The sequence below is a fragment of the Monodon monoceros genome, unplaced genomic scaffold, assembly GCF_005190385.1.
Source record: "Monodon monoceros isolate NGI ecotype Baffin Bay Population unplaced genomic scaffold, NGI_Narwhal_1 Super_Scaffold_16, whole genome shotgun sequence".
NCBI classification, from domain to species: domain Eukaryota; kingdom Metazoa; phylum Chordata; class Mammalia; order Artiodactyla; family Monodontidae; genus Monodon; species Monodon monoceros.
This window is the reverse complement of record NW_021703772.1, coordinates 60,670,060-60,742,148: the sequence shown is the minus strand read 5'-3', so window position 1 is coordinate 60,742,148 and position 72,089 is coordinate 60,670,060. Positions and strand designations below refer to the sequence as shown.

Here is a 72,089-nt window from a genome sequence, read left to right as displayed (position 1 = left end):
TGTATGTTAAAGATCAGGAGCCAAGGGCTTCCCTGGTGGCGCAGTGGTTGAGAGTCCGCCTGCTGATGCAGGGGACACGGGTTCGTGCCCCGGTCCGGGAGGATCCCACGTGCCGCGGAGCGGCTGGACCCGTGAGCCATGGCCGCTGAGCCTGCGCGTCCAGAGCCTGTGCTCCGCAACGGGAGAGGCCACAGCAGTGAGAGGCCCGCGTACCGCAGAAAAAATCAGAAGCCAAGGAGGAAAGAAAAGGATTCTAAAAGACTGTTAATTCATTAGATTAAATTAAGGTGTTTAAGTCAGTAAGCAAGGAGCTTGGGAGGCTCTAGGATTTTTGTTTTGTAAAGTTTTTAAAATATCTTCAGAGCTGAGTTACATATTTGGTCAATCAATGACAAACCTATAGAACATCTATGATTTCAAGTTCTTAAAATGAAAAAGACTCAAGCCCAGGGAATATTACATAAGGGAATATTTTGGCTAAGACAATCAGGACTTGAGTAATATCTTCCTCTGTTTCTCAAGAATAACAAAATCTACCTTCTGGTTTTGGATGCAGTGTTTTAACTGTACTCTACATCATTAATGTAAGGATCTTAGAAGGGGAAAAATGGTCTCTTTTTTTTTTGGCTAGTAATTTTGCTGGAGTGAACTGAGTGAATGGCAATAACTCTTCAGGGAATTTTTAAGAAAAAGGAAATTTTCATGATCAAATTCTGAACTAAGAAAGCAATGTACGTTACTTTATTCTAAATTAGCACTTTACAATAACGTAAGCACCAAAGCAAGGATTTTACATTGTTTTCCTAGCTGCAGAAGATTCTGTTCAATTCCATGAAATACATTCCATGAACAAAGGACTAGTATCACGGAGTGCCTACTATGTGGTAGGCACTGCGTAGTAATTTAGAGTGCATGTAATCCTCAGTGAGGTACTAGTATCCTCTTTTTTTTTTTTTTTTTTTTTTTTTTTTTGCGGTACGCGGGCCTCTCACTGTTGTGGCCTCTCCCGTTGCGGAGCAACAGGCTCCGGACGCGCAGGCTCAGCGGCCGTGGCTCACGGGCGCAGCCGCTCCGCGGCATGTAGGATCTTCTCGGACCGGGGCTCAAACCCGTGTCGCCTACATCGGCAGGCGGACTCTCAACCACTGCGCCACCAGGGAAGCCCAGTATCCTCATTTTTCAAATGAGAAAACTGTGGTTCAGAGAGGTGAAGGAACTTGTCTGAGATAAAATCCAAATCTGTTTTAATCCAAAGCATGTAATCATCCCACCTCCCCACTGTGACCCCAGGGAGTTAGCTAGTGTCTAATGATGGATATGACACTCAAAAACATATAACCAAATTAATGCTATAAATGCCTTTAGAGATACACATCTTGGTACTTCAAGGAGAGAAAGAGAGAGCGATCTCACAGAGCCGGAAATGGCAAGCTCAGGCTTAGCCTTCTCAGTAGAGAAGAGTCTGGAATTCCTTGGCACAGCAGAGAGTGGCAACCACCCAACCAGAGCCCTTTAGCCCTGCCTCAGAGTCCTCAGAGACCAGTAGAGACACATCCCATCAGGACACGGGAGCTAGTTGAATGTCCCTGAGAAAAGGCTCGGCCCAGCACATTTCCGGCTTCTGCTACGCACACCTGCTTGCTCTGGCTCTTGCCTGGCTCGCCGGCTGCGCCCATCTTATTCACTTGCTACCTTTTTCACTAATGCTGCCACTCGGGGTTTTTCTCGGTTCCTCCAAGCCCTCTCTCCCTCTCTTCCCACCTTAGGGCTATTGCACATGCATCTACCTGCAACGTACTCCAATCTCTCAGGATTTTTAGATGGAGTCATCAGAAACCGACTCTGGGTGATTTAAGCCTACGAGAAATGGAGTGTATTGGGTGGCTCACAGAATTTCCAGGAAGGCTGCAATACGAGGTTTGGAGATTAGGAAGAGACAAAGCAAAGCTGGACAAACAGAACTTCAGGCAAAAATCACACCCAGAACCAGCCTGGAGAGGGCTCTGTTGCCTTTGCCTCTGAATGCAACGCTCCCTTAGACAAGGATATCCTGGAATCGCTACTCTGGAAACTGAATGTTGCTACCACACTCATTGCCACCAAAAGGAATTCTCAGCTCTGCTTTATGGTATCACTAGTTCCTGATTCACTGCCTTAGACAGATGACTCTGACCAAGTCTGGGTCACGTTCCCAAACTCTAACTGCAAGGAAGGCTAGGAAAGTAAGTAGGTGGGCTTTGGAGAAGTGTGCCCCTTACCAAGACTCACACCATGGGAAGGAATTCAGGAAAGGAATTCAGATGCCAGATAGCCAAAAAGTCCCACCCCTCATTTCTTCCCCTGCTTGCCTTTTCAAGACTGGCCTCTTTACAGTTCTGGTCTTTTGTTGAACCAGCTCCTCAGAGGCCTTCCCTTGACCACCTTATCTTAAAAGATCTTCAGTCTGCACCATGTTTGTTCCTTCACTGTACTTATCACAGTCGATCATCATGTATTTGGACTGTACCGTTCATGAGTACCTTGACTGCTTTGTTCACCCGTTTCCTAGTGCCCCCGACCAAGCCTTACACAGATGCTCTCAGTGAATAGCTGTTGAATGAACGAGTAAGTGCATGAATACTCAAGAAGGCAGAGACTCTATCTGCTTAATTTTCTCTAGATTCAATGTAGCTTTACGTTGAAGGAGTTTCCTCACATTACACTGGGAATTAATCGAATTGCTTTATAGGCACCGTCACAGTCTTATTAACCAGTACAATACCATGTTCCATTTTGTATTTCCATTATTATTATTTTTCACTTGAGTGGTAATGCTTATCTAATTGGCATGCGATCATGCTATGGATTTCCACTCGGGAGTTTCTGCTCATAATTGGCCACTTTTCTTACCTGAAAACACAGAGATTTAAAAATACGTTTGAAAAGGTGTATCTTGCTCTCTGTAACAAATCAGGTATAATCTTGTGTGCTATTATATGCCAAGTGTTTTCTTATAGAGAACTTCATAATCGAGATCCAGACGTGGCATTAATGACTAATGACTTCCCGGCTATGTCAGGATCTGAGATCATTAAACCATTTTAGGAATGTCTTCCCCACCACTACGCTGTTAAGTCCCCTAATGGTGCCTTAATTGGGGCTTTTATTGACTGCATCAGCTCAGTAAATATGTTTTTGATTCATCATTAGCTTTACAGTAATGAGTGTAGCCACTCAGTCGCCACTTCCAGCAAGCTGGCTCCTGGCTCTGTGCCTCTGGGCTTTGAACATGACTCTGGTCTAGTACTTCTCCACCACAAGAATCTGAGACCCTGACATCTAGAGTCTTATAGATCTTTGCATTTTCCAGAATGTTCAACAGAGGACTGGACACATATTAATTATTACTCCGTTGAATGTTGGCTACATGAGGTTAGTGGCTATTTTAAAGTCTCTTTTAAATGTGTCTGTGTTCTATCTCCACACTTAATGTAGTGCTTGTAAACACTGTCTACAGTAACTGCAACTGGCTCCTTGTCCCACCACCCTGGGAAGTCTAGAGTTTATGCTAAAAGGGCTTATCCCTTCTAAGGGTCCTTATCCCACTCGCAAAATTGTGTACAATATTTTGTGTGTAGGTGAATTTATTCAAGGAGAGGTTGTAATTTTCACCAGCCTCTCTGAGTTAGAAAAGTTTAAGAACTACTGCTCCAGAGGCTTCTAAATCTCAAATTGTCTGTCGGAAGTATAGGTGGAGAAAAATTCTACCTACATGCACACTTCCTCTCTCCCTGTTTTCCTAAAAGAGGAGAAGTAGTGGTAACAGTAATGATAATAATAGTAATAATAAACGTTCATGGACACTGTGTGATAGTCATTTTTCTAAATAGCTTTCGTGTATTTCTTCTTTTTTCTTATTTTACCCTAAAACCCTATAAGAGAGATAGGTCAACCGAAGAATGATCTTAAAAAATACACACACACAGATGTATTTTGGTATGGACCTTGTTATTCTTTTAGTTCTTAGCTTCAAGAATTTGTGTGATGATCCATTTACTCTTTATATATGTATTTCCTTTGATTTTTCTTTAAATAGAATCCAACACTGTCAAAATTTATGATTTGACACAATACATTTTAATAAACTGGTCTGGTTGAGAAATTGGATATAATAATTTACTTTCTCAATTAACTGATGGTTTGCCAATTAATGCTTTAAACCTGCCTAAATTAAAAAATCTCTATGAATAAGGTATAGAGACATTGACTTTTTGGTCTTTCCTAAGTTTGGGGCCCTATCTCACTGTTACCAAAGCTGACCAAGACACACTCTTGAATGACTCCCTCACTGTCACTACCCTAACTCAGATACTCTCAGAGGTTCCAGAGCCCGAGGAGAGACTAGAAAAATTAAATCAAGGAATCTTCCCCAACTTTGGGCCAATTCCCACATCTTCCTAATTTCTGCATTCCCTACACCGCTACACCTTCAATCACTGCACCTTATAAATGTGCATAATGAAAATCCACTGATTTGAATTGAACTCAGAAACTCTTCTTCTGAAAACCTTCACCCGTGTTCTCTCTCATCCCAATTGAGTCATTGGGTCTGTAGCTTACATAATCACCTTCTCTTGGCTTTTCTCCTACCTACCTTTCTCCATTACCATTTTATAACCACTTTGTTCCACCTGTTCCTTGAATGCTGGTGTTCTCCAGGGTTCCATATAGAGCTCTCTTCTCTTTTTATGTACATTAAATCCAAGGCATTGTTATACATGTCCATCTTCCATATCCATATCCATCTTCATTTATCTATATGTATGTGACTCAAATCTACATTTCCAGCCCAACATCTCTCTTGAACTCCAGATCCGTATATGGAACTGCCTGCTGTACATCCCCATCTTGATGCCCACTGGCTTCTCAAGTCAAACATTGCCCAAAATAAGTCACAATTTTTCCTCTTCTCCTATATTCCCTGATAGCATCCAGTTAGCCAAGATATTGGCTTCTATTGGAGAAGAGATTCCTTTCTCCTCACCTTATGTTTCCTTGTGGCAGGATCTCTTCCAGAGTACAACCCCTGGCCTGTTTCCATCCCTTCCCTCATTCTTCCCTGTAGGAGGAAGAGAGAATTATATACTTGGAGAGTTTGGGAGAAAAAAATTGAGTATATTCAGCTTCCTTCTTCCTTGGTTCTTTCTTCTTTCCTTTGGCATCTGTGTACTTAAAGAAAGTACACTCTCTGTTCTCTGCTGTGAGTTTTATAGAAGTGGTCCCCCCTCCCCAAGGAGACCAGGTGCTGTTCAGGGCTGCCAATGACTGACTGGGTAAGGCTGCCTAGTTCAGAGGTGAATATTAGCATGCCACATTATCCAACAGCTTTACCAATAATAAGGTGATGTTTTTATCTCCATCTGCCTGATTTCATCTCTGTCTCTCTGACTCTCTGTCTCTTTCTCCCTCTCTCTCTTAAATGGTTCCACATTTGAGTGGAGAAAAAGGAGTGCTATGAATCTACCCCCATCAAATACAATGCCTTTAAAGAATTCTAGAGTCCTTCACCTCCTCCACTCCTCTATATCCAGTCAGTTCCAAATAAAGGGCAGGGTTGAGACATTGCCCAATTTCTAATTAATTAATTAGAATTAATTAGAAATATAGTGCCAATTAACTCAGGTTTCCACATTCAATTTCTTCTATAAGTGACAAAATATACATGGTTCTCATTCCTGGAAAATATTGCCTTGGCTAGTAGAAAAGAAGCACACACATACACTCCTTGCAGGCATTGTTCTAATCTCTATTAAGTGTTTTGTGACATGTATTATATCTACCCTGAGATGAAGCCAGTAGTTACAGTTAGCTGAAATCCAAAACTTAATAATGCAAGGTTATCTATCGGAAACAAGCGCTTTATTCTATTAATTGAATGAAATAATATGCCATGTGATACTCTCCTCCTGATACTTTGCCCCTCCACTGTGCTTTACCCTTCTCCTTCCTCGTTTTGCCTCAAGAGGCTGACCTGCATGGATCACTTTCTGTGCTCTCTGGCTTCCCAGTGGGTTTGCCTAACGGGCAGCCCCAGGAGATCAGAGTGAGAGTAACATCAGGTTGTTTATTCCCCTACTTGCTTACCTGTAAGATACACTTAGGTGCCTGGGTTCCTGGGTAGAAGGTCACTGCTCCTCTCAAAGCAGCTCACACCCTAGGATCTTCTCTCCTCTCGGGATTCTGTTATTCTCCTTCCTCTCGTCTTTCAAGCCTCAGGGCTGGTGACAGCTCTGTAGCTCTGAGCTCCATGCTGCATCCTGCAGTATCACTCGTGGTTCTTTCATAACCCCTCGTACCTGGGAAAGTTATGGTCCCTTTGGTAAATAAACCCTCGTTGAATTATCCTAATTTGAGTGTGTCATCTCTTTTTTATTTTAATTTTATTAGAAATAAAATTAAACCCCCAATATAGAAGATAGACAAGACCAGCATTTTATCAGCATAGATTTATTTTATGCAGTCAGCTTTATAACATTTAACATTTACTTATAAAGTTAATCAAAGAGCACACTTTGGATAAACACACGCATTTGAAAATGGGGTTAATGGATGATAGCTGCTGTCTTAGTAATGTAAACGTTGAAGAGATTTCAATCAGAGGCTTATGGACTCCCTAAAATACTATTATGTATAGAATTCTGGGTTCTGTGAGACACAGTTTGACAAAAACTATTTCAGCATTGAGTTCTTCCCACAAGGCAGGCCTTTCTCAGCCTTAACTGTCTAAAAGCTGCTAATGATAATGACGTTCTCTGATGTCACACTCCCTGTGTCCTTTGTATAGATGATACCATGCTTTCTGAGAAGGTTTGGTTCTCCCTGAGGGGTTTTTTTTTTTTTTTTTGCGGTACGCGGGCCTCTCACTGCTGTGACCTCTCCCGCCGCGGAGCACAGGCTCCGGACGCTCAGGCTCAGCGGCCATGGCTCACAGGCCCAGCCGCTCCGCGGTATGTGGGATCCTCCCGGACCGGGGCACGAACCCGCGTCCCCTGCATCGGCAGGCGGACTCCCAACCACTGCGCCACCAGGGAAGCCCTCCCTGAGGGGTTTTATATCCTCACCCTGTTGATGAAAACTTTTTCTTCTAGGACTATTCGACTCTCCTTTGCCAACTCCTGTTCTGGGTCCTTGTCTCATTACCTAGAGGCAGTGAGACATTTTGGTGAATTTCCCTCTAGTTTTTTTTTCCCCACGTAATTGTTTACAAGTGATTGGAACCATACTCTATATACAAACTTATATCCTTCATTTGTTTGTTTGTTTGGTTTTTTTTCCTGCTGTACGCGGGCCTCTCACTGTTGTGGCCTCTTCCCCTTGCAGAGCACAGGCTCCGGACGCGCAGCCTCAGCGGCCATGGCTCACGGGCCCAGCTGCTCCGCGGCATGTGGGATCTTCCCGGACCGGGGCACGAACCCGTGTTCCCTGCATTGGCAGGCGGACTCTCAACCACTGCGCCACCAGGGAAGCCCAGGAGGCACTTTTATCAGGTGACTAAAGATTCCCATAGAATGTAAGCTGCTTCCTGGGCATTTTGGGCAGGGAGAAGAGTCGCCATATATATATATATTTTTTCCCTGCGGTATGCGGGCCTCTCACTGCTGTGGCCTCTCCCGTTGCGGAGCACAGGCTCTGGACGCGCAGGCTCAGCGGCCATGGCTCACGGGCCCAGCCGCTCCACGGCATGTGGGATCTTCCCGGACCGGGGCACGAACGCATGTCCCCTGCATCGGCAGGCGGACTCTCAACCACTGCGCCACCAGGGAAGTCCCTATACTCTTCTTTTCTCACTTGCCATTATAACAAAGGATTTTCTCATATCATCACACTCCTCAGAAGCATCATTCTTAGCAGGTAAATGTTTCCACCGTATTGCCTGTACCATAATTGATGCTGGTTATCCTCTGTAGACATCTAGATTGCTTCTAATTGTTCACAATTATTTTACAAGTCACAAAAACTCTGTAAATATTTTTTAAATTATTTTTTAGGATGCACTCTCAGGTATTGAACCAACTGTTGAATGAGGCAAATATTTTTCAAGCACTGAAAATTATTTTCCTAAAGACAGCAACAATGTGCGCATTTACTGAAAGCATCTAAGAGAGTGTCTGTCTACCTATTGAGGCCTAGAAGTTTTAAATAATTTCTAACCTGAGTTACAAAATTATATTTCCTTGTTTAATTTGCATATCATCACTACTAGGAATTGGACATTTTCACACCTATTAGCCATTTGTTGTTACTCTGTTATAAACTGTCTTTTTCTTTGCCTATTTACTTCCTAGTCTTCTAGTAATTTTTCTATGATTTCTGTGAGTTCTCTGAATGTCAAAAATGATTTATAAGTAGTACATTCATTGATTTTAATACAAATGGTTTGCTGTAGAGCTGCTTGGAAACAATCTATTGGCCATCACTTCTAAGTTTCCTTGTTTGTTGTATTACAATGTGAAGGCGAGATTATGGTTTGTGAGTCTTGAACTATTAGAATTGTAAATCTGTAAGGTCCAAAGTAATAAGTACCACTATAATTACATTGTAATTCATTCAAAATTCAATGACTATTTCTTGAGTGTTCACCATGGGCTAGACACTGCTCTCGGGGCCAGGGAGGCCATGACGCCAAGCAAGAGGGGAGCCCTAGCCCCTGCAATTTACTGTCTTTACTTTGGTACCTTGATAGTCTAGAATACACCTGAAACAGTCAAATCAATGGCAGATACTGTTCTTTTTTTTTTTTTTTTTTGGTATGCGGGCCTCTCACTGTTGTGGCCTCTCCTGTTGTGGAGCACAGGCTCCGGATGCGCAGGCTCAGCGGCCAGGGCTCACGGGCCCAGCCGCTCCGTGGCATGGGGGATCTTCCCGGACCGGGTCACAAACCCGTGTCCCCTGCATCGGCAGGCAGACTCTCAACCACTGCGCCACCAGGGAAGCCCAGAATACTGTTCTTTTGAAACTGTGCAATCATTCAGAGAATAGCTTCTTCGGCAGCAAGTTAAAACAATGAGGGGGCTGTTAGTGAGAGAGTTATAGACAGCACCCAGCGACAGCTGATGTGATGACGACTGGCCCTAAAGTCCTAGAAGCCAAAAGTTGGGATCTAACTCCACCTGTTCCTTCATTCCTATTCCAGCCTCTGAGGTTAATTGGCTCCAAGGCCAGGGAAACATAAGGACTATGGGATCTACTGCTCTGTGGCTCTGCCCCCAAGTCACCCTTAATGCTGATCAAGTTCTCACTTTGTATCTTCTAGCAACTGACTCATTTGTTCAGGCCACGTGTGACCAAGTCCCTGCCTGCCATCCCAACTCTGGGAACCCTTATCTTGTGTCTCCAGCCCTGGTTTCCCTTACCACTACCTAATTTTCCCCCTAATCTATTAGATATCTGTGCCCAGTGCTGTCTTGGTTGAACCTTAACCCCTTTAGTCCTTGTGGCTGGATTCTCATTTCCTGCTACCACACTTCCCTCATGAAGGCCATCTGCCTGGATCTGATGCTAGCTAGAGTCACACTTGCTGCAACCTGCCCACTTAGCACCACAGATGTCTTTCTCTTTCCTCCAGAAAATATTTAGGGGATGGAATCAACAGTGATAGATGTGGGAGATATGAAACGTGAAAAGGATGATTTTGCAGGACTGTGGCTAGAATGACTGAAGGAATTGTGGTTTCATTCAGTGATATGGGGAACAGGGGAGGAGCAGGCTTGCTGGGAAAGATGACAGGTCAGTTTTAGACACATTGAATTTGAGGTGCCTGTGGATCTCCAGGATACATCCAGTGGAGAGTTGGATGTATGGCTTGGGAGCTCGGGGGATAGTGAGAGATATATATTAAGCTCAGCATCTGTCAGTGACCAAGATTTCTATATTCATATATAGCTGAAAAGATCACTGAGCAAACCAAAGTTCTTTTCCCGTTATGCAAGTCTGTACATGTTGTTAATCAACAGTTCTGTATAATTGGAAGCTCATTTCCACATTAATGTAGAAAGTCTTAGGCACCCTGAAATTTGCCTAAAGTCAGTAAGGTCAAATGTTGAATAAATATTTATTCAAAGGGGAATATTACAGATCGATGCTTCTAACCTGAAAATCAATCAATCTGGGTCTGGTTTGGGCTTTACATAGGGTTTGTGGTTGTTTAGCTATATTACACCTGCCAATTAGTAATTGTTGTTTTCCACCCTTACATTAGATAGCATATTGAATATGCAGGAGTAACTTTTAAAAAATGATACAAGATTTGATTCTACCACAAGAAAGTAAATCAATACAAGAAATTCTGGGGGAGAAAGGTATCTCCCTACCACACTCAGGGTGGGGGGGTATGTATTCCTTTAAAGGGGCCCTCTTAATTCCCATTACAGTTAATGGGAGTTGCGTGTGTGTAATGAGAAGCACACAAGCCTTGCTGTCTCTATCAGAAAATGATTCCTTTTGTGTTGATCTCCTAGCTGTGTTTTCATTCTACCTTTTAAAACCATTACACCTAACAGAGTTTTGAGTGCATTATAGGTAACTTTAAGAAGCCGTCATTATCTCCTCTCTCTTAACCACATCATAGGGGGTAGAAAAGTGAGAGCACAGTATATACACCATGCTGAGGAGAGGAAACGTGCCTTGAATTTTTGAACCCTCAGCCTATTTTCTGTAATGCTTGGTGGTGAATCACTCTTAAGTGCTCCATCATTCACTAGGATATGTACTTCCTGCCAAAGGTTACCAGATTACAAAAGTATCCTCAGCTCAGAAGGGACTCATAATTCACCATCACCTTATTTTGACACTAAGAGAGAAAATATGTGCATCAAGACAAGCAGAGGAAATAATGAGAAAAAAAAACCCGCAACTATATTAAGTTAACAATGCAGCAAACACTCCAAAGGGAAAAATACAGACTAGAACAATAATAAGGATAATACAAAAGTAGTGCTGTTAAATTATGAGGAGAGATTTGCTGGTCAGCTCCTGAACACTTCTCTGAGTGAAGATAGTTTCTTAAATAGCTTCCCTTAGGCATGAGAGGAAATGGGAAAGTTAAGATAGTTTCCAAAGTTGGAATAAAATAGTTGTGCCAATGTTTCAAAAAGACAAGGTCAAATACATTTCCTGAAGGTGAAGTGGAAATATATAGAAAGTATAAAAACGCAAGTGACGTGGAAATAATTGTTAACTTGCAAAAGATGAGCAGTCTCAAAGCACAAAGGCAGGGTGGTGGAAACATCAGGAACAAAACCAAAGTGAAATCGTATAGGACCTTTGATTAACACGTCAAAACAATAGGAGAGATGCAATATTTATGAAAAGATCCCAGGAAATATGCTCTTTGCCTGATAAAAAGGTCACAGGAATGTATATATTAAATTTTAGTACATTTCATTTTAGCAGAGTTTATAACCAAACAAGTGACATTTACAGAAAAATACTAAAAGTATAATTACCAGAAAGCTTTGTGTATCACTAATGCAGCTATAAGTTTCTCTTTTACAACATAATTTCATAAACTTTGTACAATGAGGGTATATATCATAACAGTTGTCAACAGTTTTAAATGCTATTCGACTACCTGGGAAAGACTTACTGGAGTTCCTTGAATAGTTTGTGATGCCTGGATCACTGGGTGACACATTTCTAACCCTTTCAAATTCCTTCCTCTTCTGATTTGGGTGTTGCATCTTTCGGACAGTTTGTGAGTTTGTTTAAGTGCCACAGTTTAATATGCTACTTTTTTCTTAACTTCTCTATTGAATATAACCTATAAACAGTAAACAAGACCCGACTTAAGGTAGAATTTTTTACAGATTATATAAATCCATAAAATGTATACAATTTTACAATGTACAGCTGCACAATGAATTTTATATAGATTATATAAATTTGTGTAGCCCCCCCCACCCAGACCATGATATGGAGCATGACCAGCACACCACAGACCTCCCCATTTCTCCTTCAAATCAATACCCCCATACCTCATAGCTACTATTCTGACTTATAGCATGAGATTAGTTTCACCTGCTTTAAACTTCCATATAAATGAAATCCTCCAGTGTGTTCAATATGTTACTTATATAAAATTTTCTAAATGTTGGCATGTTGAGTTCAAGTGTAATTCTAGATATGAGTGTGTTCAGCAAATGCAGTTTTTATCTATTTTACTTTTCTCTTACAAACTATTCTGAGAAGTTTTACTTATTTATTTTGATATGGACCATTTTCAAAGTCTTTACTGAATTTGTTACAATATTGCTTCTGTTTTATGTTTTGGTTTTTTGGCCACGAGATGTGTGGGATCTTAGCTCCCTAACCAGGGATCGAACCTGCACCCCCTGCATTGGAAGGCAAAGTCTTAACCACTGGACCACCAGGGAAGTCCCATCTGCGAAGTTTTAAAATGCAAGCTCCCTCTCTCTCTCCCCAAAACAAAAAGCCCCTTCAGTACTAATGCTTACTATGATTCCTCCTCAGCCCTGCCACTTTAAGAAGTAGGAACGGCATGGTGGTTTGAACTAAATAATATCTGTAGAACTGACCTTTTCTCAGCCATTACAGTCTTTCTAATCAATGCTAATAATGAGTTTTTAAAGTGTTAAAAATGAAACGAAATAAAAACTTGTGTGGGGTTTTTTTGGGTTATTACACATTTACTTTTTTTTTTTAATTCAACTGGGCCACAGGACAAAGTCTTCATTTTATCCTAGATCCCAAGACCTCTAAGCCTCTTCTCTAGAGACATTCATTATTACTCACTTCTTGTGTATCCTTGCACAGGTATGTACACACAGATTTGTTTCTTCTTTTTTACAGAAATGGAATAATTCTATGCAAATTACTCTGTACCTTACTTTTTTCAATTATAAATTATAATGGAGGTCATTTGCCATCAGCATGTAGAGAACTACCATGCTAATTTTAAAGGTTTCATGGTACTGCATTCTATGGCTATACCTTTATTTACTTAATCAGATTTTAGAATTTGAAAAACAGATATGCATCCCTGTTTGGCCAGTGATTCTTTAACCACAATGAGAGAGAAATTTCAGGACACTAAGATATAGAAACCAGTTAAAGGGTTTCACATATTTTTTATTCCCTATTAAGTGGATGGAAATTCCAAACAATATCTACGTATTTCCCACACCTCTTTCACCTCCCTGTCTGAAAGCAGTAGTCTTCAGTTCCTCCAGCCCAGAGCTGACATATTTCCCTGGGTGAGTAGGTTTCCCATGGTCTTAGAGAGACCAGACTCCACAGAATAATCTTGGCTACTCTTCCAATGAAAGGAGGAGATATTCTGACTTTGTAAAAAAGCAGTAGTTTCAAGAGTGAAAGTTTCTCCCCTTAGGGAACAAGGCAAGTGTGCTGTCTTTCATCACTTTTATTCAACATTGTACCGGAAGTTCTAGCCAGAGAAATTAGGCAAGAAAAAGAAATAAACTATGTCTAAACTGGAAAGGAAGAAGTAAAACTATCTCTATTCACAGGTGACATAATCTTTTTTTAAAAAATAAATTTATTTTATTTATTTATTTTTGGCTGCATTGGGTCTTCGTTACTGTGCGTGGGCTTTCTCTCGTTGTGGCGAGCAGGGTCTACTCTTTGTTGCGGTGGCTTCTCTTGTTGTGGAGCACGGGCTCTAGGCGTGCGGGCTTCAGTAGTTGTGGCACGTGGGCTCAGTAGTTGTGGCTCGCAGGCTCTAGAGCACAGGCTCAGTAGTTGTGGCGCATGGGCTTAGTTCCTCCATGGCATGTGGGATCTTCCCGGACCAGGGTTCGAACCTGTGTCCCCTATATTGGCAGGCAGATTCTTAACCACTGCACCACCAGGGAGGCCCATAATCTTATAGTATATATAGAAAATCCTAAAGAATCTACAAAAAAGCTGTTAGAGCAAATAAACGAATCCAGCAAAGTTTTAGGATACAAGATGAACACACAAAACTCAGTTGTATTTTTATACACTAGCAATGAACAATCCAAAAAGGAAATTAAAAAACCAATACATTTACAATAACGTAAAAAAGAATTAAATACTTAGGTAAAATTTAACCAAGGAGGACAAGACCTGTACACTGAAAACCAAGAAAAAAAAATTACTCAAAGAGATTAAAGAAGGACTAAATCAATGGAAAGATACTCTGTAGTCACAGATGGGAAGACTTGGTATTATGAAGGCAGTACTCTCTGGAGAGTTTTTATCATAAATGGGTGTTGAATTTTGTCAAAATCTTTTTCTGCATCTATTGAGATGATCACATGGTTTTTATTCTTCAATTTGTTAATATGGTGTATCACACTGATTGATTTGCATATATTGAAAAATCCTTGCATCCCTGGGATAAATCCCACTTGATCATGGTGTATGATCCTTTTAATGTGTTGTTGGATTTGGTTTGCTAGTATTTTGTTGAGGATTTTTGTGTCTGTGTTCATCAGTGATATTGGCCTGTAATTTTCTTTTTTTGTGGTATCTTTGTCTGATTTTGGTATCAGGGTGATGGTGGCTTCATAGAATGAGTTTGGGAGTGTTCCTTCCTCTGTGATATTTTTGGAAGAGTAGTTTCAGAAGGATAGGTGTTAACTCTTCTCTAAACGTTTGAGAGAATTCTCCTGTGAAGCCATCTAGTCCTGGACTTTTGTTTGTTGGAAGTTTTTTAATCACAGTTTCCATTTCAGTACTTGTGGTTGGTCTGTTCATATTTTCTACTTCTTCCTGGTTCAGTCTTGGGAGATTGTACCTTTCTGAGAATTTGTCCATTTTTTCCAGGTTGTCCATTTTATTGGCATATAGTTGGCTTGTAGTAGTCTCTTATGATTCTTTGTATTTCTGTGGTGTCCATTGTAACTTCTCCTTTTTTGTTTCTAATTTTATTGATTTGAGCCCTTTCCCTCTTTTTCTTGATGAGTCTGGCTAAAGGTTTAAAAGTTAAAAAAAAAAAATGGCAATACTCCCCAAAGCAATATACAGATTCAATACAATCCCTATCAAAACCCTAATGTCCTTTTTTTGCGGGAATAAAAATATCCATCCTAAAATTCATATGGAATTTCAAGGGACTCCAAATAGCCAAAACAATCTCAAAAAAGAACAAAGTGGGAGGTCTCACACTTCCTGACTTCAAAACATACTACGAAGCCACAGGAACACTTCCATGACTCCAAAAGTTTCCTTTTGCCTCCTTGGCAGTTAGTCACTCTCTCCATCCCAGCCCAGGCAACCCCTGATTTGCTTTTTGTCATTGTCTAGGATTCTGCCTTGTTTAGAATTTCATAGAAATGTGATCAGTACATAGTCTTTTATGTCTGACTTCTTTTACTTAGCATGATGTTTTCAAGATTCACTCATGCCGTTGTGTATATGAGTAGTTCATTCCTCTCTGTTGCTGAGTAGTATTCCACAGTATGAATATATTACAATTTTATCCATTCACCAGTTGGTGGATATTTGGGTTATTTTCAGGATTGATTTTTTTATTGTTTTGTTTTTTATTTTTTTACAGTTATATTCAGCTGTGTCAAGTTCTGGATTTCTTTTCATTTATCCTGTTTGCAACTCATTGGAATTCTTGAATCTGTGGAATGGTGATTTTCACCAGTTGTGGAAAATTGTCTTTACATCTGAAATTGCCTCTGCTCTACTCTCTCTCCCCTTGCCTTCTAGAACTTCACGACATGCTTATTAGACCTACTTCTCCTATCCGCCATGATTCTAAATCTTTCTAACATACTATCTTTTTTTTCTCTCCATATTGCATTCTGGATGGTTTCTTTAGTACTATCTTCCAATACACAAATTTCCTCTTCTTGACCTGTTCCTAATGTTTCTAGGACCCTGGGAAAGAGTACAAATGGAAGGCAACATACTATATAAATATATTTAAAAGTTAGCCATCAAGCTAATAAAGTATTAAATAAAATAGATTCCATCCTCTGATATTGACAAAGACCAAGTTTGAATTTAAAATTCTTGGATTGGGTTTCCCTGGTGGTGCAGTGGTTGAGAGTCCGCCTGCCAGTGCAGGGGATATGGGTTCATGCCCCGGTCCGGGAAGATCCCACATGCCGTGGAGCCTGTGCACCTGGAGCCTGTGCTCCGCAACGGGAGAGGCCACAACAGTGAGAGGCCCGCGTTCCACCAAAAAAAAAAAAAGTATGAAATTCTTGGACACCTAGAGCTCTGCCCTATAATATAGTGGCATAGGGAGAGCTAACTCCTAACTGTTAACCCCAAACCCCTGTCTTCTCTCCTCAGCTCCATTCCACACTGCAAGGGACATCAAATGTACACATTTAGACACCCAATTTACAAATCCTAATTCCATCCATAGTCCCATGAGTGCCATTTCCTGCCCACCCCCTGAGGGCACAGTCTACTCTCAGGAGGAGAGACCTAAGGAAGAGGTCTGCATGAGGAACTGGAAGCAGGCTTGGGGCCATCTGAACTGGGAATTTCAGGGCCCCTGGTGGCAGAAGTATGATCCAGAAGGGGGCATATAGATTCTGTGTGACTTACCATATCCTTAGCCATGCAGATTTTTTGTGGCTGGATGAAGGCCTGCACATTCTCCAAAGCATAGTGTCCAATGCTGTGTAAGGGCAATACTGCTCTCTTTAGCTATGTTTAACTCATCTATTGAGTTTTTAATTTCAGTTATTACATTATTGATTTCTAGAAGTTCCAGTTGGTTCTTTTAACAATCTTCTGTTTTACTCATATTTTAAATTCCTTCTTTAATATTTTTCAACATGTTAACCTTGCTTATTTTATATTCTGTGTCTGATAATTCCAATATCTGAAGTCCTTGTGGGTCTTATTCTACTATCTGTTGTTTTAGTTGGTTGGCTCTTGCTTTTGGTGCCTTCTTTCTTCATGTGTTTTGTGATTTTTGAGCTCAAATTTCTTAAAATTTGTCTGTGTAGAATTCTCCAAAGCCTGGAATAAGGATGGATTTCTACAAAAAAGATTCATGTTTGCTTCTCCTAGGCACCTGAGTACATGACAAGTCTGGGACAACTGTAAACAAAATTTTCCATCTGTGTTTTTACGAACCATCCAAGTACTGACATTTCAGGCTGCAAATCCACATGAAGGCCCTTTTGTGATTGCACATTCTCAGAGAATTGCCTCTTTATTCCCACCCCTCTCAGTGGCAAAGTTGTTGGGCAGTCCTTCAGGAGTAGGAGTGGATTTCTTAGATCAAGGATGTGTTTGGAGGTTTCTTTTTAAAATCCCAGTCTAGAGTAGGCCTTGGGCTTTGTCTTTTATGATCTGACCCCTACAGGGCTGTGAAAATTCACAAGGTTAGGTAAATGCCCTCAAGGTTCCTACCTTCTTTTATCCTAAGTATTCTTTACTGTCTTGCCAGCTTCTTGAAGCAAGAAGGAAGTTGTTTTATCCTCATTTTTAGTTATTTTCAGTGGGAAGGTCAGTTGGGGTACAACTCTGCTTTATTGCTGTAAAAGTCTTACACAATGTTAATATTTCTTTAATCTATTTTGCTTCATCCCTACTGCTAATGCATTGGCTCATACACATGTAATTTCTGGTTCCATCCAAAAGCCTTCCAACTGCATTCCCTGCTTCTAGTCTCTACTCTGCCTGTTCTCTCCATATCCCATCCTTCCAACCAAGCAGGATCAATAAGGGTCTCAGGAAGAAACAGAGTTCACTCAAATAGTTCAAATGAAGGTCTTTTAATGAAAGGATCAGTTGCAGAGTGGCTAGCAGAGGTAAGGGAGCAAATAAGAGTTGATGAAACACTTAGAGACAGAGGAGAAGATAAAGAGACAATGAGAGAAGATAAAGTTTCCAGAGCCCAGTGAAAGGCAGAGCCATAGAGGAGGGGCCACCTGGCAGGAGTTGTAGTCATGGAGGGATGAAGCTACTACTAGAGATATAACATCAAAGGAGAGAAGGAGTGGGGAAGAGGTGCCAATTTCACTTTCCATCTGACTTCTGATAACCTTACCTAAGCCTCACTTTCATTAAACCCAACCTCAAAGAAGATGAGGTCAACCCCCAGAGGCATGAGCTTGGCAGAGAAGGGCAGGAAATGAGTCCAAGGGCCAAATAGAAAATATCAGCACATCAGCCTTTCCTCAGACACTTCAAAAGGTCAGTTGTCTAATATGCTAAACTTATCATACCATTCTCCTACTTAAAATCTGTCAGTGGATTCACATCATCTTCACGACTAAATCTAAACTGGAATATGTGACTTCACCCCTGCCTATGGCTTCATTTCCCCAGTTTTTGTCTTAGCCTACAGCCATTCTGAATTATTTCCAGATTCTCCAGTAGTCCCTGATCTCACACCTCCTCTGTACATTGGCCATATTCTTTCCTCTTCCTAAGGCAACCTTATGCATCTACTTTGCTTGGCAAACTTCTACTTAACCTTCCAGAATCAAAGACTTAGCTCTGGAATCACCTCCTCCTGAAAATTTTATTTTTTAGAGTTTTTCCATCACTTCCTTACTTAATCCCATCATAATACTTAGTTGAACTGAGTATCCCGACTGTCCTTCCCCCTTGAGAACGGAGATATGCATTTTAGCTCTTACCGTTCCTGGCACACAGTAGGTAATCAATAACAATTCTTCAAATTAATAAATGAAAACTAAATATTAGGAAAAGAGAAAGAAAACAAAAAGGGAGTATAGTTATAAACCTCTTTGAAATTTTAGTTTATGGGGGAAAGTCTTGGAATTGAAGGATTTCCTTTCTCAAATTTATTTCTGAGATATTTATCTTGTATATAGGCAGAGCAAGACAAGGAAAAGACTAGACACAGGCCCAAGGACTTAGATTTTGAATCCTAGGATTACTGCTAGACTTGGGCAATGTCATTCTGGAATATAAGAAAGACATTGCTTTGGTGTCAGCTTTAATTCTTGCTAAATAATGCTTTAAATTCTTTAAATAAAAATTTAAAAAATGTGTATCAATCCACACATTTCTGGTAAATTCATATTCCAATAACTTTTGCTTTCTTTGTATATTAAAAAAATCTAAAACTGTGGAAACCTTCTTGCTTGGTTTAGATTCCAATAGTATAAAATGCTTTCTTTTAAAAAATTCTTTGAGATAAAACCCAAATGCTACCTACCACACTGCAACAAAACACTGAGGAATTATTTGCTATGCTGATTAACATATTCTTATTGATTCATTGATTGCAACAGTTATCATTTTATTTGCAGGCTCAAATAAATATTCCATGTATACATGGAATATTTAAAGAAACTTAAATTTAAAGAAATTTGGGAGGAAATACAGGAATCAGAGGTTTTCCTGCTAATTTTCATAACTGTAACACCCCAATGAAGCCAGTTTACAACCACGAACACTAGTGAAAACTGAGTAAAGATTTACAAATCTCTTTCTAATTAAAGACAATTTCTCGCATTTTTTGACAGATGAGGTTACACTACATTTTCAAAATTTAGATTTTGTATTCTAGATTTTGCTTAAACCTCTGTAAGGCGTTTTTTTTCTAATACTGGTATAAATATCCTAGAAAGCGTTCACCAAATGTTCAGTGTAATACATAGGTTCACCACTTGAAAATAACACTTCTTAAACATTCGGCCAATATTGAGTCAAAGATCTTAAGATATAACACATACAACATTGTGAGCAATGACCAGCGGACAAGACTACATTAAGGAGAACTGCTGGAAGCTTCTCTTTGGAATCTTGAAGGAAGGCCTCAAGGTGGGAAAATCGGAAGACTAGGGAACACTACATGTCCCAGCATACTTTGCGACTACCGTTGACCACAACTCCCAGAGTGCATTGCTCGCCGTACGCAGGTTTTCCTTGTAGCTGGGGCTTGTAGTTCTCCCTGGTCGAGTCAATCCTTAAGGCGAGGCACCCACCCCCAGGCTATTAGGCTTAGTCTTACAGGTTTTGGCAAAGCTGAAACACTTCGGGACCCTGAGGCGGATTGTTTGTCTCATCTCTCGGCTTCTGCTTTACACAGGTAAGTCACAGAGGGGCTACAGTTCCCCGCAGCAGGGCCCCTCCCTTTCTTCCTGTGAGCGACCTCGTTGTGGTGAAGCCATTTGTCCCTCAGCTCTCGCCGTAGCAGCCGCCGCCCATCCCTCTTTGTGTGCTTGGGGAAAGCTGCGGAGCTAGTGGCCGCGACTGTTGCCTTTGGGGGCAAAGGAGAGGGACGTTACTGGAAAGTTGCTGGCAGGCGGACCCTTCCCCATCCCACCATCTAACAGGTGGGTTGACTGTCCTTCCCTCTAGGCCCTTCTGTCTGCTGTGTCTCACGTCGGGACTCCAAGGGCGGCTTGGCAGTTCCTGCTGACAGCGCCGCCCGGGCCGGGCTCCGGGAAGGAGAGGCGGGGAGAGCCAGGTGCGGTGACTCATGGAGGCCAGGGGAGACGAGTCCACTCCCTTCCCTTCTGGACCCTCCGGAGGTGCCCCGAGGAGCCTCGAGGCTAGTTCGAGGCCTCCTCCCCCGGACGTGTTCTGCACCGCTCCCTCTTGGCCGTGACCCCAGGGGAGAAGTGACTGCTTTTCGTCTTACTCCATTTTATAAATAAAAGTCGCTATTACTTGCGTTGACAGCGTTTTCCTTTACTTGGTGTGTGTTTGAAAGTACCCGAACGCGGAGGTTGTAGCACAAAATTCCTGAGACTTTCTCTTCCTTGGAGTTTTAAGAAAGTGAACGCGTCAATCATGGAGGCTCCGGCCTCTAGGAGGTTGAGCGGACCTGACAGCTGTATGTAGTTATCTGGTCAGACTTTTTTGTTGGGCTTTGACTAAAAACGTACTTACTTTAAGTATATTTAATAGTTATTGGTGGTAATATTTGTGTTTTGCTTCTTCTTAATATTACTATTACATGGTAGTTTTAGAATTTATAGAAATTTTCTGTGTGACCGCCTGTTTTATCAAATTTCTGGGAATGAATGCAAAACTCTGATAGCAGATTTGATCTGTGTCATATAGCTTAGCTTTTAATGCCAGCCCGTGTCCTCTGTTCTAAGAGCCAGAGATATTGTGTTGAATTTGAGCATGTGAACATTAAAGAGCTTACTGGTGCTAGTTACTATGCTCAATTCTGGGTATTTATTTTTTATACACATTTGTTTATATTGATAATTTTTTTCAGGTCTTAGTAATATATGTGCTTCTGTTATTTTAAAAGTAGAGTTTATATGTTCTCTTTAGATAGCATTGAACTACATGGCCTCTCGAGACAGTTCTCTTCTTGAAAGACTAATTTTTTTTAAAGAGTGCTGCTTTTACCAATGTAATAATGATTGTAAATGATTATATGCTTCTTAAGGTCGCAAACATGTCTGACAAAAGTGAATTAAAGGCAGAGTTGGAACGTAAGAAGCAGCGGTTGGCTCAAATAAGAGAGGAAAAGAAGAGGAAAGAAGAAGAAAGGAAAAAAAAAGAAGTATGTTTGATTTTTTTTAAAGATAATATAAAATAATTGGATTTTAAGTACTCATACCTTTATGTAATACTTTCAGAATAGTTAAAATTCCAGCAGTTGTGACTGCAAATATAGCACTTTAGGTGAAAAGATCAATATGCATATTTAGCCTTCTAGGGATATGTTTATTATATAAAGTAAGGGGCATCTGCCTTGTAATAGCTCATAAAACATGGCATATACATCATAACTTAGTTTGGACTTTGAACTTACCTGAATATTTTACTCGTCGGAACTGCTAGTTGTTGGAATAAATAATGGCAAAGAGAAATATAGAATAGACTATTAATTGATTAGGGGATTATTTAACTGATCGTATCTCCTTTATTATGAGTTAGTCATTGAAATATCTTTACCAGGTAGTGGGTTTGATACTATTGTAAAGGTGGACTAGGTACTTACATCTTCTGATTTTTGGCATCACCATTTCATCATGTATGGCAAATATACATTGACCCTGAGCTGGAGATATTTTACTTTCTCCTGTATTGAAATGTACATTTATCTCTATGGAAACTGTTTAGGCAGATTTGTATACTTTTATCATAGATGTTTTAAATGGCCAGTGTTAAGATAGTTTGTTCTCAGTGTGACAGTACCAAGTTTTTCTATGTGATAGCCTAAACAATAGCCAAGACTTCCAGGAATCTCTTAGGGAAAAAGAAAAACCGAAGGTGCAATTTATGTGCAGCATTGCTATGATACTGTAAAGGCCTGTACTTGAAGAATTTTCTAGTTTATTCTGAACCTTTTTGTGATCCATTATTATAAGAGGGTTGGACCTTAAAGTTCTCTGTTTGATCAAAAGCCAACTGATAGAAGCATGAGTCAGACTGGCAGAGCCATTCCAAACTAGTATGTGTAGCCTTAAACCCTTCAGGGCTGAGTGCAAATTTGGTTTTTGTTTTCTAAAGATGGCCATAGGTGGCCCTAAGGGATATCTATTACATGCTTTATATCTGATTTAAAGGTTATCAAACATTACCAGAGACATTACAATTATAATACTATTAAACAGTGAGTCTACTAATATATTGTTATATACAGGTAAAGTGTCTACTTGATAATATAGTCTGTTTGGCTATTTTGATGAAATTTTCTGATGACTTCTTTAAGTTAAGATGGTATCAGAATATTACGACTAACAAAATTTACTGCAGACGATTGTATGAGTAATAGTTGTCTAGCTGAAATAGACTTTTGAGGTGTATATATAAAACTTTTTCCTTGAAGGCTTAAATTTCACTTGAGATGTTTTGGATGATCTGAGAGTGTTGAGGCTTATCTAGTTTAACTGGAAGATTTTGCTAAGACTATAAATGGCTGAAATAAACGTTGGCAAAAATTTCAGTGACAAAAAATGTTTTGTGCTATGCAAGAGTAAATTTTAATTTTACCAAAGCAAACCGTGTGTTTATCATCATAAAAATAAGACCTGTAGTTTATAAAATAAAAACAAAACCTGTCTCCAGATGAATTTTTGACAAACATCCTTTACATAAAGTTGAATAAAGACACTGAAGACTTCATAAAGAAGTTTGAGGTACTTGTACTTTTTCAACGAATCAGATTGTTCATTTACTTAAAATTTGTTATCTCTTAAATGATTCAGTCTTTTTTTTCTTCATAGTGTTGTGGTATTTATGTATTTGTGAGATTTCCACAATTCCTGACCATGGATAGCAATTTCATGTTGTAAATAAATAGAAATTGACTATACTTTTTGAATTTATCTGTTCAGAAAATTTTTGTGAGAACTCCTTGATTACATATAAAAATGGATCAATTTAGGGCTTCCCTGGTGGTGCAGCGGTTAAGAATCTGCCTGCCAATGCAGGGGACACGGGTTCGAGCCCTGGTCCGGGAAGATCCCACATGCCGCGGAGCAACTAAGCCCGTGTGCCACAACTACTGAGCCTGCACTCTAGGGCCTGCGAGCCACAACTACTGAGCCCACGTACCACAACCACTGAAGCCCATGTGCCTAGAGCCCATACGCTGCTACAAGACAAGCCACCGCAATGAAAAGCCTGCGCACCGCAACAAAGACCCAGTGCAGCCAAAAATAAATAAATAAAATAAATTTTAAAAAAGTTTTTTAAGGATCAATTTAATACATATCATTTGGAGATTCTTACTAAAACTCTATTGAGAATGATTTTCATTTAATGACTATAATGTGTATTCAAAACTAAGTCTACCTCCAGAAGTATACAGTATTAGCATGTTATTTAAAAAATTTATATTTTTTGCAAACAAATTTCATACCATATGTAAATTTAAATTTTTAACTTAAAAAATTTAGACTGATCAGAAGAAGGAAGCAGCTGCTCCTGTGCAAGAAGAATCAGATCTTGAAAAAAAAAGAAGAGAAGCTGAAGCATTGCTTCAAAGCATGGGGCTAACTCCGGAATCCCCCATTGGTAAGGATAAGAATATATCCATTTATAAGAGATAGGCATATATCTTATTCAGCCCAGACATACGTGAGATGAGTTGATTTAATGTATTTTGTATATTTTTCTTATTTGTGCCTCTTAAAAATCATTAATCTTATAATTCATTTGGAATTGACTTTTTTCAGATGTGCTAATATATGGTTATTTGGTTTGTTCAGAAGAGCTGCAAGACTGTATTTATTAACATAAACCAATTGACTTTTCTTGTTAAATCAGTAATTTATTTCAACAAACATTTGTTGAACAAGTTATCTGTGCCATACTATATTAAGCCCAAAAATGACTGTGATTACTGATCTTAACTCTATAATCCTTTCTATAGGTTGAAGAGAGGTATAGTGAATCAAAGTTCTAAAAGTATATCAGTATTCAAAGGTATAGGAGTGGAAGGAGAAGCTTATAGCCTTCTGCTCTCAATGCTAATAAGGGAAATAATATTTGTAGCTTATTATGGCAGCAGTTTCACTTGTTCTTTTTCTGGGCTGTTCACTTTAAAGCAATACTAGACCAAAAAGCTGAAATAATAGAGGTATTGAGGACAATCTGGTTACATATAAGAAAGCATTAAATGCTTACTTAAAATAATTCTGAGCTGGATGCTGTTACATAGTATTTTAGTTTGACATGGGCTTTGTCATTTAAGGACCTAAAATTTCAGGGTTAGTTTGTGGGCTAATTCCATCTAGTCCAGGGGACAAATACCAGAAGTAGTATCTGCTGTATGCCTATTGTGAACTGCAATATAACTGTCTTAGAGCTACAATTTCTAAAAGGTTTCAAGATGAAAAAGCTGGTTACTTTCATGGTCGGCTTCATTGTTATTACTTTCAGCTTATTTGCCTTTTCCTTATTGGTAAAATGTGAAGACTAAAGTACTTTAATTTTTATGTCTTTATAAGCTTCCGTGGCATATTGCAATTTTAAAAGTAAATGAATTAGAATACTTTTATCTTGTTAAAAAAATACCCTAGTAACTAAACCAAGTTGCTTGTTAGCTATATAGTCCTTTTTTTAAAAAATAAATATCTTATTTTATTTTTGGCTGCATTTGGTCTTCGTTGCTGCGCGCGGGCTTTTCTCTGGTTGTGGCAAGCGGGGGCTACTCTTTGTTGCGGTGCACGGGCTTCTCATTGCGGTGGCTTCTCTTGTTGGAGAGCACGGGCTCTAGGCGCGCGGGCTTCAGTAGTTGTGGCACGCGGGCTCTAGAGTACAGGCTCAGTAGTTGTGGCACATGGGCTTAGTTGCTCCATGGCATGTGGGATCTTACTGGGCCAGGGATCAAACCCGTGTTCCCTGCATTGGCAGGCAGATTCTTAACCACTGCGCCACCAGGGAAGGCCAGCTATATAGTCTTTAAGTGATCATTTTTTTATGAGCCTTTAGCTTTGTTTTTTTCCTGTAGGATTTTTTTTTCCCTTTTCTGTTCTTTTTAGGACTTCAGTTTCACTAAATCCTCTTGCTCAGATTTCTCAGTTTATGGCTCACTTCCATCACCTGTTCTTGAAAGACTGTTCTTTAGTTGTATGTTCGTGTATGTGTGTGTGGTGTGTGTGTGTGGTGTGTGTGTGTGTTTCGCCCTCATTTCCCATCTCCAATTCCATTGTCCTTTCCAGTCTTGCATTAAGTACCCATTCTTGGATTTTTAACATACATCCTTTTGATCTGTCCAACATGTGTTGACATTTTTTAAGATTTCATATATCTAAGTGTGTATGTTTTATATACATAAATGGCATTGTACTATATGTCTCACTCTGTTTTTTCCTTTTTTTCAAGCAGCATTGTATTTGAGATTTACCCATGTTGTTACATATAGATCTAGTTATTCACTTCTGACTGGTACACAATATTCTGTTATATACTATATTTTACTTATCTGTTCCCCAGTGATAGGCACTTAGATTGCTTCTGTCTCTTTGCTTTGCTATTCCAAGCAACACTGCAAAGAACATATTCTTTTCCCTTGAAAGGACTGTGGAAGAGTTTCTCTGGAATGTATGCTGAGGAATTGACTTGCTATTTTATTGTGTGTAGGCTGACTTACATTTATTAGGTTCTACATACCACTCTCAAGAATGACTGTAAGTTTATGCTCCTGCTACCAGGGTATGAGAAAGTAACTGTTTCACTATATCCACATAACTTGATATTATCCAACTTTTTAGTTTTTGTCTACTTGATGAGTGTAAAGTAGTGTGTCAAAATGTCATAATATACATTTATCTGTTTACAGTGAGATTGACCATTTCTTCATATATCTATTTACCATTCAGATTTTCCCTTCTACGAATTGCATGTTCATGTCCTTTGCCCCTTTACTATTAGGGTTCTTTACCTTGCTGTAGGAGTTGCTTGTACTTAAGGGAGGACTTCTTTGTCTGTTTTAGTCTTCTAAAAAATACCTTCTCCTAGTCTATCATCTACTAACTGTTCATAGTATTTTTTTTGTTAATTTTTGTTGGAGTATAGTTGATTTAAAATGTTGTGTTAGTTTCTGCTGTACAGCAAAGTGAATCAGTTATGCATATATATATATCCACTCTTTTATAGATTCTTTTCCCATATAGGTCATTACAGAGTATTGAGAAGAGTTCCCTGTGCTATAGAGTAGGCCCATATTAGTTATCTATTTTATATACAGTAGTGTGTATGTGTCAATCCCAATCTCCCAACTTATCCCTCCCCTTTTCTCCCCCCTTGCCCCCCGGCCCCAGTAACCATAAGTTTGTTTTCTACATCTGTGACTCTATGTCTGTTTTGTAAATAAGTTCATTTGTACCATTTTTTTTTAGATTCTACATATAAGCAATATCATATGATATTTGTCTTTGTCTGACTTCATTCAGTATGACAATGTCTAGGTCCATCCATGTTGCTGCAAATGACATTATTTTGTTCTTTTTTATGGCTAAGTAATATTCTGTTGTATGTATGTACCACATCTTTATCCATTCCTTTGTCAATGGACATTTAGGTTGCGTCCATCATAGTATCTTCTATTGAACAGAATCCTTCATTTTGATGTGTTCACATCCTTTATTTTGATAATGGTCAGATCTACCATTTATAACCTTTTTCTTTTTTTTTTTTGAAAAGAAATCCTTTCCTACTTTGAGGATACAAATATATTCTCCTACATTTTCTTTATTATTTTATCCTTCACCTTTAGATATTTGTGTTATATTTTTGAATATAATATGAGGTAGGGATCCAGCCTAATTTTTCTCCATATAGTTAACTAATTTTCTCAATACCATTTGTTAAAACATAGTCCATCTTTCCCGCACTGATATTCTGATGCCAACTTAGTCATTGAGTCAGTTCTTATATATTCATGGGCATTTCTGGGCTCTGTATGTTCACTGTTGACCCATTTGTCTGATTCTATACTATTAACACACAGTTTTAATTACTGTGGCTTTATATTAGTATATTCTAATTTCTTTTATAGAAAATGGCCCCTTCTTTTTTCATCTTTTTCAAAATAGCCATAGCTTCACAAAATTTTTCTTCCCCTCAAAAAAAAATAGTTTCTTAAGCTTCCCCTGAAAACCTTCCTGCACTATATGTTGCATGTTTTTAGTCTTTCTAAATCTAAAAGATCCTCCACACACATGCTCCTTTTTGCCCCATGTCATCGACTGGTTGAGGAGAGTGGGCCAGTTGGTCTCTAGAATGTCTCACCTCTTGGGTTTTTCTGAGGGTTTTCTCACATTTAAGCTTTTGTTCCTCTATCCTTTATATTTCCTCTAAACTGGAAATTAGATTTTAAAAGCTTGATTAGCTTCAGGTTGAACCTCTTTGGCAAGAAGATCTCATAGATGATTCTGTGTACTTCATATTGTATCACATCAGTAGCACATATGTCTGGGTTGTTACCAGTGATGTCAAGATTGATCGCTGGGTTACAATTGTGACAGCCAGGCTTCTCCATTGTAGTTACTTTTTTTCCCTTTGGACTAGCAAGTAATATCTGGAGGTGATACTTTGGTACCATGGAAATATTCATTTCTCTGTCAACTTTTTACCAAGTAGTTTTAATACTTATTGATGAATCTTTTCCAAATCAGTTATTTAATTATTTTTATAATTCCATCATTCCTTCTACATTTATTGACTGAAATTCTTCTGCAAAGGGGAGGTTTCCCTCAGTAACTAGGGCTATTTGGTTACCCTGAATGCATTTCCTGTTAGAAAAGCAAAAAACATACTTAATTTTTTTCACTTTAGTTACTAATAGTCATATCCAGGTGTGGCAGATGAATTTTTCCATGTATTTAAAGAATAGATTATATAATATTTTATTTAGGGTTTTTGTGTATATGCTCATAAATGAAATTTACCTATAATTTTCTTGTGCTGTTCATGGTCAGTGGCCACCATGGTTATGGTTTTAAAATAAATTGGATAGCTTTCTCTTTTGCTATTTTGTAGAACAACTGTAAAAGATAGATATTACCTGTTCCTTAAATACTTGGTGGAATTCAACTGTAAAACTGCCTCAGATTATGCTTTTTTTCCCCAGAGGATAGTGGAGAGCAGGAGTTACTCACCATTTCAAGCTTTTCTAATGGTTATAGTCCATTCAAGTTTTCTATTTTTGTATCGTTTTGATATATTTTTTAAACAATAATAAACGTTTATTATCTCTCACAGTTTCTGCCAGTCAGGAATTTGGCAGTACTTAGCCCAGTGGTTCTGGCTCAGGGTCTCTCATGGGGCTGAAGTCAAGATGTCAGTCAGAGCTGTAGCCGTCTGAAGGCTTGATTGGGGCTTGAGGATTTGCTTTACCAGCCATGTGATTTGCTCAGTCACGTGGCCAGCAGGTTGGTGTTGGTTGTTAGTGGGAGGTCTGAATTCCTATCCACGTGGGCCATTCCATAGAACTAACTGCTTGAGTATCCTTGCAGCGTGTCAGCTGGCTTCTCCCAATGTGAGCAATCCAAAGACAAAGAGAGCCGGAAGGAAGCTATCCTTTTATCCTTACCCTTGGAAGTCAGAGGACATTGCTTCTGCCACATTCTGTCTATGGGAAGAGAGTCACTAAGTCCAGCCCACATTCACAAAGAATTTTGACATCCTTTAAAATCACCAAAATATGTACGACAAACTCATAGGTCTCCTAGTATTTTGAGATGATCATATGCTTTTTTTTCCCTTTTGATGTATTAATATGATAATTTATATTGGTAGGTTTTCAAAGCATGCTTACATTCTGGAATAAACCCATTTTAGTTATGAGAATATTTTTCTTATATATTGCTAATATTTTATTTAGGAGTTCTTCATCTATACTCATAAGAGAGTCAGACCTATAGTTTTTTTCCTTTTACTGTATTTTGTCTGGTTTTATTATAATGGTTATAGTAGCCTCATTAAATGAGTTGTGCAGTTTTCCACCTTCTGTTTTCTCACAAATGTCTAAAGATCTTTCCAGTATTTACTTAAAATTAGGCCTGGAGAATACAGGATACAGGTGAAAGCAGTGGCTATCAAACTTTCTTGACAGTAACAATAAAAATACATTTTATATCACGACCCAGGATGGATACTTGTTTTTCTTTTCACTACAAATGTATTTATTAAATATTTTTAAATTGTAGAAGTAAGTATAAAAACACCACTAAAATATTCAAGAGGATTTATTAAAAGCATCAGTCTGGTTTTACCTAAAATGGACTTTTCCCCTTTTTTAAAAAAATTCTGCTGAAAAGAATTCATTTTTTAAAAAAGAGACAGCTAATAAAACCTCTCTTAGCTTCTCTTTGCTGGTAGATTCTTATTTATTTGATCATTTGATTGTTTTTTGTCAGAGATCCTTGAGAGCAGGGACAGTATATTACATTTTTATCCCTGCTGTCCAGCACAGACTAGACACTTAAATGTTTGTTCAATTATTATTAGGTCATGTGTCTTTCCACCTGGTAAGACCAAATAAAAGCCATCTGCTTTAAAAGCAGTAACAACAAAATCTTGTTTAAATTTCAGGAAAATGCTTAGTGGAAATTGAAATTTGAATATTTCACAAAAGAAGTATGGCTTAATTTTTTTTTTTAACAAAATTTAAGTGGCCAGTCTTCAGAAAGTTAATTTTAGGCACAACTTTCAAGTCATGTTTTATCAAATGTGGAGTTAGTAAACACTGATGGTCAAAAAATAAATAAAGTGAATCTCTTTTTGTATGTGTAACTACTGTTTTAACCATCTTGTAAAGAGATGAAAACAGGTTTTGTCCATTACTCTGTAGCCTGAGTCTGTATCAGCAGGGCACAGTACATCGATTGGTGTGATAATCAATTTTTTAATTAGGAATAAACAAAAGAAGTTCAGTAGTCAAAATAAGTATTGCTTCATTTATTTCCCTCCCTTGTAACTTTTGAATATTTTAAATCTGATTTTTCCAGTTTTATTGAGAAATAATTGACATACATCACTGTGTAAGTTTAAAGTGTACAGCATGATGGTTTAATTTATATATATAGTGAAATGATTACTACAGTAGGTTTGGTTAACATCCATCATCTCATAGATACAATAAAAAGAAAAGAAAAATAATTTCTCCTTGTGATGAGAACTCTTAGGATCTGCTCTCTTAAAGTTTCTTATATATCATACAACAGTGTTAACTCTAGTCATCATGTTGTACATCACATCCCTAGCACTTACTTCTCTAACTAGTAAGTCTGATTTTTAGATAGAATGATTTCCATGTTATCAAGTCATTTTTTCAAGTTTAGCCTAATTTTAAGAACAGTTCCTTATAGTATTTTAATGCTATAAAATTTTATTTTTATTAATTTCTTTAAAAAAGTTTATCTGATGCTCTGAATTACGTTGAAGAGAATAAAGGAAACATTTAGGGGAGGTAAGGGGAGGATATTTAAAGTTATCAGGAGAAGGGGTCATATGAAAGGGAGAAACTAATATTTCAGAGAATTAAGGGTTTTTTAAATTGAATTTTATTTATTTTTTTATACAGCAGGTTCTTATTAGTTATCCATTTTATACATATTAGTGTATATATGTCAATGCCAATCTCCCAGTTCATCACACCACTACCACCTGCCCCCCTCACCACTCTCCCCCCTGGTGTCCATACGTTTGTTCTCTACATCTGTGTCAGAGAATTAAGGTTTGTCTTTCAGGACAAAAAGAGTAAGTATGAAAAATTAAACAGATATTTAAATGTTAATATTCCAGCCTAGGAGCACTTGTATCCACAAGAGGGCATTACTATGTAACTCGGACTGTGTTTGAGTGCTGAGTATCATAGATAGATGAGCTACAAGGGGCCTCACAACTTTTGGTTATCTCAGAAGCTCTCTCTTCCCATTTGTGCTCTGCCAATACTCCCACTCCCTACATTTACTTTCTTTGGCTGTCCACCTTTTCTAGGTTCTTCTTCCTGGCAAGAGCCCCTTCTTGCTAGATAAAAAGTAATTGAGGGCTTCCCTGGTGGCGCAGTGGTTGAGAGTCCGCCTGCCGAAGCAGGGGACGCGGGTTCGTGCCCCGGTCCGGGAAGATCCCACATGCTGTGGAGCGGCTGGGCCCGTGAGCCATGGCCGCTGAGCCTGCGCGTCCGGAGCCTGTGCTCCGCAATGGGAGAGGCCACAACAGTGAGAGGCCCGCGTACCGCAAAAAAAAAAAAAAAATGTAATTGAGCTGTGCACCATCCTTCTTCATCTCTGAGACTTCGGTATAGTTCTGAGTGGTTGACTCAGACTTAACTCTGGTTTCTAAATCTAGGTGCATTCCCAGGTCCTTTGTGGTTTTAAAATTTCTGGTTGTTCCTTCACAGGCTAAATGGCAGTAGTGTTAATTTTATATCCTTGGGAGGCCAAGCTCTAAGCTAGCAGGAAAGGCCTTCATGGTTCTTGGTTGTCTTTCTGTCCTAAAGAATCAGAGTCACAGCCTTTCAGTATTACTTGCATGATCAGTGAATGCCATGGTGTAGATCTGTCTTTCAGTTTACTTTACATTTCTTCCTTGGTTTTCTAAGAAAGAAATAGGTATCTCTGCTCTAACTTCTAAGAAGTTTAAAAACATTCACATGATTAACTCATATATGTTAATATTAAATCTTTTGTACCATTTTTAAAGCCTTGTTTTAGGCTATTTTATATACAGAACTGTGGAGTAAAGGTAATCTGATTGAATCACTGTTCTTACTATGCACATCATATCTCAGATATTTGGCAAAAGCTAATTAATAATAGCTTATGTTATTTCTAAAGCTGATTGTACTCTTAAACCATCTTTAAAAATGAACTCTAGAATTAAGCCCTTTCTGAGATTTGAGAGACTATGAGTTATTTAGTTTTTTTTTAACCTCCCTGGATGCATGCTTTTATTCATTTGGGGGGGTCATTTATTGGAGTCTGGGAATATAGTGACATTGCCTTATTGTGCAAGTACTGTATTCTTTGATTTTTCTAGACTAACTGGGTTAAAATATGGTAGTCACCAAATAACACTACCTTTGCCTTTTTTCCTGTTAACATTCCTCCTTTTTCAGTGATAGTAATTTTCTTTTTCCAGGTTTGTCCCTTCTGTGGTATAGATTATTTATTATTGAAAGATGAATTTGGTGGGCCAGATAATAACATTGAGTCCTTAATTAGTCTCTTATCAGCTGGCTTTAAAACTATCTTTGGTTGAAAGTATATAGTTCTGGGATGGAGATTTTTATCTAATTACAAATTTGAAGTTATGGTGATTTATCTTGCTTCTGGCTGAGAAACAGTGATAATTTGGTTGCATCACCCGTGTAACTTATTTTTTATTTCTGAAACTTTTATTTGAGAATTGGCTAGTTTAGTGTATTTATGTATGTATAATTACTATTTAACCTGTTTTCATAAAGGATTTGAGTTAACGTATTTTTCTTTTAATGTAGTCTTAACCAATTAAGATACTGGTGATGAACGTATTAAGTGGAATCATAGATATTTGAAGTCACCAGAAAGGGGAAAAAACATTAACTGGAAAAGAATTTTATAATTTATCACAAATAGATTGATAGGAATATTACTGTTTGTCTCAAATCTTTCCTATATGTATACTTAGAAAAATTATTTTCCTAAGCCTGAAGTTAACTTTGTAATTTAAAGAATTCAAAATTCCTTCTTTGGAAATCTTTACTATGAAAACATTGTAGTAGTATAAATTTATTAAATTTATACTACTAAATATTTAGTAGTAAATTTATACTACTAAATATTTAGTAATTTATACTAAATAATTTAATAAACATATTTGTGCTTACAGTGTAGTAGACAAACCACTGTCCTGTATCAGTTGGAACTTAGACGCCTAGGGGAAGCCTCACAGTGAGTGGTGGACAAAAAGATGAGGAAAAATGTAACCTAAGAGAAATTAGGGGACATTACTATTCTTTTACTTCAGATACAAGTCTTGTTTAGCTATGAGTTATACATGCAGCCCCTAGCACAGTGGTATCATGATGTGAATTATATGAAGGCAATCTGGTTTTAGCATTGTTTCTGAGAGATTTAATCACAAAATTAGAAACCTTTTATTATGTTTTTATGGTCTTTTGAAATTTGAGCAAGAATTAACCACTGTATCTCAGGAAACAAACATTCTAGCTATGATTTTTTTTTCTTCTAATCTTTTTATTGGTTTCCAGTAGTATTTGGCATTGAAAAATAAGGATGATCAGTTTTGTACCTATGTTTAAGATGTAATTCATTATACTAGTGCATTTTGTTAGATGAGCAAACCCACTTTTTACTGAAGCATATATAAACATTTAAACATAATTTTAAGGGTTCAGTGAATGTGACTATTCCAAAAACACAGACTTTTAATTAAATACGTATTTCTTTAGATTGGTTTCTATATAACTAGGAACTTACTTTCTTTTCAGTAAACTATTAAAAGAAGGGCTTGCAGCACGACATAAAATATATTGGTCACTTAATATTGTACATTGAAGAATTATTTTTAAAACATACTTGGGATTGGGGTCATTTATGGTAAAATTTAACCAGAAGATGGCAGTGATGATCTTCAAAAAGTTTTACAAATGTAATAGCATGAAATACGCACGTTCAGCTGCTGGTATATAATGTTAAAAGTGACAGGTTAGGGGAAAGCATTTGCTGTTTGTTTTATATACTATGAAAAATGTGTATTTTTCTATAAGAAGGGATTAAGAATATTTTGGGTGTCTGTATCTTTGTCTGTACACTTCAGTTTTTTCTGAATACTGGGGTAAGGAAGTTACCATTAAGTCTTGCCTTGTTTAAGTTGCATGTATCACTTTATGTTATGCATCATGTCTAGAAGGCATGCTGTTTTATGGCCTGTTTGCATTTTTCACCCAAATTGCTGGAAACTAATGGACTTTTAAAGGAGCCATTCCTTTAGTGATAGTCATTTCTCTAAATTGGCCCTTTTTATTTTTGGTGAGGGGAAAATATCATTTAAGACATCAATTCTTTTTGAAAGATAAATTGACAAAAATGAACATTTAAAATAAATCTCAGAAAACCAGACAGTAAACGACTTCTGAAGCAAAATTCAGAGTTTTGATTTGATACTAGTTAGAAATGATCTGGTGATCTTAAAAGCAAAGAATTAGAAAAGGGAGAAGGAATGCTCTCCTTTGAAAATTAGTACCCACATTTGGTGTTGGCCGAGATGAAGACGCATCCTTCCACAATCTTGCTTTTTTTTTTTTAATATAAAGCCCAAATGCATTTTGCCAGAGAAATTGCATGAATCGTCAGCATGCATTGTTAACTTTGTCTTTCTCCTCTTCTTTCTACTGTTCATTTTCATTCATGTACTTTTGTTTTTTGGTTTGCCATTATTTTTTCTTTTTTGTTAATTACTTCATGTTAAATTACTTTTGAAACGTCATAAGCTGAGCAACCTCTCCGTGTAGTAACAGCGGATACCTGTCTATTTCACTATTTAGTCCCTCCTCCTATGTCTCCATCCTCCAAATCTGTGAGCACTCCAAGCGAAGCTGGAAGCCAAGACTCTGGAGATGGCGCAGTGGGATCTAGGTACAGTAATTTTCTTTCAGTATTTTAATGATAGAATGCATTTAGTGCCCAGATACTGTCAGTGCTGTACAGGGACTCTGAATAGTTATGTTGAGTTAGTCCTAACATTTTGAAATCTGAATGGCACAGAAATTGTTTGTTGTAAATTGGGGGGAAATTTTTTTAAACAATATTTTACTGTCACACTTGATTAACTGAGTACTGACTAGTTAACTGATTTTATGATGATTATTTTATATTAAAAATAGAAGTGTTCATTAAAATTATTTTTCTGTTTAAGCAAATTTTGTATTGGTTATTATGTGAATGTTTTGGGTACAAATAGTGTAAAACCTCTCTACTGTATTATGCTTAATTTCCATTCAGTAATTGAAAACCTAAACAATTCAGTTAAACAGCCTAATTCTGTTCTATTAAGTCACTATTTCTAATTAAGGTAGAAAATAATAATGCATAAAATATCAAGAATAAGGAATAACTGCTAAGGAAACATTGAGTGTTTACTGGCTTCAATAACAAATTTAAAGAATTTTTAAAAAGAGTGTTTACTGGCTTGAGGGCATTATGCTAAGTGAAGTAAATCAGAAAGGGAAAGACAGATACTGTATGATCTCACTTATTTGTGAAATCTAAAAAACAAAACAAAATAAGCTCATAGATACAGAGAACAGATGGGTTCATTTTTATTTTCATTTCTAAAATTTTTGATGGTTGCCAGAGGTGGAGGGAGGGGGTGAGGGGTGGGTGAAATGGGTGAAGGGGGTCAAAAGGTACAAACTTCCAGTTATAAAGTAAATAAGTCATGGGGATATAATGTACAACATGGAGACTGTAATTAACAATACTGTATTGTATATTTGAAAGTTGCTGAGAGAGCAGGTCTTAAAAGAAAGAAAAAAGTCACAAGAAAAAAATTTTGTAACTATGTATGACGGACGTTAACCAGACTTATTGTGGTGATCATTTCACCATATATAAAAATATTAAATCATTATGTTATATACCTGAAACTAATATAATGTTGTATGTCAGTTATACTTCAATTAAAAAAAAAGTTTACTGCCAAGTTTTCCTGAACTTGGGTCTTCCTTATAAAACAATATTTCATGTTTGTTTTAGGATGCTGCACACATGTTGGGACTTGATTTTCAAAAGTTCAGTAAGATTTCAGCTTCTTTCCAAAGATCATACTGAGAAAAGTATTATTACTTCTCTTTGTCACACACACAATAATACCAAGTCTTTGTTTAACAGCATCTTACATTTTGACTTCTTATGGCAGCTGAAATGAGACTAAACATAGTTAGTTTAGAATCTTTATTCAGAATCCTTATTTTGGTCTAGGAAGTTAAATGTCCTCCTCAGGAAAACTTCAAGACACCTTTTAATGAGAAACTAGGAAGTTTTGTCTTCATTGTGCCCAAGCACCTCTGATTGAAGTTACAAACAAGTAATGAGCATCTAAAAGACAAGGCAAGAAAAAAAGAAGCAAAGGGGCTAGCTAATCCATAAACTCAATACTTTAGTCAGTTTCTGAATAATCAGGTTGTCAATAATTAGAAGGCACAAAAGGCTCACCAGTCTGAATTTGAGATGTGCTTTCCAAACCTCTTCTGTTTATAGAACTGAAATTGCAAATCTAAGCAATACTGTTGTTGGAGGTAAATGACATAACTCTGTCATTTAAGAGAAGTCAAAACTTTCTGTTTAAGAATAATATTACCTCATAAAATAGTATGTATTACAGATTAAAGACTAAATTTATTTAGTCTAAATTCATTTTCAAAGGCTAACTTTGTTTCATACTTTCGTTCTTCTGTATTCTTATGCAAATATGTTAGTATTCCTTTGCTAGTAAACAGATGGCATTTTCAAGAGAAGGGTTTTATTTTCCCCTTATACATTACCATAATAAAAACATTTCCCAAGGTAAAAAAAAAAGTATTTTAAAAATTTCTTTATTTGATATTATGTATTACTTTAATGCAGATACTCTACTGTGTTAATACTGAACTCATTGTTCTTGATTTTGAAAGGAGTAGAAAGATTATTTTAATGCAACATCAGCAAGTTTGCTTTAAAAAATACTATGTAACATCTGTATGAATTAAAATATGTCCTCCTGAGTTTCATTGGAAAACCTAGAGATTATTAGAGAGACCCATTGGAATATTGTAAATTGGTATAGGAAGTAAATAACTGTTAAGAAAAATATTTATTATGTTAGAATACGTATTAATTGAATTGCCAATTTAATGTTAAATGCTATAGGTTACCACAGAAAATAATGTTCCTGGTCCTTGCCTTCGGGAAACTTGCATTCTAGTGTTAATTTACATCATTAATTTAAATGCTATTCACTGTATTGAAAAATCCTAAGAATAGTGTGCTAACTTGTGTTTATAGTGTAGATTTGTAATGATAAGATGTAAAACAAGAAAACAGGTATTTAAATATCTTTAGGGGTATTTGTTTTTATTAGAGAATGAGTAGAAAATAAGTTTCTTTTAAGTTTAACAGGAGAGGAAATAAATTCTTTTTAAATGAGGTGACTTGATATCTTTTTAGAGAGCACAGACTCATTTTTAATTGTTAATTTTCAAGAGGACTGATTATGTTCACTTCTTAATATATATGTATACACACACAGTAGAAAACTATGAATTCCATTAAATCATCTCCAGATTCCATAATAGATAATTAATATTGTTGATTAATTGGTGCTATTGGCAGTGAAACAATAGCATTTTAAAATATGTGGCTTTTAAGAAGAATGCTGGAGTCTGAGAACGAACAGAATGAACTTCCATTGAGCAGGCATGATGATAAAGAATCAACAGGAAAATGCATGAAGGTGTGTGAGGTGTATGAACCTATACACTTACATTAGCTGGCCAAGACAGTCTAAGATTGCTACACTTAGGGAGTAGGAAAAAACATGTTAGACATTACCAAGTATGATATCAAAACATCTGAATCACTCTTTCTAAATGCCAAAAATTTCTGTTGGGCCTGGTGGTAATTTATGAATAAATATATGAGGCCATAAAAATGATATTTCTCTAACTTTGCAGATTGGGAAGTTGCATTTCATTAAGATTTTATTTAGTTCACTTTCTCAGTCACTTCTGTTATCGCTAAAATTTAGGTGACAGTTATTCAATTGAGTAATCCATGCCTCTTGTTCCTTTTTTCCATTCTTGATCAGTTTATCTCTTAGGCTTTTGATTATATGTCTCAGGATTATATTGAAATTTTACTTTATATGTCTGCAGATGCCTTTAATAAATATAATCCCATATGTTGTGCCATGTGTTTCAGTACTGGTTCTATTTTGAGGTAGAGTTTTACTTGATTTTAGACTAAAATGACATCCTCAACAAGGAGCTCTATGTCATTGGTAACAGCTAGAGCTCTTAGAGAATGTAAAGGCTATGTACAGAACATTCCTTGAAGAGCATCTCATAAAACCCCGTCTGGTTTAACAAAGCCTAAGTTTGTTTCTGTTTAATGCTTAGTATAAAGTAAATCTTCACTGTGGCCTCTTCCTTCTTTGTGTACACACAATACCATTTAAATCCCAAGATCTTTCTTTATATTTTTAAAATGAAGTATTTCTCTAGTTCAGTTCATCTGATTGCTTTTACTGATAAATTATAGAGGCAAGTATAGAAATCATTTCTTGTATTTAAATATTATAGCAGTTTTAGTTGTATATTATCATTTGTTATATATGTGAAAAGCAAATATATTTGACAAAGATGGTAGCACCGAATGTACTGTGCTTAACTTTTCAATAGGGACTATGAGCATCTTACAGTACTGTACATAATTATCTTATTATCACTAACCTTTCAAGAGTGCCAATGTCATAAAGCAGCTTTTATTCTAGTAATAACTAAATTTTCCTTAAATCTTTTGGAAAAGATCCCACGTAAGTTGTTTACCCAATAGGCAAGGCTAAAACACAACCGAATATTTATTTAGGATTGATATTCTCCATAAATTTAGTTAGTTTAGGTAAATCCTTTGAACATAAAATATTTTTCCTGGGGGAAAAACATCTACTTTTTCCTAGAGACAGAAATCTTTAGCTGCTTTCTAAAGCAGATGACATGTAAGCCCAAGGCAGTGCTTAACCCATAAATTACATAAGGGTCACATTTTGGAAACTTTAGCTATTTTGTATCCCAGTGGAATAGTCTTTGGTTTTCTTACCGAAAGGCTTATGTGTTGACTCATTTCCTTTACCAATATGACAATTTCCTGCACACATTTAATGCTTTGGGCAAGATTATAATATGTTAACTAAGATGTTTTTACTAATGTTTTTTTCATTAGGAAACTTAAAATTTCAACTTTTTTTTTATAGCTTAGCTTGCTATCATCCAAAAATAATGTGTTATTTGGGATGTTGGATGTTTTGGCTGTTCTTAGCCATTACTATGCAATATTAGTTTCCCAAAATCTGAAAATACTGTCTTTTAACTATTCTAGGTTGTATGTTTGCATCTTTAACCATATTATGCTTATTGCATGCACTAGAGCATTGAGTGATACCTGGTGTTTTTTTGTACTAACCAGAACATGTGGGTTTTAACTGTGAACTGTACTTTAGCTATTCGTAGAATGTATTTGCTTGACTAACTTATGGCCTTTTTTGCTAATGCTTCATGGTTGTCCTACAACCGTTTAGGACGCTGCATTGGGATACAGATCCATCAGTTCTTCAGCTTCACTCAGATTCCGATTTGGGGTATTGAATAGATTTATTACCTTCCCTCTTTTATAATTAATTTGATTCTTTGTGAAATTGTCCTAATTTTGTTTTGCTTAAATTTCTAATATTCAGGTAATAGTTTGAAGAGTGATATTTTATTGTGACACCTCATTTATCCTCTATCATTTGTGAAAGACATATTTTATGTATCTGATTTTAGAGGTACCCTAAGTCTACCCATTTAAATGTCCAGATTACTTTTATTATTTCTACATTTTTGATGTAAGTTTTTCTACAATGTATTATAAACTTCCCATACTTTTTCTAATAAATACGCTATATGTAATTGAACCTTTTCTAGGTTACTCAACATGAATATTAATTTATTTTTCTATATTAAAATTCCCTGATGATTTCTAAGGTTTTGAGAGGAACAGAGCTGTTGGTTTCTACACCGTGGCTCCAGATTGCTATTGATTTACTCATTAATTCATTTATTCATTCGTTTATTTATTCTAGTCTCCAGTGCAAACTATAAATGTTTGCTGCTGCCATTGTGCCTGACTCAGATAGCTCTTTTCCCTTGATATTTTGCAGCTTCTAAAACATATGACCAACACCTTTAGGAATTATGTCTAAAGCTAGGAGTTAATAAGCCTTGAATTAGGCCATATAAGAAAAGTATATGAGCTTCTTGTACATTAGCTGGTAGGCCTCTCTCGGCTGCCCTGAGGCTTCCCCACCCCCCAGTTGCTTGCTTGTTCTCAGTAAAAGTGGCTTTGGATAACTGAGGTATTACCTCCCTAAATCTATCCCTAAATCTTAGAATATTTTGTTTGTTTGTTTTAGTATTGTGATTTTTACCTATTAAACCCTATATGTACTCAAGTTAGTAACTTGTTCCTAATGTTGGCTTGACTGTTTTTTATCAGATATGTGAGTGACTTACTTTTCATATGGTTTACATCTTAAATATCAGAATATAAAGTTTCTTATTTCAGATTTTGTTCTTAGAATACTAGATTACTTCAAATGTACTTAAATTTTCCCATTTAATTCTTTGATTATGCTTTTTTTTTTTTTCTTTAAGGCTAGATATTCCCAAGGTAGAAAACACATTAAAATTTTCTTATGGCCCACATTTGGGACCTTAGAGAAAATTAATTCTTTAAATGTACTAATTTTATTAAACTTTTTTGTACAGGATTTTGAAAAGGATGTTTATATAAGAAAAAAGTTTAGTTTATATTACCAGTGTGATATTACCAATGATATATATATATATGTGTGTGTATATATATATTTCAGATATCCTCCTTTATATTCTGGAAGTTCCACCACTGTTTTTACTAGATATTCTTTTAAGACAGATTCATCGTTGAGAACTTTGGGAGTTTGGAAGCATGCTATATTTGGTTTAGAATTTAGACATCTATAATAGCCACAAGTCTCGTCTTCTGTTTGTCAGAAAAGAATGTATTCCCCCCTATTTAAAACAGAAGTGGCTTTAGTAAATTCATGATATTCAGAAGATATGTGGCTTTAGTTTAGGTCTAACATGTTTGCACAATAGTTTGTCCGTATGTGAATCAAGGACCATGTTGACTGTGCAGAGATTAGAGATTTAAAGTTTAAATATTTTATTTTAAAATCTAAATTGACTGTATGATTCTCAATTTCTGCAGAATATAAGTAGAAAAAATGGTTTTCAACAGAAACTTCTTTCTAACTCTTAAAGCTGAAGTCTTCTGACGGTGAAGGGAACTAAATGTGGTCTGAGTGAGATCCACATATTTGACTCTTGAAAAAATGTCCAGAATCGTGTCCCTGCTAAAAACAGTTCTCATAACCAACCTTATTCAGCAGTCTGCTCTGAAATTCCTCTCCTCTTACTCTGTTATTACCCACACATTTGTTCTAAGAAACTAAATTATTTGCCTTTTTAAAGTGAAAAATAAACACCTTGAATGATTCGGAAATATCTTTTGTTTTTGCTACCTTCTAATTCTTCTGTTAAAATAAAGCCAATTGTTCATTTAAAATTTCTTGAATAAAACAGGGATTTAAATTACACTGTTGGATATATAGTGTTCAATTATTACTTTTATAAAATAACATTATTTGATGTAGTTAAAATGTATCATTTGTAATATTTAAAAACATTTGTGTTCACTTTATTTAGACGAGGACCTATTAAACTTGGAATGGCTAAAATTACACAAGTTGACTTTCCTCCTCGTGAAATCGTCACATATACGAAGGAAACTCAGACTCCAGTTATGGCTCAACCCAAAGAAGGTGAGTATCTGTCCTTAATATGATTGTCATTAAGCCGCCATATTAAACAAGTGGATTCTTTCCTTTTTTTTGTTTCTTCTTCCTTTTTTATTTTTTGGTATATTTCCTTAGGGGAATATTATAAAAGTAATGCTTTGGATTTCTGTATTTATGCATTTGTTCTTTAGAGTTTTAAAACTTTTTCTTTTAAAAGTTAACAGAAATATAAGCTGTATGTATGTTTTTAATTTTGTTGACGTAAATATTTCCATTTTCATATTGTCGTTGCTGTGTGCTGCTTTAGAAGCAGAAAAACTTAAGCATGTTCTATTTCTGTGTCATGAACATAATTCTTCCCAAAATGAGAGTATCAATATATCCCATAGTAAATGAAATCATGTAAATTATTCAATATTTTCTGTGGAGTATACTGTATTCTGATATACTGTCATTGTTAATCCATATTAATGAACAAATCTAGACCTAATTCATAAACTTCCTCTTTTATGATCTAAGGGCTCTACTGTGTTGATTATATAGCAGTTTTTAATCTCTGTGAAACAGCCGCAGGATAACATTTTTATCCAAGAGTGTTTTTGTTTTGACCATGTGAATGTTCATCTCTATGGATACATTTTTTTCATTCCTGCTGCTCTGTGGTTTGGTAAGATAGCTTTCACAGGTGCAAACTCCTCCTCTTACCAGAAAAAAAAAAACCCTGATGGTTTTGAGACATAAGCCACTTTAAAAAAGAAGACATGGGGCTTCCCTGGTGGCACAGTGGTTGAGAGTCCGCCTGCCGATGCAGGGGACACGGGTTCGTGCCCCGGTCCGGGAAGATCCCACATGCCGCAGAGCGGCTGGGCCCGTGAGCCATGGCTGCTGAGCCTGCGCGTCCGGAGCCTGTGCTCTGCAACGGGAGAGGCCACAACAGTGAGAGGCCCGCGTACCACACACAAAAAAAAAGAAGACAGGAAAGATAAAGTGTTGAACCACCAGTACGGAAAAAACTAATACTGTAGGATTCTATAATTTCCAGAAAATATTATTTTATTAACTAGTATATTCAAGTGTTATAGTTTCTGTCTTTTGGGAGCTACATTGTTAGATATGTTAACTTGGAAAGTGAGTAAAATAGCCAAAATGAGGGTATAGTGACTCATTTAAAAAATAAATTAGGCTTTTTTTCCTTCTAATAATAATTTGGAGATTTAGCTTTACTTTGAGATGCTTTTTGGATTGTTTGAAATGTAAAGCATTCTGAAGCTATTTTGGGTAATACCTATTATAATATACCTATAATTAGTTTAAGTGAAGACTTCCATTTAAAAAATTTTTTTTCTTTTTTTTTTAATAATTGTAGTAGTGTATCATAGAGAATTTAGAGAAGACAGAAAGGGTAGGAAGTGTCTGTTATACCACTATGTAATAGCCATTTGTTTCTAGTCTGTTTTCCATGATATATTTTTTCAAAAATTATATATGTATACATAAACACACACAAACATACGTATATACACACATATGGTTTTATATCCTACTTGAAATTTGCATTTTTAATTGCTTATTTTTGACATGCATATAAATTTTAAAGTGTGAATGTGTGACAATGTCTTTGAACTAATTTGAATGTATAGCTACATAGTATATGCCTGGCAGTTTTCAAAAAAATTTTTTTTCCCATTTTTATTTTTCAAGTAATTGGAAAATTTAAAAGATTGTGATTTGTAAAGTAAGCTGATGACCGGGAAGTTCAAGATAAACTATTTTTTTCACTTTGAAATTATTTAGGGCAAGGCTTTTAGTGTTATCGAACTTAAGCTTCTTTGCCAAATTTTGCATGAGTATAGGGATTGTTTCTTTTTCATTGCTGTAATGCCTGGTTTGAATAGTGTATGGCATGTAGTGAGTACAAACTCAGTAAATATTTGGTGAAGGAATTAATTGCTTTTACCTACTCAGGAGAATGATTTACTTACTTGGGATTTTTTTTTTTTTTCATGCCTTTACTCTGTAAGTAACTGCTGGGAAAATAGGTTATTTTCAAGTGTTAATGCTACAACATAATTATTGATGAAATTGGGTGAAAAGGCACTTAGTCTCAGTTCTTGGTTTTAACATGAACATATCCTGTTCTAATCATTATTTGCTCTTAGATCCATGTATGAAACATACATTCTCCTTTATAGCCTTCTTGAATTCCATGATGACATAGTATATAGATATAAACGTGTGCTGTTATTTTATGTTTTATGTATCCCTCTGAATGCTATGAACAAAATTGGACCTTTTAGCATGTTTCAAATATTATCTTAGATACTTGTTTTAACGGTTCTTCAAACCTCACGTTCAAATTGATGACTGAAAATTTTAACAGCAAAGAGTGCCTACTACATATCAGGTATAGTGTAAGGCACTTTACATTACCTCTAATCCTCTTACCAAAACCTTGAGAGTTAAAGAGTTAAATATCGGTTCTCTTTACATATGAAGAAGCTGAAGCTGAAAGAGATAGCTTATCAAGGGTCACATAGCTAGTAGCTAAGATTCTAAACCAAGTCTGACTGATTCCAAGGTGTGCTTTCTCTCTCATGCTGCCACTGAAGCAGCACTTTCATGCTTTTATGACAGTCACCTATGGTAAGAAATTCAATTTATATTACGATCTAGTACAAACATAGATACAGATGTGTACAGCTGTCCCTTGAATTTCACAAGTTCACTTTACACCACATTGGGAGGTGGTGTCCACTAGAGCAGAGAGCTCCTTCCCTGGGAACTACACACAGCATCTCGGCAGAAAGCTGCCATAGCTTTGAACTGTGTCTCTGAGCATCTGTGCTGTATTTATTTTGTGCATCCGTTAACAGGATGTGTCTAAAGTAATTACTTCTTCAATTTACACCACTTCAGCTTAAGAAAGAAAGGTTTCATAGGATTGCTCTACTTTCGAATAGTGGGGGAAACTTGTAACCGATACAAAAGTTTTATGAAATACACCTTTTCTGCTCTTGCTATATTTCATTTTTTTCAGTGTTGACCATAATACACTAAATTTATTGGCTTAGACCTGTAGTTTGAAAATTACTTCATTAAAAGATTAAAAGATTAAAAGATAGCATGGCTTAGTTAACTTATTTATCGATAAATTTGCATCAGGATAATATTTTATAGTGATTGGCTAAGAGTAATTAATAAACAGCTTTGACCTTTTATGGTGTTAAATAGAATTTTTCTTATCCTCACTGATAGAAGGTGAAAGTGGCAAGATGTATTAGCACCACTATCTTTAAAATTTTCCTGTGTGAACTAGACTGAGATGTTAGTTTTATAAAGGTCCACATTTATTCATTTGCAACAAGAATTCACGGATTCTGCAAGTTTATTGAGTATATGCTATATACTCGATTATTTCTTTGTTTTTTTTAGTTTCAGGTTGAGGTATGTAAGTGAAGGAGAATGCGAAATGTACCCCAATACCATGGAGCCATCCTTAGCCTTTGGAACTATTTTTAAAAATGAAATCATTTCCTCTCTATATCATTACAATTATTTTCATGTCCAGGGCTCTTACATTGTTTCTTTTCCTAATTTGTAGAGGTTCTAGAAAGAGGGAAAGAAAAAAAAAACCTGAACTTAAGGTTTTATAATGAAAACACTTTGTGCATAACTGTACTTCTGCTTATCCATTGGTTTAATACAGTGCCTCTCAAACTTAGCCTGGTTGGCTCGCGTTTAAGAATTATGTAACAAATTCCAAAACTCACCATGAGACAAAATTGCTGAAATCACAGTTTGAGTGTAACAGACAGTAAATTGAACTTGGGTAGGCAGTATAACTCACGTTACCAAATTGAAGATAAAAATTGGTTTTAGGCTTAACTCTTTTTTTTCATTTTTTAAAAATGGCTGAATCTATTCTTTTAAAAAGCAATTTTTATTCTTCTTTTTTTCCTTTTTCCCTGTTCTAGCCATCTTCTTTCAAGTTTACTCTGTGAGTTGGTAGTACCATTTCTGAACTGAGGTGCTTTGCTGTCTTAAAGCACCTACTGTGAATGAAATTGACAAGGAACATGTGACCTCGGTCAATTTTGTTCTCGGCAGGTAAAAGAACTTCTCATGGCAGGAGTGTGGTGCCCACAGATACACTCCTGGAAGAGTTACTTTCTTCTCTTTTAAAAGTTTTTAACTCTTTTGAAAATGGCGTTATTTTTTTCTTATTCACGTCGTCAGTATGGATTTTTTTGTTGTTGTAATTTTTAGACACAGATTTTTAAAGAGGAAGAAATTCCAAAGTTTAATCAGCTTGTTTACACCTGAGGAAACTGAGACCCCAGGAAGTTCATTGATGACCCTATGGTCACAATATAAGAGAATATCAGACTACAGCCAGAACCTGGTTTTTGATTTCCAGTGAAGTGCTATGTTTCGCATATCATTCCACTTTCTTATCTTTGTGGAGTTTTGTAATTATTTTTGGTGTTGATTTAGTAGTCAGATATTCTTCCTCAGGTACGTGTTGATCACCATTTATAATGTGTAGAAAAATGTTATATGTAAAATAGCTCTTAATTTTTTTATTGCATGATCTTAACATCTGGAATCCACACTTCCCAAGTAGACTAAATCTGTGGGCCTTCTGGTTTAATAGTACCCTTGTCTAAAATGGATTTTTAAAAAAAATCCTGGAATAAATAACACATGTAATAAATTAGTTTTAACCCTCAGAGAATCTGTGAGAATATAAAAATAATTGAAAATTGAAGCATTTATTCGTAACCTTGACTGAAAGACTTTAATCAGCATATCTGAAATTGTGGCCTCAGAAAAATGTAATATTTATGAGATCGCAGATAACAGGATCTGTGTTAATGATGCCAATACTGCCTAAATAAAATCTGAATTTTACATAAAAAGAGACAATGTAGAGAGACAAATTCTGTGTTAAAGTAAATGTTATGTATGATTAAAGTATTACTCCCGTTTTATTTATCTTCCAAATTAGCATTAGATCTATATTCAAAATATTTCCCAATTAAAATTTTCCCTTGTTGAAGATCTAAATTATTAAGGAAATCCAAGTGACCTTGCATCTGATTCTGGGTGTTTAAAAAAATAAAAGGAATGAATTCCATTGATACATTCATGAAGTTTTGTCCTAATATAAGATTTTCTTAATATTGATTTTAAAGAGTAAGGTATAAGAAGATGAAATTATGGATAAATGGATCGAAATGAAGTGATTCAAAAGGATGTTGATCCAGAAAAGAAAGGGTTATTTTCAAAATATTAAAGGAAAATCATTCATATCTAACATGGATTTTTCAACTTATGATTGAAGCATTTCCCTCTAATATTCTCATTTTGTTTGTGAAGTTATTAGTTGAATTTTTGTAAATTATGTTTTTATATGGAACACATTTCCTGAGTTTTGGAACTCAGTGGCAACTTCCTTTGTATCATAAGAAATCAGACTACTCTGTAAATTAGAAATTCTTCATAAGATATTAAACTATCTTAAAATACAGTACACCAGTATGATGAAACTAGTTAATAAATTTATAGACAACAAATGTATTTCCTAAACGACATTAATGCCCCGATGATGATATTTATTTTTGACCTCATACTGAGCATTAATTGTGAGAAGTGATAGAATAAAGAGTATCAGTGTTTAGTGAGGATTTTCTAGGATCTTTCATATTACCTGTTAAATATGTTGTAATATTTTAAAATAATTCAAAGCATGCTTTGTGGCTTATTCTTAGATGTCTCTTAAATGTAGCGTGACATACAGATGAGAAAACTTGCTCTGAAGACTCCTTCCTTCAGCTTAACAAAAGCCACCCATTTCACAGATGATTTAACTTTGATTAACCTACTCCACTGTAACAGATTATTCCAACAACTGGAATTTCATTCTTTGGTGTTATTTCTAGGTGCAGCTTAATTTACAAAACTGCTTTTCTTTCCATCTCACCAAAATACATCACAATTTTGATGTTAACTCAGTAAAAATTCAGTGGTTCATTAAACCTAGTCTTAGCATTCATTGACAAGAGGTTTGTCATTTTAAAAGTAACTGCTACTTTTATGCATTCTTTACTGCTCAGTTTATAACCTTAAATTCCCTGTCAGAGAAAGCATGGAGTTAACCACTTAGCATATTGCAATGAATATTCATCAATAAATTGATGTGACATGGCAGTCCCATTTTTCAGTCTTCCTGCATTGTTGCAGTCTTTTTTAGTTTTAAATATAGATAATCATGTAATAGGGACTAGCCTAGAAAATCTTTAGAATTGTAATACTGTATTTTTGGTCTAATAATATAGTATTATTAACATAATACTATATGTTAATAGTTTTTTAGTAACTAATTGTATTAGTTTTTAATAAGAGAAGTGTATTTGTTTCAGAGGAACAGTCTCTAATCTGATGTTACTGATGTTAGGCATTTTTTGCCAAATATTTGGTATATATAGATAATCAGCTTTATAATAAAAATACTGTTTTGTACTTTTAAAGAACAGATCATTTTTGTAATGTTCCTGGAATTTTTATTTAGCTTAGTCATTTTTATGAAGGTTGGGTTTATCATAGTTTTTAATCAGTTTTTAATTCATCTAGAAAGAGAGCTATGTACATTCATTCTAAAATAAAATCCTGAAAACAAGTATTTAAATAGATTATTACTCATTCAAACACAACTAAAGTAATCTATATGGGCAAGTTAGCATGGTAAATGCCATAAAGTAGGCAGATACAGATCCCTGTTTACCATACTTCATCTACATTTTAAATTTTAAAAGGAAAAGAGTGTCTATAAGCACGATCTTTTCTGTTAAATATATGGATTATGAGGTCACTTAGCACTGAAGTACCGACCATATGCATTATGACAGGAATTTGACACCTGTCATTGGAAATGGTACTTAGAAACCGTATAATGCAACAAAGTTGAGGGAGGGAAATACGATGTGGATAGGAGGCTGTAATTTATAATTCACAGTGCTTAAGAATGACTTGTCCAGGGTGACTCAGATTCCCTATCTTTGATTTTAGGATTTACATACAGTGAACCCTACTAGTCGACAAAATTGATTAAGATAACTAACAGTATTAGCAGAAAATACATATTTTCAGACTTAATTTTTTTATAGATAATTTATAAATTTATTTATTTTTGGCTGTGTTGGGTCTTCGTTGCTGCACGCGGGCTTCCTCTAGTTACGGTGAGCGGGGCTACTCTTCGTTGCGGTGCATGGGCTTCTCATTGCGGTGGCTTCTCTTGCTGCGGAGTATGGGCTCTAGGCGCACGGGCTCAGTAGTTGTGGTGCACGGGCTTAGTTGCTCCACGGCATGTGGGATCTTCCTGGACCAGGGCTCGAACCTGTGTCCCCTGCCTTGGCAGGTGGATTCTTAACCACTGCACCATCAGGGAAGTCCCCAGACTTAATTTTTAATTGAAGTAAATATCCTGTTATTCTAAAAGTCAACTTAAGTACAATTAAATTATTTTATTACATTACACTGGCAAGTGACTTTATGGTATAATTTCATTGTAATGTTGGAGCAGTACAGTATAGAAGAATTGTTACCAGTTACACTGTTTTCAGATTAATAATCCGTTGTATATGAGAATTCATCTAAAAGGAGTACTGTCTTTCTGTTTTTCTATGTGATTATTTTGCCCAAAAAAAAGCTTTCATTTTTTTAAGTAGCACAAAAGCTGTAATTGGCATGCTTTGTAAGGAAGTGTCAGTGTGCAAGAGAGTGGCGATCACTAAGAATTCTTTTACGTGTTCTTTCCCCTTTGCACCACCGCCTCCTCAGCGGGGTCACTGAGATCACTAGCTTTTCTTGAAATGGCCATTTTCACTGGCAGGTGCATTATACCCTGTATTTTCAGATTGTTTTTCCATTCTGAATGTTTGGCAGGTTGATTGCTCTGGCTGCATTGACGGAGAAAGGGCTGACAAATGTGGTTGGGCTGGCTGAAAAGACAGTGATTACTGTTTTCCTTTGTGGCTGATTGAGGCCCTTGAAAGGAAAAATTTTAACCTTCACCATTTGGTTCAAAAGTATGAGCATATATTGAAATCATTCGTGCCATTTATCCTAGTTCTGTAAACTTGTCAGAACGTAAAAATCGCTCAATTTCAAGTAATGTAGGATTGGCATACGTCATTATCATTTTGATTAAGTTGGAGGTTGTATCATTGTGTGCAGTATACAGTGTCATTTAAAGCTTTCTTTCCTACAGGTACAGTTACATTTTTATTGCTTATACTATAGAGTTAGAAAGATTTTCATAGCTCTCCAAACCTAACACTATGTGTGTGGTTTGGCAGCTGGTGTGGCCTACAAGCTGCATTTTGTTTGCAGGGTAAAGGCTTATCTGTAGGCCTCCTGGAGTGTGGGTAATTGCACAGGCTAGCCATTGGGGAGAGACAGGATTGGAAGCAGTCAAGCGGAAGAATGTTATGCCATCCCATTGCCACCTTGTAGCAGAAAGACACAATCCCAGCAGTGCCATCTGGTTGTTGCTATCTAGTCAGCTGGCCTGGCTGCTGGGACCATGACTTGGCAGCTGGTTCCCATCCTTGACTATTCTTTTGTGTATGTCGTATGTATGCGTGTTTTAGATAATTTTGAACATAGGTCGGGGAAATGACTATAACTAACAAGTAAAGTCCCCTTACTGAATGGGCTCTTATTACTTGAGATGCGCTTTGCTGCAGACGCCTGCTGCCATTCCCTCATAGACAAATGACACATCTGTTTAGGCAATAAAAATAAGCATTTGCTTAATAAAAATCCATCTCAGTATGTAGTGAAAGAGAAGGTAGGCAGAGTTGTATGTTCTAGAACATTTTAAAATAAGTAATTTAAAGTTATTTCCTGGTTTGGGGTTATAAGGGGAGATTTAATAATTTTTAAAAGTCTTATAAACATTGTATATTATCTCAATATGTATTTTTATTCAAGTTAAGAAAACATTATGTTAAGTGCTTATTGCCACATCATGTAACAGTAGATAATGAGACTTGCATTTAAAATGACAGAATAGAAAATGTGGTCTCATAGCTATTATCTTTAAAATCTGCCTCTCAAATAGCAACCTGAGAGTTAATGTAAGCCGTCTTTATGCCATATGAAGACCCATTAGACACTGATGGTTTCAGATCACAAGTAAGCAGCCAGCTCTGTAGGCTATTTTAGACATTTGATTTTCTTCATTTTACAGCATTAATGTGTCAGCATGCTACATAAAACTGTGTAGGAGTTGCATGTTGTTCTGTCTGGAATGATAAATGCTTGCAAGCTTTTAGAGATTTCCATGAGGGACTCATCCTAGTTGCTTATATATCTTATTTCAGTTTATGTTGCTACAGAATTTGATATGACTATTGCTGAGTTACCACATAGGTATGTATAAAAACCAAGAAGTTCCACTTAATTCTTTTTTTAAAATTGTATTGATAAAATTTATATTATTTGTACTCTTTTGCTTTTATCTAAAGAGTTGTGATACTTTCTGAAATAATTGCCTCAAGGGTTAGCAGTTATTTTCATGAAAATAATTTTTGTGTTATTCTGTTTTTTCAGATGAAGAGGAAGAAGATGACGTAGTGACTCCTAAACCACCTATTGAACCTGAGGAAGAGAAAACTTTAAAGAAGGATGAAGAAAGTGATAATAAAGGTATCTTAAAGAATTCAACTTTAAAAAAAATAATTTAAAAAATTTTGTTGATTCCTGTTAAGACTGCTTTTATTATTTATATATTAAAGTAGAATAAAATGCTCTAAATCAAAGAGGTGAATCTGCTTGGAAAAAAATGAGTGGCATTCATTGACACAAATTGTGATAGTGAGGTGACATGATTTGAGTGGCATAAATCCGACTTCAGAAAAACGTTTGTCTCACAGCCCCCCCGCACGAGCTGACTGAAGAAGAAAAGCAGCAAATCTTGCACTCTGAGGAATTTTTAAGTTTCTTCGACCATTCTACAAGAATTGTAGAAAGAGCTCTTTCTGAGCAGATTAACATCTTCTTTGACTACAGTGGAAGAGATTTGGAAGACAAAGAAGGGTAATGTTTAATTGCTAAAATTATGGGTTCAGCAATGTTAAATTACTTTAAGATTAAGAGTGGGAAGTTATAACACAGTTGTTGGGTTTTTCTTTTTTCGTCTTTTTCTGTAGAGAGATTCAAGCAGGTGCTAAACTGTCATTAAATCGACAATTTTTTGACGAACGTTGGTCAAAGCATCGGGTTGTTAGTTGTTTGGATTGGTCATCTCAGGTAAATTATAACATAATTGGTTGCTATTAACTCATTTTTGAATTCCAGTAAGCAGGTAGTTTTAATTGTGGAAACTTTGTGTAATTAAATCAATGTCTATTATTGAAAATTACAATGGATGATGGTTCTAAGGTTATGGTTGTCTTATGTACTTAGGAAGGAAGGATTGGAAACACTATATTTAAAAATCAAGAGTTTATGCCACAGCCCAGTTTTACTAATTTTAATTGCTCACCAAATCTCCTTTGGATAGAATTGCAACACATATTTTAATAAAATATTTTAACATTAAAACATTTAAAATAACTAAACTAATTTAAAGTTTTACTAATGTTCCAGCAAGCGTAACTCTAGAGATATATTTCTTGGTGAAGTGTTAGGAATTTGTATTTTCAGAATAATTTAATAATAACAGTTGAGTAACTAGGAATGTAAAACAGTTCTCATTATGCATAGCGTTTTTTTCCCACTTGATTCTTGCGAGCAGTATCCAGAGTTACTTGTGGCTTCCTATAATAACAACGAAGATGCTCCTCATGAGCCTGATGGTGTGGCCCTTGTATGGAATATGAAATACAAAAAAACTACTCCAGAGTATGTGTTTCACTGCCAGGTAAGATGGTCTTTTAGCAGTCTTTCCCAAGTTTAAGAATTCACTAATGAATTTAGACAAGTGCCTTTCTTCTTTTCTTGTCAACATAATGATTTCATTGGATTGGCATTTACTAAACCACCCCATATTTGCAAACAGATGTTAACGAAAAACTGAAGACTTCTCAGTTCAACATGATCTGCGTTTTCTAGCTTTTCTGACATCTCTTATGTTTAATCACACCTAAAGTCCTTTGCAGTTGTGATTTTCTGTTAGTGTGATTGATTGTATAAAAGGAATCTTTTATAAAATGTCTTTTCTACAGGGAGTTTCTCAGGAACTTATTTGCTGAATATACAATTAGATGGTTGGCCCACTGAATTACTTATACATGGCCTGAGGAGTTGGAACTAGATAGTTTTAAGTAGAAACATATGTTTGAAGTAGGAAACAGATGCAGATTTTTAAAGTGGATTTAGTGGGAGGTTAGAATTTGCAAGCCTTTCTGGTTGCATGAGTTATAATCTTTTAATAATATCATAATTCTGCAAAAACACTTAACTGAATCAAAACTAGCATATACTCTGTTGTCAGATTACTGTCAGAAGCTAAAGTAGAGCCAGTTATCTTCTGATTTAATGATGTAATCAAATTAAATAATTTTTGCTTTCTTCGATAAATTGCTTAAACATTTCTGTAAACAATCATTACATTTGACTTTTAAGCAAAACTATTCTAAAGCTGTATCTTATGTTCTAAAGCAAAATGAAATTTTAAAGTATATTTATTTACTGGTTTTTTATAATCTCTGATACTTTACAATAAAGGGGAAAATGTTTTGGATATAGATTTATTTTTATAACTTGTCATGCTTCTTCCATTTGAACCTTAAATATAAAAATCTTGCTATTTGCAGTCAGCCGTTATGTCTGCTACATTTGCAAAATTTCATCCAAATCTGGTTGTTGGTGGTACATATTCAGGCCAGATTGTGCTGTGGGATAACCGTAGCAATAAAAGAACTCCAGTGCAAAGAACTCCACTGTCAGCTGCAGCACACACAGTAAGTAAAGGGGTTATTTCCATTAGATTTCTGTCTTCTTTCACCATTAAATACTTAGTAGTGTCCATCAGAGTAGTCTCAAAATGTGTTTCCTTTGATGTGTGAATTTCTCATCATTTAGCAACCAAAACTGAAGGCTTTTTTTTTTCTTTGTATTTTTGGAAATCTATTTTATTAGAAACTCATCTCTCTTCTGAGATAATGTTTTGCTAATCTATGGAATAGCATCGAATTTCACATTAAAAATGCCATCAAGATATGAGACTGGATATGAAACAGAATACCTGTGATTATACAGTAAAAATTATTTCATTTTTTTTTTGGTAAAATAATCCCAGAAAACTTTAATATCTCTTTCTTTAGCATCCTGTATATTGTGTAAATGTTGTTGGGACACAGAATGCTCACAATCTGATTAGTATCTCTACTGATGGAAAAATTTGTTCATGGAGTCTGGACATGCTTTCCCATCCACAGGTAGGTTAAACTTGGAAAGCTCTGAAATTTTGAGGCAAATATTGGTATTTTTTTAAGTCTATGTAAACCCTAGCTTATGTTTTTCATAAATGTTTTATAATAGTATTATAGTAATAGTTTATAAATCTAAACATGTATAAATGTAATTTGTGGTGTATATACTTCATTTTCAAACCTTCATTTAATCAAACTAAATTTATATAAGTAGTATAGTAAAATAATTGTTTACAAACTAATTAAGACTAGAAAATTTTCTTTAAAAAATTAAAAATTATAAGTTTACAAAATAATTTACTCAATTTTTTCTGTGTAGGATAGCATGGAATTGGTTCATAAACAGTCAAAGGCAGTCGCTGTGACATCTATGTCCTTCCCTGTTGGAGATGTCAACAACTTCGTTGTTGGGAGTGAAGAAGGTTCTGTGTACACAGCATGCCGCCATGGCAGGTAAATCTAAACTGGAATTTACAATTATTTAAAATTCTCTCTTGAATAATCGTATTAAAACAAATTGCCTCTTATTCAAGTAGAAATCTGTCCTAGAGCCACTCGTTATTTGTGACAAATTATTTAAATTCAGGTATATAAAATTAAAACTTAAATACTTTTTTAAAATAAAAGGTTATTTTGGATCACGATGTGTTCTGGATTTTGAGGGTTGTGGTGTGTTGTGATTTTTGTACGTGTGGACATGCTCACAAAAGTTAGTGGTAGGAAGTAGCATTCAGCAATTACAAATACAAAATGCACATGCCACATACTGACCTTTAAAGTTGTAAATAAGATTTTCAGCTGTTTTTCCATCTTGATTTATTTGGACTTTGAACCTTAGTTCAGTCCTCCTGCTAATCGCACAGTAACGTCACATACACGTTTTAAATTGACTAGTATTTCTCCTGCTGTTTTGAAATTGTCTAGCTGTACCTTATCAATTGCTTCCTTTAAAAAAAAAATTGAGGGTCCAGATTCCATTTCAAGTACAGATCACCTTCACTTCAAAGCTTTTGATTTAAAAGTAGCCCAGATTCTCTCTCTTACATGTAGCATTCATTTGTCTCTATCCTACCACCTCAGAACCTCAGATATTGGACTTTTGATTTCTGTCATCAATAGCATGATGTTCATGGTTCCAGAATGTACTTAACCACTTTAGTAGCCTTATCAAATCTGGATAGGTAACACTCAACATAATTATTCTTATGTGTTACGAGCGCAGAGTTAAGTTTGTTGAAATTATGTCAAAGGGTAATAAATAAACCCATGATAAAATATATTTATAAGTGCTCTACTTACAAGAGATTTCCCTATTTTCACTCTTAATGAAACAGCAAAGCTGGAATCAGTGAGATGTTCGAGGGACATCAAGGACCAATTACTGGCATTCATTGTCATGCAGCTGTTGGAGCAGTGGACTTCTCACATCTTTTTGTCACTTCATCATTTGACTGGACAGTAAAACTTTGGACAACTAAGGTATCTAAAAACAGATGTCTAGTCAAGTTCTCAGGTTTCTGACACAAGGTGGTGCTCTATTACTACATGGGAAAGACAAAAAGCCTCCTAATAGCTTAGAATGATTTACTGATAGATCAAACCTAATAAGTTACACAGAACATGAGTGAACAACTAGATGTTGAAGTTTTCTTAAAAGTATGCTGACTGACAAGTGTGGTAATCCCACACATGACCCAAGACCAATCTTCCCACCACTTCAGGCTTTTCAAGCACAGAACTGCTTACCCTGAACTGAGTTGGAGGAAAAGCCGCTGAGCATCTCACATGGCACTCACGTAGCTGCCCTATAGCCCAACACAAAAGCTGTGCATTTGCTCTTTGAAGAGCTTTTAGAGGCTGTTCAGAACTGCATTGGCTCACAGAGCTGATGGAAACCGGAGAAAAGATAGATAAAACCTGAGGTGTACAGTAAGTCTTATACAGTGAGACTATACATCATAAACTGGAATCATTAAGGAAGTATTGTGTAAATACTTCTGTGTAAATATATATGGATGCATATGTATTTTTGTTTTCTGCAATACATAATTTAAATAGTTTGTTTGGGTTTTAATAAGCTTTGAAAAACCATTTATGTTATAAAGTGCTTCCGATCCTACAGCAATCCCAGATAGATGTGACATTGCCATGCCTCATTGAAAGTCTCAAGGCAAATCCAGGTAGGGAACATTTCTTCCTGTGATGGGCCTTGTAGTTTCATTTGACTCCATTTAAAAATTAAAGTGCCTTGACTTTTCTGTCTGGCTTTTCTGCAGTATTACATTGCTGCTGGCAAAGCTGCATACTTGAAATATCAGATTCTATTTAAATTAAGTTAAATTTTAAGCTGTGTTTTTTCATGTTTCTGTCTGCCTTATCCTAACTTTATTTGATTCTTCAATTTCTTTGAGAAAACCTAGTGGTCTTAAGAGATATTCTTCACTATTACAGTGGAACTCATTTATTCATCAAATGCTGGCCTCAGAAATCAGGGATGAACTCACTATTCACTCTTGTCCTTTCTTGATGCTTTCTTAGTGAGTTAGAAAACTTTCTCTTAAAATTGAACGTTTTCAGGTTTGGGATTAATTAGCAGGCATAAAAATAGCATTTAAGTCTAGTGAAGGAAAACATATTAAATAGTGCTTAACACAGTGTCTAGCATGATAGGCACTTAACAATATTCATTCGGTTCCTCCTTTTCCTCTTTATGGAGATCAGACGCTCGGTTTGAATGCATATACTGTCAATCATCTGTTTTCTTTCCTGGATTGTTCTTGAATTTTTTTTTTTTGAATGAGATTTATACAGTGGCAAAAGGTAGAGGTAGAAGATTCTCACCATCACCAGCAAAGAAACGCATAATCCAGCTAGTAAAACCAAAGCAAGATGCAGAATTGGAAAGATGAAGCCAACTCTCTCTCTCTAGGCTGTAGGCAGCTACGTAAGTGGCTAGATTTCTGGTTATGCTTTCACCTGAGTAGTCCTTTATATAGAGACACAGGAAATGTTACATCTTTCTTAGATTGTTGGCCAACTTCCTTTTTCAGTAATTGAAAAGAATCTTTTATCTATTTGTAGATTTATTATTTTTAATATCTCAGGTCTTCAGTTTGCCATCCTTCTTTTATCTTTAAATTTGAGGCTTCCATTCTTACATATATTACCAAATAGGACTGGAAAATGAAGACTTCATCTTTCCTAAGCAAGAACAGAACTTATATTTATGATAGCAGACTGATTGATGCTTGCTTTTGTGGTACTACACAGCTGGTTGATTGGTGGTTGATATTTTTTGTTCCTGTATTTTGCTATATTTCAACATAGAACTGCCTACTGAATAAGAATGACAGCCAGGCATATCTCTTTCTTTGCTAATTGAGCTAGGCATTGCTTCCTTATGTGAGCTTCCTATAGAAAACTCATTTATTCATTCAACTGTGATACATGGCTCTCCACTCCCCACCCCCGCCATGCATACATACCTCTCCAATGTTAGTGGCCAAAGGATAGGACAACACAGAACAGGTACTTGCTATAGAATAGCAAGTACCCTGTAGAACTTTATCAGAAGAATTACCTTTTATTCTGACTTATCTTCACACAAATAGTTCTACTCTATGAAGGGTGGAGCAGCAACAGTCTGCTGAGTATTTTTTTTATTTGGCCATATTATGGCTCCCAAGGTCATTGTTTTGATCTTGGATTTATACTTCATAGTCAATTGTGTTGCTGGTATTCATTTTTTCCCTGAAAACTTGGTAGAGCCTCTGTGCTCTCCAACACAATGATAATGAATAATGGGCAAGGTTTTAAAATAATCTCTTCTTAAAGACATTGTTCCAGTTCCATTTTAAGCTTTTTACACCAGTATCTTCACATTCATGAATTTAACAGACTTTAAATGTTTTTCTTTGCCTTTACTTTTTAAGTGTTTTCTGACTCTAGGAATTGAGCCCCTATAAACTGGGAGAATGAATCGTTAGATATTGCTGTGTCTTTGTATCCTTTAAGATCTGTCTCTGCCCCAATAGCGAAACAAGATTCTTTCTTTTGCTCCTTTTCTATAAGTCCTCTAAAAAATCCCTAGAAATCTCAATTTGTTACTGCCTCAAATTTAGTTTCAAGTAATCTACTTCTGTCGTCTGCTTCTAATTTTTGCAGAGTCAGGAATTTTAATGTAGTGACAGAGTTCTGGATCATCAAATTGTTTACTTTTTTTGAACTCAGTTATTTTTAGTAAAGAAGATGAAGATTGTTTTCCACATTTTGGTGAAGGTTAATTTAAACCAGCCAGGACATTGCTTCTAATATATTTGAAGGACACTGTTAACTTTTTAAAATACCAAATTTGAAAATTCACAGCAGAAACACTTTGGAAGTCCTGAAAAATGGTAACAAGAATATGTGAGGAGTAGAAGCTTCTTGAAGGTAACTTGAGGATTCCATAAGCACTTGATTAGGGGTAGACCTGATAAATGAGCTTAATATTCTGACCACATTTAACCATACTTGTTACAGATTACTCTCAAAATATAGTAATTATTTATTTGGAGGGCAAAATGTTTTAATGTATGCACAGTATATTCCAGGCTCAACACTTATTTGGAAAGCTTTAACCTTTTTAACTATTAGAAAATACCATAGTAACTTGTTGGCCAGTGTCCAGCCTGTCCTTTGCATAGTCAGAAACTCAATTTTGTCAGTCTACTAGATTTGATTAACTACGGAGTGCTGACTAGAACTCACAGGCTTCTAAGACACTGATGCATTGGAGAAGGTCAATTTATTAATTTACAATGAGAAACAACTGCCAGAAGGCCTAAATACTCATGCTCGCCTGACCAGCTCATTGTTTCCCTGTAGACAACCCACACGGGAAGCCAAATTATAATCAGAAGGTTGCTTGGTTAGCAAGGAATTGGAACAAAAGAAGATTTCTGATTTGAATGTGTAGTGGCATCAAGCAAAGACAGCGTGATTCATTCATCTTCACATAGAGATAACCCTGCCATGGGTGGTAATCCTCAGGATCCATTGACTGAGATGCTGTCTCCTGAGCAGTGCTTGAATTGGGCACTGTCTTCATTTTTCTTGTAAGACTGCTTCTGTATATTTCCATTGCTTTTAATAGACACATTGCTTCTGAAAAAGTTAGTATCTTCCATCAGGTTGTATAGGAAGGTATTTCCGCCCTTAGAATTGTTTCTTTTTAATGAGAATCTGTTTATTTCTGTGCCGATCCAAGTGAGGACATACTCACTTCCCATTTCTCTGGAGAGCACCTCACTGTTACGTTCATGGATTTACTATAGGGACTCTTCTGGTTATTAGTCTAGAACTCCCCAGTTACCCCCAGAAAAATACAGAATTACTGTATTAGTTTCCTGGGGCTGCCGTAACAAATTGCCACAAACTGGGTAACTTAAAATAACAGAAATTTATTCTCTCACAAGAGGCTAGAAGTCTGAAATCAAGGTGTTAGCAAGGTTGGTTACTTTTGGAGGCTCTAAGGAAGAATCTGTTCCTCTTTCCATGCCTCTTTTCTAGTTTTTGGTGGTTGCCAGCAATCTTGTGCTTTTTGGCTTCCAGCTGCATCACTCCAGTTTCTGCCTCTGTCATCGCATGGAGCTTTTCCTACTTGCCTCTGTCCAGATTTCTCTCTTCTTTTAAGACAACAGTCGTGCTAGATTTAGGGCCTACTCTAAGCAGTATAGCCTCAGCTTAATTACATATGCAAAGACCCTTTTTCCAATATCGACACATTTACATGTTCCACATAGACTTGAATTTGGCAGGGGGCTGGGAGTGGGGGGACACTATTTAACCCATTACTGTAAAGAGCTCAGAAAAAAATATGGTTTGTCCCTTGACCTTACAGTGTTTATTTATTTATTCACCACTGTACTAGAATGAGTTACTTTTGATTATTCAAATACTATCTATTGTTCAAAGAATGATACATTCTTTTGATTCATTCTTTTGAAAAATATGTTTGCAAACCTTTTGTTTATAAGAATTTTAGAGCTGCAGTGACCTTTAGACGTCATGTAGTTCAGTAATTCTCAGTTTTGGTCACATTAGAATCACCTTGGCAATTTTTAAAAATTCTAGTGCTCACCTGGCACCCCAGACTGATTAAATCATAATATCTAAAGAGACTCAGGCAACAGCATAATTTTGAAAATCCCTCCAGGGTTAGCGGGATTACAATGTATAGTCAAGATTCAGAACCACTGATAACCTTTGTTTTGTAAATAAGGAAATAGGGGCCTGGAATGATGAAGTGACTTCTCCAAAGCCTTAAAACTAGTTATTGGTAGCCCTGAGATAAGAGTTTATATCCTACGCCCCTCTTCAGCTCTTTCCTGCTGCCTCTCTTCCATTTAGGCAGAAGTTCTCTTCAAGTTAAGAAAAAGTATTACTATTAAAAAGTACTTCAAATGATCCATTTGGGATTTTAATTTGCAGTATCATATATAAAATTAATATATTACGAAACAGTTTTGGTGTTGTATGTGTGCTTTCTTTCTCTTTGAGGGGGAAGAATTGTTAATCCTTGGATGACTGTGTTTTTTAAATTAAACTTGAAAAAAATTACAAAGGTTTCTAATTACATTTAAAATTTGGGAACATGTGGCCATTTATTGTATTTCTATTTTTAATATAATCTTTTACCCAGTTATAATGCATCCTGCTTTTTGCCTCTGGCTGCATCACAGTCCACCTAATAGATGAAATACTTTATTTAATAATTTCCTGAGATATTCAGCAATCTTCTTTTTCACTTGAGATATAATTTTTATGTAAGTTTTAATCTAATTTGTATATAACATTTTTCATATTTTATAAAAAATGGAATCATATGATATGTACTTATTTGTATCTGGCTTCTTTTGTTCAACACTATATTTGTGAGAGTCATTTCATATTGTTGAAGGTAGTTAGAGATTGTTTATTCTCTCAGATATATACTATTCCCGTATGTAAATATACCATAATTTGTCCATTCTGCTGCCGATGGTATTTGGGTTGATTGTAGTTTGGGGTTGTTATGGATAATGCTGCTATGAGCATAATTGTAAGTGTCTTTTGATGGACACAAGCGCTCATTTCTGTTGGGCATATACTTAGGAGGGAAGTACTTGGCCATAAGGTACGCATGCACTCTGCTTTAGTTGATACTGCCAAGCAAATTTCTAAAATAGTTTTACCAGTTTATAATTCACCAGTGGCATATGAAAGTTTTCCTTGCTTTACAACCTTGCTGACACTTGGTATTTTCTGCCTTTTTTTTCATTTTAATTACTCTGATGGGTATAGTTGTATTGCAGTTTGGTTTTCATTTGTATTACCTTGAGACTAAAGAGGTTATCTTAAGCTCCTTTCCATGTGTTTATTGGCCATTTCTTGAAGTGCCTGTTTAAGTCTGCCCATTTTTCTGATAACCCCTTCTTTAAAAATAAAACATTAATATAAAAAATCTTGTAGACCAATACAGATTCTTATAGAGTCGAGCATGTGCACATGACTGTGAACAACTTCTCTTTTAAGTCTTTGATGAGAGACCATACAATTGCCTAAAATTGGGATTTTCTTGAAGACGTATACAATTGCCTCAGGATTTACAGGTCTTAGCACAGTGTTTCTTAATCGTTGTTGTGCATCAGAATCTCTAGTGGAGCAACACCAAAAAGGCTGATGAAGTACAGTGAGGGTGGGGCCCTGCATCTGGAGTTCTTAAAAACTCGGCCGATGATTGTGATGTCATCCCAAGTTGAAAACTACCTCAGAGGGAGACTTCACTTGGCATTGTTGCCAAGGAGAGTTATAGGAAAATAATGATCTTAAGAAGGAAAAAAACCTCTTAGTTTCTGTTTTTAGCTTACTTATAAGTTTTGTTAAAATTTTTGTTTTCTTAATTACAAACAGACATTTTTGGCTATTAAGATAATCATGCAGTTGACAGTTACTGTGAAAATTTTAAATTTATAATTTTAAACTTTTTATTATAGAAAATTCCCAGTAGATTCAAAAGCAGAAAGAGGAGTATAACAAAACCATTGTACTCATTACCTAGCTTCTAAAATTATCAACACGTGACCAATCTTGTTTGATCTATTCCCGCTTATATTCCCTCCCCAGTCCTGGATTATTTTAAATGCAGACATACCATTTAATCTATAAATAAGCAGTATGTATCTCTAAAAAATAGTCATTTAAAAAAAAACTTGTAATACTACCATATCATTGTCACCCCCCCAAAAATGAATAGTGATTCCTTAATTTCATCAAATAGGCAGCGTTCCATTAAAAAACTTTTTTTACTATTTACTTGTTTGAAGCAGGATCCAAATGAGGTTCGTTTATTTGCGATTGACATATCTTTTGAGCTGCTCTCTTAAAGTAGGGTTTCCTACCCTGTCTTGTTTTCTTGCTACTGCTGTTATTGAAGAAACCAGGTTGGTTGTCCTATTAGTTTCTCACAGTCTGGGTTTTGCATTCTTATGGTACTGTTCATATTGTCATGTATAGTTGTAGATGTTTATAATTCTGTAAAGAGAAGCTTACCCTCGTGAATCACTTGGTGTCCTCCAGTTCTTATGTTGACATCTCTTCATTCTTTTTGGTCGTTTGAAGCTTATTCTGCAGTAGATTCCTCAGGAGGTGCTTGTGGGTGCATTATTCCCATATTCTGAAGAGCCTATCTGTTTATGAAGGTCAGTTTAGCTGTATGTAAAATCCACAGTTTACATTTTTTTTTTGATTACCTTAAATATGTTACTCTATTGTTTTCTGGCAAAAAGCATTGTCAAAAAGTATGATGACGGGGCTTCCCTGGTGGCGCAGTGGTTGAGAGTCCGCCTGCCGACGCAGGGGACACGGGTTCGTGCCCCGGTCCGGGAGGATCCCACATGCCGCGGAGCGGCTGGGCCCGTGAGCCATGGCCGCTGAGCCTGCGCGTCCGGAGCCTGTGCTCCGCAACGGGAGAGGCCACAACAGTGAGAGGCCTGCGTACCGCCAAAAAAAAAAAAAAAGTATAATGACAATCTGATTTTTTTTTTTCTTTACTCAAGACTTGGTCTTTAAAAATCTGCATGATCAAATCTTTTTTTTTTTTTTTATTAAGGGTTGAATGTCCTACATACACAGGATTTTCTTTAATATGAAGTTTCAAGCTGTCTTTTCTTTTAGGAGAGAGCTGTTAAATTAAGATTTTTGTATTCTATAGTATTGCTTTGGGTTTTTTTAGGGCCTGCCATTATAAGTATATCTTTGTTAATCTTCTTTGTCTATCAGTTTTTTAAAAAATTCACTTTATCTCTTCTTTCTTTTTTAAAATAACAGTGTTATTGAGATACAGTTCATATACCATAAGAGTCACCATTTTATAGTGTACAATTCAGTGGTTTTTGGGTTTTATTAGAGCCATCCTTGTGGTATGAAATGATATCCCATTGTGGTTTTGATTTGCATTCCCCTGATGGAGAATGATGTTGGGCATCTTTTCAAGTGCTTATTTGTATTTGTAGATCTTCTTTGGAGGAATATCTATTAAAACTTTGCCCAAGTTTTAATTGGGTTATTTGCCTTTTTATTAAAATGTTGTAAGAGTTCTAGATACAAGTCCCACTTATCAGGTATATTATTTCCAAATATTTTTGCCTATTGTATAGGTTGTCTTTTCACTTTCTTGAGGGTATTATTTGAAGCATAATGGTATTTAATTTTGATTTAGCCCAATTTATCCTTTTTTTTGTCATTTGTGCTTTTGTTATCTAAGAAATCATTGTCAAGTCCAAAGTCACAATGATTTACGCCTATGCTTTCTCCTAAGTTTTATAGTTTTACCTCTTATATTTAGATCTAAGATATATTTGAGTTAATTTCTGTATATGATGTGAGGAAGGAGGGGTCCAACTTCGTTATTTTGCATGTGCATATCCAGTTGTCCCAGCATCATTTGTTGAAAGGCTATTCTTTTCCCATTAGTTGTCATGACACACTTATTAAAGATCTGCCACAATAACTTTGTGTAAGATTTGAGTGAGATCCTTTTTTTGTTGGTTATTGTCTAGTAGTGAAATGAGTTTTTCTCTACATTTAAGAGGAAGGGAATGGCAAGGTTAGCTTTTCTGGTTTCATAGTCTAGGTTAAAGCTCTTCTGGGTTTTTTGCAAAGTGGGTATATATCCCTCTATCTTGTACTTTCTGAAATGTACCTTTTTCCGTTCCTCTCCACCACCTTTATCTGAACCTTCTCTTTGCTTTGTCCCTATTGTGCTGTATTCCACAACTTGGATTCCATTCCCGGCAGTTTCTTTTTGGTGAGACTGTCTTGAAAAGGGAGCTTTGATTTGTTAATTTTGCAAGTTTATCAGGCTCAGACTGCATCATTAGACCTTACTTATACCACACTGGAGTCTGCCTGCAATTATTTATAAATCGAATTCTGTTGAACTCCCTCCCGGTCTCTGCTCCTGCTCTCAGACTGACCCCCACACTGTCCAGTGAGCACCCGCTGTGGACTGTGAGGCTCTTCTGTTCTATTCTCCAGCTGTCAGAAGCCCTCGTGCCTTCCCATACTTCTTCCCGCACAGATGTACTGTGCAGATCTCATAGTAGTCCAAGGTTTGTTTCCACCTGCTTACATTTGGAGCTTTGTCTCCTGATTTTGTTGTAGGTGTTGTCTGTGAATCTTTGGTTTTGCTATCCTCATTGCTTTGTCTGGGTTTATGGGGAGATTTAGAGGAGATTCAAAAAGTACACTGCCATTGCTCCCATCTTTCCAGAATCCTCTCATTGAAATGTTTTTAAAGCACATTCTGTTCCTTTTTTTAAACAGTATGGTGTCTACAAGTTAAACAGAAAATGCAATCCAGTCATTGATTTTGTTTTTTAATTAATTTATTTATTTTTGGCTGTGTTGGGTCTTTGTCGCTGCGCGCAGGCTTTCTCTAGTTGCAGTGAGCGGGGGCTCCTCTTCGTTGCGGTGCGCGCGCGCTTCTCATTGCAGTGGCTTCTCTTGTTACGGAGCATGGGCTCTAGGCGCATGGGCTTCAGTAGTTGTGGCTCGCAGGCTCTAGAGCACAGGCTTAGTAGATGTGGCACATGGGCTTAGCTGCTTCGCGGCATGTGGGATCTTCCCGGGCCAGTGATCGAACCCATGTCCCCTGCATTAGCAGGCAGATTTTTAACCACTGCGCCACCAGGGAACCCCAGTCATTGATTCTTAGTTCATAACTCCAGGTAATTCTTTAGTGAAACAAATTATAGGAACTTTTTCTAGGCTGAGTTAAGTATCATAAAATGTTATCATACCTGTTGAATGTATGTCATATTTTGACTGTGCTAAAAATCAACTTTTCCCTTTCAGAATAACAAGCCTTTGTACTCATTTGAAGATAATTCAGACTATGTTTATGATGTTATGTGGTCACCCACCCACCCAGCCCTGTTTGCCTGTGTGGATGGCATGGGTAGGCTGGATTTGTGGAATCTCAATAATGACACAGAGGTGAGCAGGAAAATAACAAAAATTGCACTGAAAAATAGAAAATTGGAGATTTATTGAATAATTTGTGAAATTCCTTTTATCCCAAGAAATGTAAAAGGACTCCGTGATTGTAGCTTCATCACAAAGAAACCAAATAAACTTTGTACCCTAAATAATAAACACCATGCTGTGCAGAACTGAAGGGAGAAATATTGTTGCCAAGAGGACTGGGGCCTTTCCTTTTACTTCTAAAAAGCACTGTCCTGTCTCTAACGTCCTGACAAAGTCTCATTCATAAGGTAGCTGGGATATTTTTGATTCATAGGCTAGAAAGCAGATAGTTTCAGATTGCTGACATATGTTAGCCTTCATTCTGAATTTCTAAATTTTCTCTTAGCCTTGATAGAATTGTATATTATCCATAAATATTAGTCTTAGGCTGACTTATTTGAATGAAGCAAAACGTATTTTGATGACTTGTTCCATGAAACACTGAAAACAGTGTTACTGTTACTATAAAATTAATATAGAAATCATCAAATTTCCTAACTGCTATACTAAAATGAGTTATTAGGAATGAAATTTAACTGCAGCTATTATTTATGTTTAACCAGGTTTATTTTTACCAATGTGGAGAGGCTTGAAATGTTCTTAGAGTTCTGTATTGCTGTGTGGTGGTAAGAAGTAATGTTAGCAGTTCTGCCAATAAAAGTTTTTGAGGAGAAAGTCTCTTGGTGCCTTCCCCCACAGCCCACTCTTTCCCACATCTCTTCATATTTCTAGTGGCAAGTGTCCAAAATCCCTTGAAGTAAATTAGTTGGTTATACAGGACAAGGAAATTATATACTGGAAATGTAAGAATTTTAACACTGTGCTAACTTGTGCCATAGTAGTTTGAAGAGGAACATTAAGATACTGCTAGGGAAAGGTATTGACTGGCTAGATGACTGGACTTGATTATACATTTCTAGTTACTTCGAATGAGACCAATTTTTTTTCTTAATTTGGATTTTGGTGTTAGACATTTGTGGTCACAGTAAAATTTGGATCTTTTCTGTAATTTGCTAACTCATAGAAAATATCTAAGTTATAATTTTTCTCTTAAAACAATTTTGGCACTCTAGAAGTTTAAATTAATCATTTGAGGATGACTCGTGTCAAATAGTAGGATTATTTTTAATCAGATTTCAAAAATTTAAAAATTACTGTGATACTGTTCTGAGTCAAACATTGAAGGTTTGCTCCATGCGTGGCCAATAATTTCTTTTTCCTTAGCACAGCAGAGGGTACAGTCAGATTGCAGGGGATGGTGCCACTGTGTTGGTGACATCATCCTGCCCTGCTCCAGACAGTTCATGGGAACAGGGACTTTGGAAAGACCCATACTGCATCTTTAGTATGAACTGTTTCTGGCAACTGTGGATCAAATCACAGGTTTTAGCTAACAGAGATGCAAGCTACAAAAGTAATTCCTGTCCTCTAAAATTGAACCATAATCTGTTTATGAGGGCTTTTGAGATGTTTCTTTAAGTGAGGTTTTGGCCATCTGTTTTCAAATGGCTTGACTTCTTAAAGAAGTTAAAACAACAAAGAATCCTTTATTAAAGAGAAGATCTTTCAAAATGATGTATCCAGTCATGTGAAAATTTCTTATATAAGGACTTAAGTTATTTTCCCAAACCATTTTCAAGGATTGACTATAATGTCCTTCAGAATGTATCACTGAACAGGAAGAAAGTCGGGAAAATTCTTTATTTTCATCTTTGTTTTTAAAAATGTAGCCAGATTGGAAGAAAGAAGAATTAGTTTTACATGTTTATAGAAATCCTGATGAAACTTTTAATACTGCACTATATTTTAAATGACTTTAGGTGCCAACTGCCAGCATTTCTGTGGAGGGTAATCCTGCTCTTAATCGTGTAAGATGGACCCATTCTGGAAGAGAGATTGCCGTGGGTGATTCTGAAGGACAGATTGTTATATATGATGTGGGAGAGGTATGAGGCTCACTGCCTATAATTTTGACACATCTATTTAGCTTTCACAGCATTGCGGTGGCAGTATCTTTGTGGCTAAAACTAGTCTTTGAAGTTCATGAATTGATAAAACTTACTTTTCACTATAGAAGCAACTCTTGAAATTAATTTTCTTTCTAAACTGAATGTCCTGTGTCCCCATGCAGCAGATTTGGAGGGTAGTATCATATGTTGGAAGTACTTCAAGCATGCATTGCTGGAAATTAGAAATTCTTCAGGCAGAAGAAATTCAGAGTTATAGTTGGATTTTGGGGCTTTACAGAATTGTTATTGAGATAAGATTTTATTTTTCTGTATTCATAGATTTCTTTGGGCCAGGTAGTGGAAATCAAAAGTAGTATCTTTTAAGAGTTATCTGATGACTATGTGAAATGTCAGTCTTGACTCCTTGAGCCTTGTTGCAAAGCCATTATTATTGAACCCAACAGGATGACTTGCAGCTCTCTCATCTTTACTGTTTGGGTTGACTGTACACGATGCTCAGGAGTGATTTCCTCATGTTTTAGTCCTGGCTAGCACCTTATTCACTCTTTCTTTTGCTATGCCTTATGATTCCCCATTCTCTCTGGAAACCCCACAGCCTCTAGCAATTAGATCTGGTGGGAGGTAGAGTGAATCATTTAGAACAGCCAGTTGAACTGTCTGCACAGATGGAACTACTCTGTATCTGCACTATCCACCGTGGTAGCCACTGGCCACATTTGGCTATTGAACACTTAAAATGTGGCTAGAACAACTGAAGAACTGAATTTTTTATTTTATTTAATTTTAAGTAATTTAAATGTAAATAGTCACATTTGTCTGGTAGCTACCATATTGGTTATCACTGTCCAATCTAGTCTCAAGTCATATGGTAGATTTAGAAGCAGGCACATCCATTTGCCACACTGAATGTTTTGTGCCCTAATGTGGCATGCCAGATTCCTCAAATATTATAATGACAGCTGTCAAAAATTTTTGGTTATTGGACTGCTTTAGTGAGGCAAAAGCATCACAAGCCTCCTTTCCCCTTTTGCTATTGGTACATCACTAAAGTGGTAAGAAGTAGCATACCTTTTGATGAAGATGGATTAAGATATCAGGAAAGGTTATCTTAGGTTCCAAACAAAAATAAACACTTACAAGAAACCAGATCTTATGAACCATGCTTCACAAATTATTTTATACTAGGAATGGTGCAAGAAGTAAAAATTTTTCAGGACTTCCTGCCCACCAGCAAAATCCATGAGATAGTGCATAGGAGTTATATTTACAGAGCATTGTTTTCATTCTCTCTTGCACGGATGATGATAATAGCAAAATCATTTCTGAGGCTGTCACAACACACTTTCCAAACACTATCTTTTGTTTTGAAATGTTATAAATCATTGGTATAGTCTCTGTAATTATGGAAAGGCCATTCAGGTCAATTATTACTTTTTAATCGGAAAAGTATTTGAAAACACTGAATAATAGTAGGTCAGATGATCTTTTATTTCAGTGTACATAAAACATTGTATTTCTTTTAACAGCAGATTGCTGTCCCCCGAAATGATGAATGGGCACGGTTTGGCCGAACACTTGCAGAAATTAACGCAAACCGAGCGGATGCAGAGGAGGAAGCAGCTGCCCGAATACCTGCTTAGCTCCTGAAAAGAGAATATGTAGCCGTAGTGGATTTGGGGAAGACTCTTAAGTAGATCCTAGAACTATTTGCATGCTTCAGTCTAAATGATAATTAAAAGGAAATTTCGTGGATTAAACTGTGGATTCAATGCAGCAAGCAAATCTTACAAAGTCCTTTTTTATATAACATGCATCTTGTTTTGGATTTGTGTCATTTTTAATGCAGCTGATTGACTTTACAGAATGCAGCCTTTTCTGAATTCTTATACACAAGTGTATATTTGGTATTCTTTTGAAGTCTTTTCAGCTTATAATATACAGTTATTTCTAAAGCACAGACTAAGTAAGTTCTACATATTTTTAAATAATCACAATTCCCTGTTATACTGATAATGTTCTCACTAACCATAATATGTAGGAACATTGTTTATTCTTAGCCATAGCATGAATACATCTATCCAGTTCCATTCTGATATTCTTTTTTTCTTTATAATTCATGTGATAACAATCTAAATAAACACAAATATGCTTTAACTTTTCAAATTTTCATTTTGATTTACTCCTTGCAATTAAAATTTTATTAAATTCTGCTGCTTTTATAAAGTATCTTTTTTTATCTCTTTCTTTAAGCTCCTGTTGTAAGCAGCCACCTCAAACCTCATAAAGCTTTGTGCCTTAAATATACCATATAGTATACTGTAGATCTCCCAGTGCATTATGAGCTGATGTCTAGATAATCGATGTCAGTGACAAAACTTTTCCTAGGTTAATTTTTGTTTTAATCCCTTTTTTCTTTCCATCTAAGATAATTTAAAGAATAAACAGAAAGCTGCCTATTATTTTCACTGATTGAGATTATATGTGAGCCCTCTAAGACTGAAACCTCCTTTGAGAGAAATTGATTTTGTGGTTGCAGTGGCCATGAAGGAAAGTGCTCAAATGAATTTTGTCATTGAATCAACTCCACATCTTGAGATCTGTTACTACAACCCTATCTATAAGCCTGAAAGGTAAGTGGCAGATATCTAAGAATTTGTGTTGCAGTCAACCTGTTTCAGGACTAGAGAAAAGGATTATGCTCAGATACTGAATTTATCCACTTTAAATTGTCCATTTCCTTGATCCTGACCTTTTGTCTTTCCAAAGTTTAACTGTCATTTATTCAACAACATGAACTAGGAAGGAAGAGTAGATGCCAGATTTTGAACATTTTTGTTTGGTTTGATTTTCTTAAACTAACAAAGATCTGCTGGGAAATGAATTTTTAAGTAATTTATTCTTAACTATGAGTATTGTATAGTGTGAGGAATAATTGACCTGGAATATTAGACCCAAATTCTAATTCTAGCTCTGGCACTCATGGGAAGTGTGATTTTAGCCAACCAAGTCTTTCCATCTGACTTCTTTATTATCTAGGAATTAAGTTAGGATTAGATGATTTCTAAATTTCCTTCCAGCTCTAAAATTATTGATTGTAATTACTTCAGGCAGTTCTCTATTTTTATATATTCAGTTTTCATAAGTTGACACCTCATAATTGCCTATTATATACCAAAGATTTTTTTTAATATCAGCAGGCAAATAAGTTATCTCATGGTGGTAATGTCTGTGAGTCAAAAATTCAATTTAGCAGGGTCACACTGTCTTAGTATAGAATTCATGTAATCACTAAAATAGTTATTGCATTCTTGCCCACCATTTATATAAATGACTAGAAAAAGAGAAAACATAATTATGATTAAGGTTGGAAATCACGAGATGTGGCAAATCCAGCTGCTCATGGGATTCAAGTTGATGTATCCAATTGTGAAAGAATAAAATTGGTGTTTGTAAAATACTTCTCACCAAAGAGTTTTTGCTTTTTGAAAACAACTTGCCCTCCCCTCCCCAAAAATGCAGTGTGGACCTTTATCTTTGCCCATTTAACTTTAGTCTACATTTTTAAGAACACGTGAATTTAATGTGAGGAATTGCCTTTTAAAAGTTGACTATGTAATAGCAAAAAAGAAAGTACTGAGGCTGTCAATATTGATATGAAATCTTCTGACAGATTAAGCTGACTAGAAAAGTGTTGCAGCTCTTCACTCTTTTAGAAATGAAAACCTTATAATTTAAAAAAATATCCACTTACAGAAATTGTACTTTATTTGTTACCGGTTATAGTTTTTTTCTGAGTGGGAAACAAGCCATAGCTTTCTAGCTAATTTCTTGTTTTGTGTTTATTGTTTGGTTGTTTTCTTTTTGAATGAGAAGTTAAAGATTATTGGTTACCCTCGTTTGTGTAGAGGAAGAATATTTAGTTTTGCAGACAATAATTAACTTGCAGTAAACCTCAGAAATAACCATTGTTTGGTATCATTTAAGCCAAAAAAATTAAAATTCATTGGTAGAAGCCATCTTCTGGTTTATTGATCCAGTTCCCTACAAAGTTTAGAAAATCTCTAGATATAAAATATTGTTGCAGTGATGCTGAGATATTGCATATTGAAGGAATGGATGACTTAAAAATTTAGGAGGAGGAACT

The 72,089-nt window shown here is 36.1% G+C and overlaps 1 protein-coding gene across 5 annotated transcripts; it reads left to right on the top strand.

Moving 5' to 3' along the window:
- The first annotated feature begins 19,865 nt into the window (after window positions 1-19,865).
- On the top strand, window positions 19,866-71,379 carry DYNC1I2 (dynein cytoplasmic 1 intermediate chain 2). Of its 5 annotated transcripts, none has more exons than XM_029224948.1 (16): window positions 19,866-20,023; window positions 21,344-21,460; window positions 23,805-23,922; window positions 34,904-34,994; window positions 41,897-42,012; window positions 51,604-51,699; window positions 51,927-52,089; window positions 52,203-52,302; window positions 52,790-52,915; window positions 53,811-53,957; window positions 54,321-54,434; window positions 54,748-54,881; window positions 55,763-55,907; window positions 65,805-65,945; window positions 67,796-67,921; window positions 69,475-71,379. In XM_029224948.1, exons 2-16 carry the CDS (start codon window positions 21,353-21,355, stop codon window positions 69,583-69,585), a joined length of 1,836 nt encoding a protein of 611 aa, XP_029080781.1. In that variant the 5' UTR covers window positions 19,866-20,023; window positions 21,344-21,352; the 3' UTR covers window positions 69,586-71,379. The 5 variants fall into 5 exon arrangements, with proteins under 5 accessions (XP_029080781.1, XP_029080779.1, XP_029080780.1 ...); XM_029224946.1 differs by having other exon boundaries at window positions 69,472-70,104; XM_029224947.1 differs by lacking the exon at window positions 19,866-20,023 and adding an exon at window positions 20,119-20,270 and having other exon boundaries at window positions 69,475-71,374.
- The last annotated feature ends 710 nt before the right edge of the window (window positions 71,380-72,089 follow it).

Coding starts and splice junctions, on each gene's coding strand:
- DYNC1I2 (XM_029224946.1), top strand. CDS start 21,353: ATGTCTGACAAAAGTGAATTAAAGGCAGAGTTGGAACGTAAGAAGCAG. Junction 34,995..41,896: donor GATGGCGCAGTGGGATCTAG/GTACAGTAATTT, acceptor CACTTTATTTAG/ACGAGGACCTATTAAACTTG. Junction 42,013..51,603: donor TATGGCTCAACCCAAAGAAG/GTGAGTATCTGT, acceptor CTGTTTTTTCAG/ATGAAGAGGAAGAAGATGAC.